Below are 72,089 nucleotides of genomic sequence, written 5' to 3' on the forward strand. Positions count from 1 at the left end.
TCTTGCTTCTTTTAGCAGGGAATCTAGGGAAATGGAAGAGAACACCAGAGGCTCTTAGTTTTAACAGATTTATTTGCAAGGCTGATTCTTGGGGCAACTATAAATTCTCTAGAGACCCTGCCCCTGGGTTAGAATGTTAAATACTCATCAGGCCCAGGAACTAGCTCTGGTCCTTCTTTTAAAAAGAGCACAGTTGAAGGGTACCTGGGTGGCTCAGTCAGTTGAGTGCCTGACTTCGGTTCAGGTCATGATCTCACACTTTATGGGTTTGAGCCCCATGTCCGACAGCCCCCTGCTTCTGATTCTATGTCTCCCTCTCTCTTTCTGTCCCTCCCTCACTCTCTCTCTCTCTCTCTCTCAAAAATAAACATTTAAAAACAATTTTTTAATAAAAAAAAAAAATACCACAGTTGTTAATTGCCTTGGCTCAAATTGGCATCAATTACTTAGGGCAGAGCTAAGACTAGAACCTAAGTCTCCTGACTCATAGATTGTGGATTCCTTCTATGCAACCTGGCCATTCACCCTAGCAATATAAGTTTAGTTTTAAGTGGGCACACAAAAAGAGTGCTTCTTTAATTAAATTTTCTCCATTTAATTTCCAACAGACGTCCCCATATACAGTCTAGCTTTGAACACCGTAGACCTGCAACAAGACTTCTTTCTCTGCATTAGCGCCACCCTGAACCCTTTTTCTTCATTCTTCCCTGTGTGTTCTTGCTATGCTATTGTTCACTCCTTTTCCCTTCCTACCACTACCTTAAATCCATCTGTGATTCTACTTTTCCATATGCTTCACCAAGTATCCTGTGCCAGCAAAACAGACCTGAACAGGCCTTTATTAAAAATAGTAATGTCTGGGGGCGCCTTGGGTGGCTCAGATGGTTAAGTGTCCGACTTCAGCTCAGATCATGATCCATGAGTTTGAGCCCCACATCAGGCTCTGGGCTGAAAGCTCAGAGCCTTGGAGCCTGCTTCAGATTCTGTGTCTCCCTCCCTGTCTGCCCCTCCCCTGCTCTCTCTCTCTCTCAAAAATAAATAAACATTAGGGGGAAAAATAGTAATAGCTGAAAAGCCTTGAGTTAGCTATGTGCCAGGCATTGTTCTCACCCCTCATTGTAGATTAATTGAGCACCCCTATGAGAGACTATTATTATCCCTCTGTATTATCTTTATTAGGAAACTGAGGTGCAAGGACTTTAGTTTGCCTAGGCTCACACCAACAAGACTTACCAGAACCAGGATCGAGCCCAGGTGGTCTGGCCCTGGACCCATTCCCTTCAGCCTCTCCCAGTTTCTTTTTGAAGACTGCACCTTGCCAGAGAAGTTCAGTTGTATCCCTGTCATGTGGGGCTGTCTAATTTGCCAGCTGCCCCATCCTCGACTTCATTGAAATGTTCCACCTTCAGAATTGGGCCTCCCTCCAGTTGGGAAATATCTGGTCCATCCTAGGTGAATTCCCAGATGCAGGCCCCACCCTGTTACTGTCAAACTCCTTGCACGCCATGTGGGAAACATCTAGGTCTTGTTTTGTTTTATCTTTGAGCGTGGACCCACACAGCTCAACCGTGGGGTGACTCCCTTAGGCAGCTTACATAAAGTAGCTTTCTTCTCCCAAGCTTCTATCCCACACAACATCCTCTTCAGAGAAAGCCCTTATCGGCCACGTTGAAACTTTATTCCCCACCACACGTGACAGCCATAATTTCCTTTGCCATATCTTTAGCGTGTCTTTAGCCATCCTTCATTAAAGTTAGACTAGCTCTGCCCTAAATTAAAGGCACCTGACACCTGGAGGACCCCGTCCTATCCCCTCCACTGTTCTTTTTCGGGCTAAGTGATCTGCCAATGAATGGAGAAGAGATCCCTCCCTCCCCCACAATGGCTTCTATTACTGCTGTTTCTTTGCAGGGGAAGATGAAGAGCCCTTAGCCTTGGCTCACGTGAAGGAAAGACCTCTGTGTGTGCTCTGAGTAGTTGTGGTCCTATTTAATTGTGACCGAATGAAAATACGGATGGGCCGAGAATATTCTGTAAGGATACAAGGATTTGTTTACACTGGTTGCCTCCATGGAGATCTCGAAGGTAGAGAATGAAGTAGGAACTGGGAATGTCACTTTCCACTTTATACCCACTGGTGATTTTTGAAATTTGAACCATGTGAATGTAATACCTTTTTAAATAAAGAAAGAAAAGAAAAACCTGAAATCCAAATAATCTGCTGAGCTAAAAGCTGACACTGTTAGACAGGAAGGTAACTTTTTCTTTTAACTATTTAATTGTGACATCTGCATTTGTTATAATAAACACTTTTTAAAAAAATGAAATAAAGGTCACGCAATGGTTGGTACCTCCAGGGATATGAATAGCATTTAAAATGTCCCTGGTTGGGGCGCCTGGGTGGCTCAGTCAGTTAAGTGGCCAACTCAGGCTCAGATCATGATCTTACCGGTTTATGACTTCGAGTCCCACGATGAGCTCTTTGCTGCACGCTCAGAGCCTGGAGCCTGCTTCAGATTCTGTGTCTCCCTCGCTCTCTGCCCCTCCCCCGCTCAGTCTGTGTCAAAAATAAATAAAGATTTTAAAAAGTTTTAAAAATAAAAAAAATAAATTAAAAAAATAAGGAGTCCCTGCTTGATGATAAGGATTCCTGGAACATGAAATGGAGTCAGCAGCTTTCATTCCCAAGGTAACATGGTCTCATACGCTGCAGAACCGGGCTTCCCACTGTGCCCCTGCTTCCCGGGAGCTCTCCAGATCTGTTTCCCTGTTTCTGCCCTCCTGGCTCCCTGTGGCAATTAAAAAAGAGGCAGAGACGCCAGCAGGGTCTGCTTTTCTTCGTTTTCTGTCCTTTGTGTCTACCTTGGTCTGGGGTGTGTCCCTTATGTGATCAGCCCCGCTCATGATGGAGGCTCAACAGAACCCAGGATGTCTTTGCCTCAAGTCAGAGACACGGTTTTCAAGTATAGGCCTTTCCAGATTCCTATAGTTCTGCTCCTGCTCTCTGCTGTTTGTTTTGCCGCTTCTATTCTGCATGATTATATGCAGACTCTTCTGTACCCACCCCTCTCCTTCTTCCCTTGTGACAGTCTTCCTTCTTCCCAGGGTACATTGCTCCCGGGATTGACATTCATCTGAAACTCCAAATATCATTTCCAAACACAGTTATAACAATGTGCTCAATAACGAGCTTCTTCCATGTTTGAAGTACTGTTTTACAAGCGGCGGGGGGGGGGCGAGGTACCTGTTCTCATGAAGCTTACATTCTAATGGGGCAGGAGTCCATAAGTAAGAAAATACCAGGTAAGCACCATAATGACGGGGGCCTGATTTCAGCTGAGTGGTCAAGGAAGGCCTCTCTGAAGAGGTGATGTTTAAATTGAAGCAGGAAGCGCACAAAGGAGACAGCTATCTGTATAACGGCATGTGAGTTTCAGGCTAAGATGGCAGATGGTATTCATGCAACTAATTTTGCTCCAACCCAAAACTGCTCTAAACAGATTTTCTTTTCTTTTCTTTTTTTTTCAAATCTTTTCTTTCTTTGTCTCTTTCTTCTTCTTTTTTTTATTTTTATTTTATTTTTTTTTTTTAAGTCATAAACTCAGAAGGAAAGGAGAACAGGAGAAAAGAGCAACACAATTTCAGAAACTGGAAAATAGATGGCTAACCGGTGGTAACCGGTTTAGCAGATCAGAGAAAGCTGAGCTGCAACCCAGCTTCTACTGTAAATACCTCAAAAGGCTCAGAAACTGCCAGAACCAGGGATCATTGGGACTGAGGGTAGAAGAGAAGGCTGTGAGTGAGAGCAATTTGAAAAGCAGTTGGATTCCCCATCCCATCCCTGATCCCAGCAGAAGATTGGAGGTTCATCCTGCAATGAGAATCTCTGATCTAGAGGACGCCAGGCACACAGAGGACATAAGAACCATGGCAGAAATGGGGGGGTTGGGGGATCCAGAGGCCAGATATATAGCAAATGCAGCAACTCCAACCATCTTGTGCCATTTTGGCTCTCAGAATGCTGGCAATACGATCTTCACCTTCCAGATAAGAGACTGGAAACCTCTTCCAGAGGAATCTAATCAGCCTCTGAGGAAAGATCCACAGAGTCTGACACTGGGGCATCTCCCAACTGATCCGATCAGGTCACGGTTCAGTGAAGCTCAGGGTCAGTGTGCCAGACACCTCGTGTGCACCACTTCTCACCCTGTTGGTCTCACCTCTTACTCTGCCCACAGTTGCGGGCACTGCCCCATCAAGTTCCTTGCATCTTCCCAGAGCAAGTGTGATGGTTAATATTATGTGTCAACCTGACCAGGCCACAAAATGCCCAGATAGTAATCATTATTTGTAGGTGAGTCTGTGAGGGTATCTCTGATTAGATTAGCACTTGAATTAGTAGACTGAGTAAAGCAGATTGCCCTCCCCTATATGGGTGGGCCTCGCCCAAACTGTTAAGAGCTTAAATAGAACAAAAAGGTGAAGGAAGGGAAAAGTTGCACTCTCTTGCTCTCTCTCTGCCTTATTATTTTTGAGACGAGGCATTGGTCTCCTGCACTGAGATGAGAACTTATGCCATTGGCTGTCTTGGGTCCCAGGCACAGGGACTGGAACTATACCGTTAGCTGTCTGCATCTCCAGTTTGCAGAATCATGGGAGATCATGGGACTTCTCAGCATAATCACATGAGCCAATGCCTTATATCTGTATCTATCTACTGTTGTTTATGTTTTTCTAGAGAACCTTAGCTAATCTAGCAAACAGAGTTTCACCTCAGCCCTGCATCTTGCTTTCCATCCCAAAGCTTCTCTGATACCCATGTGGGTGTGCAAAAGCACTCAGCATCAGCGTTCAGGCATGTGCAGCCCAGAAATTCAGGGATGATAAGGTCTGTGGAGCTACCTTCGAAGATAAATGCTTCTTTCCCTCTTTCAGCCCCTGGGTGGACAGTTCTGAGACACTCTCCTTAAGACCCAGAACATCCCATGGAATGGAGCACCAGTCACTACATCAATGGCCAGCTGGATAAATTTCTGTCTTTTTTCACTCCCCCATCCCTTATTCCTGCTTCTTTGGATCGCTCACCAAATGCACTACCTCCATGTAAGTCTTGAGCCTTTAGACTGTACTCTTATTCATGAGCACATGGCTAAAGAAAGCTTCTCAGTGAAGGATAAGGACCAAAACCAGCAGGAAAAAAAAAAAAAAAAGTAACTTGAAGGAAAAACAGACCATGCAGGGAAAAGACATCAAAAAATAAATTTAGAAAATTATCATTAGTATTTTCAAAAGGAAAAAAAATAATATTGCATTCATGAAAATAGGAAAGGATGCCATATAAAGAAATTATTCACGGGTGGCCAGGTAGCTCAGTCAGTTAAGTGTCCGACTCTTGATTTCAGCTCAGGCCATAATCACTCAGTCACAAGATGAAGCCCCATGCTGGGTTCTGCACTGGGCATCAAGTCTGCTCGAGATTTTCTCTCTTCCTCTTCCTCTGCCCCTCCGCACCATCTCTCTCTCTCTCAAAAAAAAAAAAAAAAAATCAAAGAAACAAAAAGAATTCTCGGAAATAAAAAATGGTATGTCAGAAACAGAAAACTCAATAGAAAGAATAAGATTGGAGAAAATTCACAGAAAGTAAAACAAAAAGGTAGAGATGGACAATAGGAGAGAAAATTAGAGGCCAAGTCATGTAGGTTCAACATCTGAATAATAGAAACTCCAGAAAAAGAAAAAGAAAAAAGATAATGAACCCAAAGAATCATCAATTAAATAATTCAAGAAAATTTCCTACAAGTGAAGGATACAAGTTCCAGATAGAAAATGTTTATCAAGAAAAAGACCAACAGATGAATGCAAACACACACCAAGGCCCATCATTGTGAAATTGTAAAATACAGGGGATGAAGAAAAGATTCTACCAGCTTCAAGAGAAAAAAAAAGTCACATACAAAGGACCAGAAATCTAACGGTTTTGGAGTTCTTTTTTTTTTTTATTTAATGTTTTATTTATTTTTGGGAGGTGGGGGATCCGAAGTAGGCTCTGTGCTGACAGCAGCCAGCTGGATGTGGGGCTTGAACTCGGGAACCGTGAGGTCATGACCCGAGCCAAAGTCAGACACTTAACGGACTGAACTACCCAGGTGCCCCTGGAGTTCTCAATAGCATCACTGGAATCAAGAAGATATTCAAGTAACATCTTCAAACTGCTAAGGGAGGGTACCTGACTGTGTGGCTCAGTCAGTTAAGCATCCATCTTTGGCTCAGGACATGATCTCCCGGTTGTGAGTTTGAACCCTGCGTGTTGGTGTCTGTGCCGACAGCTCAGATTCTGTGTCTCCCTCTCTCTCTGCCCCTCCTCCATTCGTGTGCACGCTATCTCTCTCTCTCTCTCTCTCTTTCTCTCAAAAATAAACAAACATTAAAAAAATGCTAAGGGGAAATGATTTTCAACTTAAAATTCTTTGCCTATCCAAATCATTTAGTAACTATGAGAATAGAATTAAGGTGATTTTCATGTAAAATCTCAAAAAATTTTACCTGCCAGGCATGCTTTTTCAAGGAGCTGCTAGAGAATGGAGTCCACAGGGCACTAAACCAAGAAAGAGGAAGCAATAGGATCAAGGACAGAGGAGATCCATTGCAGAAAGCAAGCAAACAGTCCCCAGGTGGATGGTACAGAGAGATTCCAGGATGTCAACTGTGCTCCAGATGGCCACCAGTCAGAGCTGGAACAGTATAACCCAAGAGACAGACATGTTGAGGATGGCTTCATCCACGGGCTCCCACCCATCGTTCCCTCCTTTTCACCTGAGGACTAAATCCACACGTGCACCTGACCCAGATTCTACTGTTCCTCGACCTATCTTGGACCATGTATCGAGAAAAGTGTTTCTCCCCCTCATAAGCCTTGCCACCTAGATCACCGGAGGACTCATGTCTTCCCCCACAGAAGCGATCTCCTTTGACATACTTCTAGGCTATGGCGAGCTTAGAAGCAGATAAAAACAAGAGTGGCACACTCCCCCGACCACATAACAGCCACACATCTAACACCTGCTTCCTACTATTGCCCTACCCGTGCCCTAACTGTGCTGCACTCGGTTTTCCCCAGGATTCACTCATGACATTGCCTAGGAGAAGTTCTGGTAAATTCCCAGAGAAGCTGAATTCAGACTCTAACCTAGGGATCATTCCCTTTGTCTTGGAGGCGCCTTCGTCTGACGCTGGCGTTATTACAGCAAGGTGTGTGCTTGCTACTCGGCTTTTCAAAACTAAATCATAACTATTCAGGGAGACCTGTATGGCTGATTTTTTTTTCAACTATAAATAAAAGCAAGAGAACAACTGACCCTAACTCAAAACTCAGGGGAATGGGTAACCTCTGGTGGGGGAGGGGCACAGTCATGAAGGGGAACCCAGGAGGCTGCAAGTGTACTGGTAACAGTTTATTTCTTAAGCTGGGCTGTGGGGACAGGGTGTGCCTTTGGGTATTATTTACCTGTAGGTAATATACTCTTTATTTACTCTTCAGTATGTAAGAACATTTCAGATGGTAATTTTATTTATTTATTTAAATTCAAGTTAGTTAACATAGAGTGTAGTATGTAGGTTTCAGGAGTAGAATTTAGTGATTCTTCACTTACATACAACACCCAGGGCTCATCCCAACAAGCCCTCCTTAATGCCAGTCGCCCATTTAGCCCATCCCCCCACCCACCTCCCCTCCAGCAACTCTCAGTTTGTTCTCTGTATTTAACTGTCATGGTTTGCCTCCCTCTCTGCTTGTAGCTTATTTTTCCTTCCCTTCCCCTGTGTTCGTCTGTTGTGTTTCTTAAACCCTCATATGATAATTTTGTTATAATTCAATTATGTTAGTGATAATTTTTAAAATAATGATCCAACCAGGAGAGAAAAGCCACTGAAAAAGACCTAAGGCAAGAAGAAACTTGTTTTATACTGAAATCGATAGTGTTTCAGGAACGCTAGCCTTGTGAGATGGGTGAGCTAGGAATTATTGCAAGTGTCAAAACCCCTGATTTTGCCCAAGCTGACTTTCTGTCCAACGTCTTCTGCCACCATCACATTTGCCCAAATCAGTTGGCTATAGACTGTTAAGGAGAGAAGTCACAGGAATGGGTTGGGGACCAAGGAGGAGAGAACATCATAAGAAATAAAGGACTCAGCCTATTTGTAGGAAGTTTTCATGGTAGTTATCACCAAGTGAAAGATCATCCCAAGGTCTCATCCCATTCCCAGAGACTCGTCATTAAAAAACACAAAACAGGTATTAATCATCAGTTTTTCTATTACAAAAGATAGAAACCCACTGTTATCTACAGTATGTTAAAAAATCACCACAAAACTTTGTGGCTGAAACAATAATGTACATGTATTATCTCACACGGTTTCTGTAGGTCAGTAATCAGAGCAGCCTAGCTTTGTGATTCTGTCTCCGGGTCTCCCATGAGGTTGTAGTCACGATGTCAGCTGAAGGCTTGACTGGGGCTGGTGGATCCTCTTCCAAGATGGTTCACTCACAAAGCTGTTTGCAGGAGGCCTCAGTTCCTTGCCAGATGGATCTCACATAGGGCTGTCTGAGTGTCTTCACAATAGGGTAGCTAGCTTCCCTCAGAGTGAGTCATTCAAGAGAGAGCAGAGGTAGAAGGCAGCACTTGTAATGTCTGTTATGATCTAGCCTCAGATGCCACACATCCTGATTACACAGATCAGCCGTGTTCTGTATGAGGGAGACCAGAGGAGAGCAGGAATACCAGACTCGGAGAGTATCACTGGGGCCATCTTGAAGGCTGGCTACCACACCAGCTTGACTTCATAAACATTAAAAAGTCTTGAATTTCTTTCAAAATACTAAGAAAATGAAAAGACATGCAACAGATGGGGACAAAATATTTGTCAATATATATGCAATAAGTCTTTTATTCAGAATAAAGAACTCTCAATATTCAGTAATCACAAACAAATATTTGTAAATGGCAAAATATTTGTTTTTTTAATATTTATTCATTTTTGAGAGAGAGACAGAGAGACAGTATAAGCAGGGAAGTGGCAGAGAGAGAGGGAGACACAGAATCTGAAGCAGGCACCAGGCTCCAAGCTGTCAGCACAGAGCCTGAGGTGGGGCTCAAACCTATGAACTATGAGATCATAACCTGAGTCAAAGTCCAACACTTAATCAACTGAGCCACTCAGGCACCCCTGGGCAAAATATTTGAAGAGACCATTCACCAAGGAGGATATACAGACGGTTTAATAAGCAATTGAAAAGATCTGGGGCCCCTGGGTGGCTCAGTCACCTGAGTGTCCGACTTCAGCACAAGTCATGATCTCCCAGTTCATGAAAATTCAGATCCTCTGTCCCCCTCTGTCTCTGCCCCTCCCCCACTGTCTTCCTCTCTCTCTCCCTCTCTCTCTCTCTCTGTCTCTCTCTCTCTCAAAAATAAATAAACATTTAAAAACAACACATGAAAAGATCTTCAGTATCCTTAGTTATTAAGGAAATCCTAATTAAAACCAAAATGAGATGGGGCGCTGGGTGGCTCAGTCAGTTAAGCGTCCAACTTTGGCTCAGGCCATGATCTCACTGTTCGTGGGTTTGAGCCCACATTGGGCTCTGTGCTGACAGCTCAGAGCCTGGAGCCTGCTTCAGATTCTGTGTCTCCTTCTCTGTCTGCCCCTTCCCCTGCTCACTCTCTCTCTCTCTCTCTCTCAAAAAAAAAAAAAAAAAACAAACAATAATTAATTTAAAAAATTTTTTAAAAATGAGATACTACTATGCACGTAGTAGAAAGTTGAGAAGTCCTGTCAGGGGGTGAGGATGTGGGCCAAATGGAACTCTCCTTCCCATTTTGTTGGCGAAAATGCAAAATGGTACCAGCACTTCAAAAAAGGTTTCTTTTACAGTTAAACATACTTAGCATATGACCCCTACTCTTATTTGCTCAAATGGTGTATCTGTGAAATGAAATACTACTCAACGACTTTTAATAAATGAACTACTGATACATGCAACATGGATGAATCTCAAACCTAAGTTAGTTTGACTGGGGCGCCTGACTGGCTCAGTGGGTAGAGCGCGTGACTCTTGATCTTGGGATTGTGGGTTCAACCTCCACATCGAGTGCAGAGATTACTTAAAAATAAAATCTCTAAAATAATAATAACTTTGCTTGAGTAAAAGAAGCCTGACACAAAAGTACATACTATATAATTCCATTTATATAAACATTGAGAAAATTCAAACCAATAGCAAGCAGATCAGTGCTTTGGTGGCCTGGGGATGGGAGACAAGGTGGGGAAAGGTAGGAGGCAGGGATTTCAAAGGATATGAGAAAACTTCCAAAGGTAGTGAATAGGTTCATTATCTTTATTATGCTGATTGTTTCGCAGAAGGAAATGCATGTCGAAACTTCCCAAATTGTACACTTTCAACATGTGCAAGCTACCATGTGTCAGCTATACCTTAACAAGGCCACTTCTTTAAATGGCAGAAGAGTTTGCCTGTTTGCTTATTTTTGATGGAGCATCCTGTGAAGATTTTAATCTTAAAACGTTTGTTCTTATTTTATTCCTTTTTTTTTTCCTGGCACACATGTTCTAGTCTTTGATTTTTTTTAATTTTTAGGTTTTTTAATGTTTATTCATTTTTGAGAGACAGAGACTGAGAGAGACAGAGAGGGAGCAAGAGAACATGCATGGGGGAGGGGCAGAGAGAGAGAGAGAGAGAGAGAGAGAGAGGGACAGAGGATCCAAAACAGGCTCTGCCTTGACAGCAGCAAGCCAGATGTGGAGTTCGAACTCACCCGCCAAGCAGTGAGATCATGACCTGAGCTGAAGTCGGATGCTCAACTGACTGAGCCACCCAGGTGCCCCTAAGTTTTTTTAACAGTTAACACCTGGTTCAAAATTCAAAGAGTACAAAAGGGTACACAATGAAAACTCCCCATCTCTGTTCCCATTTACCCAGTACCCCTCTGGGAAAGCAGTTTATGTAACTATTTTCCTAACTCCTTCTAAAGACATCCCAGATTTTAGTGTCCTTCCAAAGATATTCCACATTTTATTGTAAGGAACACACCACTAAAATGAATTAGACTAACACAGTTGGCTTGAAGCTCTTGGCCTTAAGGCCATCTTCTTAGAAACCTCCACACCATGAGAGCCAATGTGCAGCCTAAAGTGAAAAAGAAGAGAGACGAAGCAGAGGTCCACATAAGCCACTAGCTTGTGCACCCGTGGAAACTCCAGGAGCAGAAACAAAGAAAGCCATAGGTTAGGGACGCTGATGCCAAATGTTGGACACCATGCCTACTGTCTAGAACCTGTCTAATGGATCTAGAACATCCATTGCCATCTGATCACAGTAACCATCTTTGAGAGACTCTCCTTGTTCATACCTAAACAGTCCTCTTTGGTCCTTTGCCTTGGACCTGTGACATCCTGGGTTAACTCTGTTCTCAGTTGTGGCTGAATGTTACATGTGCACAATAAGCCAATCTCTTCTCCCTTAGCCGAAGGCACAAACAAACAAAAAGGTTGCAGGATCAAGGGCATGTTCATGTCACACAGACCAGTACAGTCCTCGGGAAGCCATGCCACCAGGAAACCCCTTCCATAAAACTATGACCCACAGTCTCAAACGTTTCTCGGCCTTTCTCCTGCACCTCACACTGACCACTCACCTCCTATAGCTCTTGGGGCCTGGCCCTTTCTGACTTTGCACACTCTTTGCTTTCTTCCGACTGCTTTACCATTTCTTCTCAATCACCTTCTCGGTTGCCTTCCTGCTCTCCCCTAGCTCTTCTCATGAAGACAGCCCCCAGGAGCTGGTCTTGATCAGTTCCCTGGAACATCTCATCCATTTACAGCTGTCCTGTGAGAGAGGAGACCACTTTCAGGTCTAAGATTGGTGTTCTGCCAGCTTGATACAGCTGCTATTCAGCAGGACTGATGGTATCACTCTCACGTGATCTTGTCTGGCACCTGACGGCCCCTTACCTTTGCACAGCCCTCCCCGTAGACCTCAAATCTGCACTGCTCACATTTCCAACTAGGTACCCATCCTACAGAATCAGTTCATGCCAAACCGTTCTGTTTTCTCTCTTCCAAAGTGATTGCTTTTCCTCCTTGGAATTTCTATGAGTTAATGGCTATGCTATTCAGTATTCAGGTAGCCCTTATCATAAGTTAATATTTGTCTATTTGGGTATACAGCTCATATCTCCCTAAGTAGACTCCACGTGGCTTTACCGGAGGTAGAGACCTTGACTCAGACTTTATTTTGTTTACCACTGCACAACTGTAGATGCTCAAATAACAGCTGATTGAAGATTTGCTACAATAAAATTACCCAACAGGTCATCAAAATACCCACCAACCATAAATCAAATTCCATTTAATAGATTTGGAGAACTTGATATCGGATGGGCTTCATCATGATTTAGCCAAAGTAAATCATCACAACCTAATGTACTTTTAATGTAAATATAGGTTTCCACTTATCAGAGCTCCTTAAAAGTAGGACACACCCTGTGTGTGGGTAGTGAAAAATAGATCTTGCCCCCAGCTCTCTGATACAATCACTGGAATTGCTGTCATGTTATGCAACAGCCCATGACTGGCCAACCAGAAATACCTCCATCCTGAGCACTCCTTTGGACTTTATTTAGGCTCTTTTAATTTCCAGTGTGCAGGAGAGTGATTCCTTTACGTGTGTTTTCTCCTTGCTAGGTATAGGCACTAGGAAGACAGAGTGGATAGAGGCAACATAGCAGCAAGCAAAGCACAGGGGCCATGGCACCATGAACTTTGGGATCCAACCTGAACTTAGCCATTCTCTGGTCATCTGACCCCAGCCCAGTTCTGAACTTCCTCTACAACTAAAAAAAAAAAAAAAAAAAAAAATCATGACTCCATAGAGAATCCTGCATCACTCAGTCTGTCTGCACACCCTTGGCAACCCTCACAAATACACCGGACAAGGAGGAGACGGCCCCAGGTGTCTGGGAACCTGAAGCTAATAGGAAACAACCATTCCCGTTGCCCAAAAATGCAGGGTTGTGAAATAAGCAAGCAGCTGGCTTCATTTAAAATTTTGATATTTTGTTCAGCAGGGATATTTGAATATTAATTTTAAACTTTTAAAGATACTACCTTAAAACATTCTTTGTCTTGATTTAGTGCCTCTTACATTTTGTGCCCAAGGCAAGTGCCTCACTTGTGTCACCCTAATCTCAGCCCTCTTGGAATTCTAGAATTTGAGAAAAGGGACTCTGGTTACTGAAAAGTCTTTGCTTCTTTCTCTTTTTCTTTTTCTTTTTCTTAAATTTGTTTTAATGTTGATTTATTTTTGAGAGAGAGAGAGAGAGAGAGAGAGAGAAACAGAGTGTGAGCGGGGGAGGGGCAGAGAGAGAGAGGCAGACACAGAATCCGAAGCTGGCTCCAGGCTCTGACCTCACCTCTGCCATTTACAAGCTTCAAGACCTGGGTTTCCCAGGGCATCGCCCTCACAACTTCCTCTGCCATACAATATAGATGATTATATCTGCTGCAGTTTCTTTGCAGGACAGTTAACTATGAAAGTCTGAGGAGTTAATGTAGGAAAAGAACACTTTTAAAGCAGCATTGTGTTACATACACAGAAAGGGATAATAATTAGCACTGGCTTATCTTCAGGCTTGCACTTTGAGCAGGGATTAGCAAACACAGCTTGATCTGGGAGCTCGCAGGATCAGCCCAGAGAGTCAAGCAAACAAAAGTAGAACATCTTTCCCCCAAAGATTACTTAGATGCACGAAGAAGGGGTATCTGTGACACACTAAAATGCACAGACATGCCAGAAGTCCTTTGCCCGAAATTATATCTGCTTTGTACAAATTGTGGTAAGCTACATATAAGGTAAGATTTACCACCTTTAATCATTTTAAAACATACATTCACATTGTTGTCTCTGCTTTTTAAGAGTTCATGAGGCACAGGATTTTGTGGTTCGTTTAGTCACTGTTGAGAACATGAATCAAGGCTATTCAGGAGATTTAGAAAAGCCTGTAAGGAGAGGGTTTCAGTTAGCAGAGGATTGGCTTTGATTCTCTAGTGTTCCCGTGTTTCTGTGGGTCCGGTAGGGCCACGGGGGCCTGGCTTGTGCCCCAGGGTAAGTTATTCTGAGAGGCAGTGTCAACACAGGAGCTGAGAACTTGGATCTGGAGCCAGATTGTGCGCCTTTGAATGGAGGCTGCAAGACTTTGAGAGGTTGCTTAACCTTCTGTGCCTCCATTTTCTCTTGTGTAAAATGGAGGTAATAACACCCAACTTATTGGGCGGCTGTGAGGATTAGTAGAGTAAATACATAAAGTCCTTAGAACAGTGCCTGCTGTGTCTTACATGCCCTGAGACTCAGCTAATGTTACTGGGGGAGGAGAGAGAGGGAAGGAGAGACGTGGGTGGTGGAACAGAGGTGATGTTTCTGCGTTTAGCCTTGAAAGAGATGGGGCCAAGTCAACACAAGAGGGTGGAAACAAAACAAAACAAACCCCAGCAGAAATGATTTCTATCTATGATAGAGGCACTGTTGGTGAAGTGGGGTCTGAGCCAACTTGAGAGGCTTTTCTCTTTGCTGATTTTGTTTGGTACCATTTATACTGGGTTCTACGAGTCCTCCTAGCAAGTTATTGAAGTTGAGAAAGGTCTTGGGGACCCACAAGACAAGGAAATCTTAAGATCATGCTGCTTTAGTAACTCTGTCGGCTGACTTTTTTCTGGGCACAGTACTAGGATGATTGGTGAAAAACCTGGTCAGTCTCCTGAATGTTGCCTGCAACCATCTTTTACATAATTTCCTTTTATTTTCTCAGTTTCCTAACTTTCCAGGGAATTTGGGTGCTTTTGAATATCAAAACATATTATTCAATGGCCATTCCTTTTCAGGCATGTAACATAAATAAATTTGGTGGAGTTTTTCTCATCATCTAAATATTTTCATGTGAGCCATCATCTTTAGTGACTACAACTAAGATTATCTTGAGCTCAAAATGCAATTAGTCTATGAAGAAAATATTTGCAATAGAATTATTTTTATGAAAAGTGCACTAAAACAACATGTAGCTTATCTAATTAGATAATAAGTTTAGGGGCTCCTGGGTGGCTCAGTCAGTTAAGCGTCCAACTTCTGCTCAGGTCATGATCTCGTGGTCCGTGAGTTAGAGTCCAGCATGGGGTTCTATGCTGACAGCTCGGAGCCTGGAGCCTGCTTTGGATTCTGTGTCTCCCTCTCTCTCTGCTCCTCTCCCACTCGTGCTTTCTCTCTTTCTCGCTCTCTCTCAAAAATAAATAAACATTTAAAAAAAGAATTACTTAAAAAATATATTAAATTTAAAAGGTATGCATTAACTTTGAAATACTCTACAAATATTTCCCTTCCTTTTCTTTCTGTCAGATTGTCAGTAATGTATTCCATTTTCAGATGGAAAAGTAAATAACCAAACTGAAGTGACTTCTCATTTCTGGTCCCTAAACAGTGCTCAAACCAAAAGTCCTTCCTTGGATTTTACAGGACGACAGAATAGGCCAAAACTTCCAAGGTAGCCTTGAATGGTTCAAATTACCTTTGGCTTGAGCATTATGACTGTGATTGACTACTTATGACCATGTGCTGTTTCAAAGACAAAGACAAAAACAAAACAAAACCAAAAGCAAAAAAAAAAAAAAAAAAAGCAGAAAAAAACATAACTTCAAATTTTACTTTGAAACTTTAACTTTTCCATCAATAGATTTCACCAAGAAACTCTTCCCTTTAATTTTGTGTTTGTATTTGCATCAGTGTTGTGTCTTTCATATTATTCTGTGGGGTGATAGAAAATATTAAATGTCTCTCTATCCAGAGATCTAGGGAACAAGGCTCTTCTTGGGTAATTGCTGTTGATGAACATATGGAAAGACACTTACTCCTTCAATCTGTAAAAACAAATTCCAGCGTGTTTTTTTTTTTAATTTTTTTTTCAACGTTTTTATTTATTTTTGGGACAGAGAGAGACAGAGCATGAATGGGGGAAGGGCAGAGAGAGAGGGAGACACAGAATCGGAAACAGGCTCCAGGCTCTGAGCCATCAGCCCAGAGCCCGACGCGGGGCTCGAACTCACGGACCGCGAGATCGTGACCTGGCTGAAGTCGGATGCTTAACCGACTGCGCCACCCAGGCACCCCTCCAGCGTGTTTTAAAAAAATAAGCTTAACTAAAATGAACTTCTCCACAAATCAAAACCACAAAGTGGTATCACCTCACACATCTTAGAATGGCTATTATCAAAAAGACAAAAAATTACAAGTGTTGGTGGGTATGTGTAGAAAAGTGAATCTTTGTGCACAGTTGGGAATGTAAAACACTGCAGCCACTGTGGAAAACAGTATGGAAGTTCCTCAAAAACTGAAAAATAGGACTACAATATGACCTAGCAATCCTACTTCTAGGTATTTACCCTAAGTAAATGAAAATATCACTTTGAAAAGATGTGTACATACCCATGTTCATTGCAACATTATTTACAATAGTTAAGATACGGAAACAAACTAAGTGTCCATCAATGAATGAAAATATGGTGTGTATGTGTGTGTGTGTGTGTGTGTGTGTATGTACACACAATGGAATATTAGTCGAAAAAAAGAATGATTTTGCTATTTGTGACAATTTGGATGGATCTAAAGTGAAAAAAGTCAGAGAAAGACAAACACCATCTGATTTACTTATACATGAAACAAAACAGAGATAGGCTCATGGATGCAGAAAACAATATGGTGGTTGCCAGAGGTGAGAGGGAATTGGGAGATGGCCAAATAAGGGCAGGGGATCAAAAGGTATAGACTTCCAGTTATAAAATAAATAAGATACCGGGATATAATGTACAGCATAGAGGAATATAGTCAATAATACGTAACAACTTAGTATGATAACACATGGTAGCTAGATTTATTGCAGTGATCACTTCGTAATGTATATAAATCTTGAATCACCATGTTGTTCATCTGAAACCAATATAATAAAATATGTCAACTACACTTCAATAAAAAAAAATTTCAGCTCATTCAAATGAAATTTCAGTGTAAGTTTTAAAATAGCTATTATTGCAGGGCACATGGGTGGCTTAGTCAGGTGATGGTCCAACTTCAGCTTAAGTCATGATCTCATGGTTTGTGAGTTCGAGCCCCTCATGGGGCTGTGTGCTGACAACTCAGAACCTGGAGCCGCTTCGGTTTCTGTGTCTCCCTCTCTCTCTACCCTTCCCCTCTCCCCCCCCCCCCCCCGCACTCTGTCTCTCTCTCAAAAATAAAAATAGAACATAAAAAATAACTTTTTAAATAACTGTTATTGAAAAAATGCTCATGAAAATAAAGACCAAACAAATATAATTTAGTCTTAGGATGGGTTGTTCAGAAACTTGAATGTTGGTTTCCTGCTCCCCTTACAAAGAAAGTCTCTGAAACTTCTGAATAATCCTGTATTGTGATTCTAACTCAGTGATTCTCAAAGTTTTGTGGGCATTTTAAACATCTTTACTTGGTGAATGGATAAATGGAAAGTTATGTACACCTTTAAATTATCTTATTGAGAAATCTTTTGGTCTCTTTATAGGATAGATATATATTCAGAGTCTGAATTTTCATGCCACCATTTTTGTTAAATTATAAGAACTTCTCAGGGCACCTGGGTGGCTTGCTTAGTCAGTTTTGGCTCAGGTGATGATCTCACACCCAGTTCATGGGATCCATCCCCTCATCAGGCTCTGTGCTATGTGGAACCTGCTTGGGATTTTCTCTCTCTGTCTCTCTCTGCCCCTCTCACGCTCTCTCAAAATAAGTAAACTTAAAAAAAAAAAAAGTGTTGGTGGAGGTTGGTTCCTTTGGAAGATTATTAGAAAAATCTGTTCCACACCTCTCCACTAGCCTCTGGTGGTTGCTGGCATCTTTGCTGTTTCTTGGCTTCTGGAAGCATCACTCCAATCTCTACATCACCTTCAGATGGCATTCTCCCTGTGTGCAATGTCTGTGTCCTAGATCCCCTCCCCTTTTTTTTAAAGTTTATTTACCTTGAGAGAGCATGAGTGGGGGAGGGGGAGGGAGAAAGGGAGCGAGAATCCCAAGCAGGCTCCTCGCTGTCAGCACAGAGCCCGATGCAGGGCCCAAAGTCATGAACCATGAGATCATGACCTGAGCCGAAACCAAGAGTGGGATGCTTAACCGACTGAGCCACCCAGGCATCCTATCCGCTTTTTATAAGGACACCAGTCATATTGGATTAGTGGCCCACCCTACTCCAGTAGGACCTCATCTTAACTAATGACATCTGCAATGAAATGGCCTCATTCTAAGATTCCAGAGGTTAAGATTTTGACATATGAACTTAGGGGGGGATGGACATAGTTCAACCAATAACACATATGAAGACATTTATCTTAACAGATATCTACATGGCATTGTGCGAGAGACCTACCCACTCTGAATGTCAGATCCATTTCTCAGGAGGTGTTTGTGACCGTTTAGTCCCAAGACCGTGTGTCTCCGAGAGACTGGGGACTGGCGTATCCTATTGAACAGCTTGAGTGAGAAGCAGGCCCAGCTTTGCTTCTTCTATCCACACAAGTCCCTGTGAACAGGACTGTCCCCTTGCCCCAGCACCAGTGCTGGTGGTAGAGAGTCCTTTGTCTCACTCTATTGTGATCCTCATATATAGGCTCCTCTTCATTACCAGCTCAGCAACAGCTACATACATAATTCCATTCCCATTGCCAGGATGCAGGAGCTCCCGCCGCTCACTCTCCCAGGACCTGACTGGTTGCCATCACAGGCTATCACATCTGGCTCCATATTCTTCCTCTGAACTGGTGGCATCCCAGCCAACTAATGCGTCCAGCCTCCCTTTCCCAGGTCTTGCCTTGTTCTCTCGACTATTAAGCAGGTGCAGAGCTGATGTTTTAGCCCAGGCCTCCATAACACCCCAGACAATGGGTACACAACTGCGCACTCAACAGTTCCTCTTATCACATGTCCTACTAGATCTGAAACTGTCCAATGACCATGTTGTCCAAGCTATATATAATGTATTCCTAATTTCTAGAATGGGATTCCCTTCAATCCAAATTTTGGAGCAGTACTTTTGTACAGCCAGTTAACCAGCCATAGAAACATTCTGACAATCATTGTATTCATAAATGAACTATCAGTATCTTATAATATATTTAATAAAACCTAGGAGACTACATACTCACAAACAAGCTTATGGGATCACAGAAGCACGATCTGAGAAAGAAATCCACCCAGTGGGAAGATTCAGTGTGAAGATTAATTTCATGTGTCAGCTTGGCCAGGTTATGGCACCCAGTTGTTTGATCAAACACTAGTCCAGATGTTGCTGTGAACGTTTTTTGTAGATTTAATTAGCATTTACAGTGAGTTGACCTTAAGTAATAAAGACTACTCTCAATAATGCCTCTTCAAGTCAGTTGAAGCTCTTAAGAGCAAAAACTGAGGTTTCCTAGAAAAGAAGGAATTCTGCCTCAAGACTGTAACATGGAAATCCTGTCTGGATTTTAGACTTGCTAACCACCCCAACCAATCACATGAGCCGATTCCTTAAAATAAGCCTCTCTAGAAAGAGAGATGATGATGATGATGATGATGATGATGATGATGATGATGGTGATGATGATGATGATGATGATTCCTATTGATTCTATTTCTTGGAAGGACTCTGACTGATATATTCAGATTTATTCTTAATGGTGGCCAAGAGAACAGGTTGAGTTGTCTGAATAAAGAATTTGAGATGAATACATTGAGAAGTTAGAAACCCAATCTTTAGCAATTTTCCACTCTGGGTAGTAGGGAAAGAGAGAAGAAAGATAACAGCTCTCGACAACTTCAAATGATTCGCTTCCCACCTGGAAATGGCACCAATAAGGTGCCATCCCAAAAAGGATGTCTAAGATGTTTTCTTAAATCCACATATATCAGATCCAAAAAAAGAGAATGAATTCTCAACCTCTACAGATGAATCCTTAGAAAATTTCCCTATTGACAGGCTATTATTACTGTAAGGTGAACTTTCCTTCTGTCTGTAAGGTGGACTTTCCTTCTGTCTCTACACAGTTCTTGAAAGGATGCAATAAGTAGGTTATTCTAGCCTCAAAGGTAATGAAATGAATTATGAATGACTCAATGGATAGCAGTGAACAGATAAAAATGTATATCTTCTGGGCCAAAAATAAGCTAATTAAATCAAAACTCAAAAGGCAAACAGTAGATGAGGGGAACTATTTATTAATAATGAGGAACAGAATTAACAGTTTTAATATTTAAAGAGCTCATAACCTTCAATAAGAAAAACCTCGATAGTTAAATATGCAAAGGATCCTACCACACATTTCTCAAAAACAGGTAACAGAAATGACCGGCAAACATTTGGGAAAATGTCCAGCTTCACTAATTCCAAGAAATGCAAACTGAAGCAATGATGAGATTGCACTTTTCATCTACCAAATTAACAAAGATGGAAAAAAATTAAATAACCATGATGGTCCTGATGGGGGTAAACAGCTATTGGAACACAATTTGGTAAGACCTAAAAGACTTGACCTAGTAATTCACCTTCTGAAAATCTACCTAAGGAAGGGTTGGATCACAAAAATGTTTCACACACCATTATTTCAAATAGTTAGAAATTGAAATGTCCTACCAAAGACATTTAGCCATCCAAATAATTATTGAGTGCCTACTATGTGATCATATCCTGAGATTGTTAAACAGTGGCTAGTTGTTCTAGATTAATCTTTTAAAAAAAATTTTTTTTAATGTTTATTTTTGAGAGAGAGAGAAACAGACAGAATGCGAGTTGGGGAGGGGCAGAGAGAGGGAGGGAGTCACAGAATCTGAAGCAGGCTCCAGGCTCTGAGCTGTCAGCACAGAGCCCCATGCGAGGCTTGAACTCATTAATGGCGAGATCATGACCTGAGTGGAAGTCAGACGCTCAACTGACTGAGCTACCCAGGCGTCCCATAGATTAATCTTCTTTAAAATATGGGCCGAGATTTGTGTAAATAGATGTATGTGATTATACATAAGCTTACATACGCTTGTATCTGCTTATACCAACACTGGAAGTATACACAAGGAACTCATAACAGAGATGGCCTTTAGGAAAGATCTGGGTGAGGGGGAGAAGGGAAAATTACTTTTCACTATACTCTTGTACCTTCTTGAATTTTTTTAAATGTGAACATTGATTTTGGTCATGTTTTGAAACTACATGATACATAAACAATTTTATTTCTTATAAAGAAGTCTTTAGTTGTTTTCAAGTCATTTCATGGGTGTCTTGTCTTCCTGAATGTGGAATACTCTTCAAGGGAAGAGACTGCTTTATATTTCTTTGTATTCTCCCATAGCGCATACACAATTCTGGCACATAGTGGGTGTTCAAAAATATTTGTTGAATAGAAAATAATGTAATTTGGTGCTCAGATAGAAGTTAGTTAACATAAAAGTGAAAATCAATAGTTCTGGGTATTGCTTTAATGCTGATTTGTGTGTTTTAAAGCATATCACTTATTGTTTATATCATAAATTGCTAATCTGGAAAGAAGAAAAAAACAAGATAATTGATGGAATTCTTTGTTGAAACTATATAGGGAAATGCAAAATGCCCTTTTAATTCATATGCATCTACTTGTAACCTTAATAAATTGATTTAAAGACCCTTCCAGAGCAAGTATGGAAACATAGAGATAATCTCAAGGTTTTAATTATTACAAAATTTTAAAATTTTCAATATAAGGTCTATTTTGTGCATTTGTAAGAGATTAGATTTGTTTTAACACACTTTGTAAGGTATTTGTAATCTACAGCAATTCCTTTATCATCAAACACGTTTGTTTGTTTGTTTGTTTGTTTGTTTGTTTGTTTTTATTCTCCTGTACATGAGAAACATGCAACAAAATTGTTACGGTAACACATTGCATTTACCAGTGAATTTATCTCTTTTCTACAGTTTCATGAATGAATGGACAACATCACTTGATTTGGTATATTGATTCCCTTCACTGACTCCCTCCCCTCACCCATAGTCATTTACTTTCAAAATATCATTGCCTGCTGAAGAAATTAGCTGGCATACTACCAAAAGGAAGTATATTTCACTAAATGGAGTTCCTGAAATGCAGCTTTTGTTTTTTGTTTCTTTCTGCTCTGCCAGCAACTTCAGATTATGAGAAAGTATATTCTCCGCATTGCGTAGCAGAAGACAGTTCAGGACTGTTCCAGAAGGTGCAGCTGCTATTCGGTACAAAGTACAAAGCAGGGGGAAAGCTTGAGGAAGAGACTGAAGAAACTTTTGAACAAAAGATCTGTTTTCCTTTCTGAAATGAAGGAAACAGTTTGACGTGGAGTGAAGTACTAGGCCCTCCTAGTGAAAAAGCTAACAGAAAAGGAGGCTGGTCCAATGTGAAAACAGAATTGGAGGCAGAGCTGGAAATAAGGTCTCTTAATGAGGGAATGAAAAGGACAAGGTTCAGTGAAAACCATAGTGAGCAAAATTCTCCCAGCGGATTGAAAGGACTTTGCTGCAAAATTCCTTAATGAAGGAAACCCACAGGTTTGCTGGGATGCCGGTAGGCTAGATGGCAGGAAATTGGAAAATTTTATTCAGCTTGAAAATAAAGATTCAGATGCTGGTCATAATAGCCCATGTATGTAGCTCTCTGTGCAACAACGGACAAATGACCAATTGCCAACTGCCAGCTTGTGACCAGAAATCAGGAAAGGTGGCCCAGTAAAAAAAAAAATAAATAAAACAAATGCCTTGTCGTTGAGGAGGAAGGAACAGTGTGCTGTATTTATTGTGGTCTCTGCATTGTTTCCATTGGTAAAAGTAAGAAAGGAAGAAAGAAAGAAAGAAAGAGGGAGGAGAAAGAGAAAGAAAAAAGCAAAGAGACCGATAGTAGAGAAATTCTCATTTCAAAGAGAATAAAGGAAAAGGAGAACAGGACGAAGAAGAGGTGGGAGCCGACAGTTAAAGATGTCATTTTGGGGTGCCTAGGTGGCTCAGTCTGTTAAGCGTCTGACTCTTGGTTTCAGCTCAGGTCACCATCTCACAGTCTGTAGGTGCGAACCCCACATCGGGCTTTGTGCTGACAGTGTGGATCCTGCTTGGGATTCTCTCTCTCCCTCTCTCTCCCTCTGCCCCTCCCCTGCTTGCTTGCTCACTCTCTCTCAAAATAAATTTTAAAAGCTTAAAAAAAAAAAGATTTCATTTCAATTTCTCTTCTCTACAGTTCTGAAGCCCACTTTTATTCCCATTGTACAGGTGAGGGAGGCTCAAGGTCACATAGCTATGAAGGGATAGAGCCAGATAGGACCTGATGACAACGATTCCCCTCATTTCCATGCCACACGTGACCATTATCAGCAGTCGGCGCTGAAGAGGGTCATCTGTCAGCTGTGGCTCATCGGTAAATGTGCAGAGGGGAAGTCAGCATGTGGGGCGTTACCTGCAGAATTGTTGCTGTAACATTAAGTTAAATTTCACCTCTGGGAAAGAGGTAATGAAGGACACAGAAAAGCTTTGAACTCTTTTCCACACAGGAATGGAAATTACAACTGGTCATAATGACATGCTAAAAGCCTTGGCCTTTAAAAAAAACCAAACAGAAAACTGGATTAGTTTATCCTGGAAATGAAAAGCTGAAAAGAGATGTAATGTTCTGTGATACAAAAATTACTGATATATTTAAATCATCACCACACACACACACACACACACACACACACACACACACACAAGAGAGAGAGAAGGTGGGGGGGGAGAGAAGGAACGGTAACACAGTTGAGTGTTTACAACTACAGGGGCGAATTATAAACACTTAACTTGGGATTTTCTGCTCTCCCTCAAAACATCGCGGATCTCTTGGAATTGAGGGACTGGCTTCATGTGGTCTTGTCTCAATGCAGAGGTTTATGGGCTGAGTTGTTTCTTTGTTGGTGCTGACAGTTGGTTAAAAATTACAAGATGCAGACTCCCATGTGGTGTCGGGCCCATCGTTTCACAGAGGAGAGTGCTGGGGTCCCAAACCCTCCTGGGTGCCCCCTGTCATTCTGAACCCCCTTCAGTCTGAAGACTCCTCAGTTAGGCATCATTCACTTAGTCCCCAAAACTACTGTGACCTCTTACTCCAGGGAAGGGCAGTCAAGGGGCACTGGAATCACCTTTGGACCCCAAGCAAGGCACAAGGCCCTAAGTTCGACTCCAAACCCTATACTTTGTCCTTGTCACAGTGTGCCTCCATCCTAGCTCTGGTCCCTGGATCTTATTCAAAGTACAAAATACAGCGTCCTCTTAACTGGCTAAGGCAAAAATGAGACAAAAAACACGATCGTAGAGAAAATGAACTTGTTTCCTATTTGGGGAAAAATACACAGCATAAAACTTAACCTTTTTTTAATTTTCATTTTATTTTTATTTTATTTTTTTTTTTTTTAATTTTTTTTTTCAACGTTTTATTTATTTTTGGGACAGAGAGAGACAGAGCATGAACGGGGGAAGGGCAGAGAGAGAGAGGGAGACACAGAATCCGAAACAGGCTCCAGGCTCTGAGCCATCAGCCCAGAGCCCGACGCGGGGCTCGAACTCACGGACCGCGAGATCGTGACCTGGCTGAAGTCGGACGCTCAACCGACTGCGCCACCCAGGTGCCCCTTAATTTTCATTTTAGAGAGAAAGCACGCACAAGCGGAGGAGGGGGGCAGAGGGAGAGAGAGACAGAATCTTAAGCAGGCTTCGTGTACAGTACAGAGCTCAATGCAGGCCTCAATCCCATGACCCTGCGATCATGACCTGAGCCAAAATCAAGAGTCAGACACTCAACCCACTGAGCCACCCAGGCACACCCCCCACCTTAACCATTTTTAAGGGTACAGCTCAGGGCAACCATCATCCATCTCTAGAACACCTCGCAAAACCGAACCTCTGTGTCATGAAACGGTAACTCCCCATTCCTCTTTCCCTCCGGTCCCTGGCAATCACCATCCTACAGTCTGAATCCATTATCTAACTACTCTAGTACCTCATAGAAGTGGAATCTTATGGTACTTGTCCTTTTCAGACTTACTTCACTTAGCATAGTGTCCTCAAAATTCATCTGTGTTGTAGCATGTATCAGAATTTCCTTCATTTTCAAGGCCAAATAATAATCCATTGTATACACGTCACACATTTTGTGTATCCGCTTATCTGCTGATGGACATTGGGGTCACTTCCACCTTTTGGCTATTAAGCTGGTTTTTAAAATCTTGCATTTGCCTAGAAATTTTTCTTAAAAGTTTGAAAGCACTTTTCCATATATGATCTCGCTTTATTCTCTGTATCTTCTTCATTGCATTTACAGACAAATTCATAGGGTTATTATTTTACAAGTTTTGAAAGTGAAGGCAATCACAAAAGGTGGAAAACAACCAGGGAAGGCATGCCACAGCAACCAGTCCATGGAGAGGCCTTATCAAAGGCAAGGCAAGGCAAGAGGCTCCCAGTTCTGTTCTCCAGGACGGCCCTGGGTGTTGGGTTGCCTTTGGCACACTAGAGAAGTCCAATACCAGGTCGGAACTGGCAAGAGAAGGGTAGGCTTGCCCTAGATTCTGACATTTATCATCCACTTCCCTGGTGTTTGATCACAGGCAAAAAATATAACAGGTTCAATGTTTCTCTAATGTAAATGAGGTCAGAACACAAAGAAAATCAACTCGCTTGTAATTTATTTGTTAAATCTGACATTTGTACAAAACAGGATTAGGGAGATTCCCACCATGGTTACCCCTATCAGAGGGAAGCTTCTATAGAATGAATGACTAGAGAAAACAGCTGAAGAATATGACAAGTATTTGTCGCGCTCACCAACAGATGCTATGAATGTTAGTCACTCAGCAAACATTTTTAAATGTTTATTTATTTTTGAGAGAGTGTGTGTGGGCGGCGGAGGGGCAGAGAAAGTGACGGGGACAGAAGATCTGAAGGGGGCTCTGCGCTGACAGCAGTGAGCCCGATACAGGGCTCCACGTCATGAACCGTGAGATAATGACCTGAGCCGAAGTGGGACGCCCCTTAGCAAACATTTTTAAGGACCTGGTGGGTATTAGCACTTTCACATGGGTTGTCTCACCTTGACCTTGCGAGAACCCTCTGTGACAGGCCTGTTTCGTCACATTGTACAGGGTTATACCAGGCACAGTGCTGAGGGCAGCCCAGCAACCAGGGGGTCCCGGCCCGGCTCCACCGTTACCAGCGGCACCGCCTGCCGAAGGGACTTGACCGTCCCCAAGTTTCAGTTTCCACATTTCTACAATGAGGCCCGTAGTAATGTCCACCTCCTAGAGCCATCACAAGGATGGGGAGAGATAAAGCGTGCAAGCCACTGAGTGCGACGCCTGGCACACAGCTGGTGTTGAGTCTGCTTCAGCCAGTATTATACACATGCGTTCACCTGAGTTCACCTGGTCACCAACCCCATGAGACATCTATTCCTAATATGCCCATTTTCCAGATGAGAACACAGTGGCTAAGAGAGGTTCAATCGCTGCCCGAGGGCCTGCGTGTTGGTAGTAACAAAAGAACTGGGGTTCAATGCCGGTGTCTGGTTGTCCAGATCCTGGCTCTGCTCCATTTTACGGCTGTCTGTGGAGCTGGAGCCTCCCGGGCCAGGAAGTCTTCGAGGAACAATGATGCAAGCCGCACTGTCCTGGGACGCCTGCAGGCAGCTGTCCCCACGGCGGCAGGGGGAGGCCGGCGGCATCCTCAACACAAACAGCTGCCCAGTGGGTCCTCAACCTGCACACCCCAGCTCGCCATGAGTCATGCCAGTGACCTGGCCCCTGCTCATCTGCCACCCCGAGACCTTTCCTGTGTCTGCCCACCCGCACCCCCTCGTCCCCTTTCTCCTCTCACCTCCTCTTTGCCTTCCCACAGCTGTATTTCCCCTCTCCATTTTCCTCTCCCTCCTCTCTCTCTTCCTTCTAGGCAGCCTCATTTGGAATGGAACTAAATTATTCTGTGTTCATGAAACAAGGCGTTAAAGTTTCCTGTTCTGAAGTTTTTAAAAGCAGATGAATTGAATTTTTAGGCCAGGCTTTTAAAAAGCCTCAAGCATCAGTGGCTTGGAGAGATAGAAGAATATTCTGTAAGGAAAGCCAATCTAGCAAAATGTTCATCGTAGACAGAGTCTAAGTGGTAAATAGATGGGTGTTCATTGCAAAATTCTCTCAAGTTTTCTGTGTGTTTCAGAATTTTCATGATGTTGGTGGGGTGGGGGGGAATCCAAGGCTTTCAATGAATTTTTGTTGTGAGGAGGGCTGAGACAATGGCCTCAGTATAAAAAAAGGTTTCTCGTCAGTCCAGGCAGAGTGCATTTGGGCCTTCCCAGTGTCCGTCTCTCTTTCGGAAGGGAAATCACTGAGGGGCTCGCCCAGGGCCCACAGTGGAGCGAGCCATCTCCAAACAAAGCCAGGCAGAGGCAGACATCGGGCTGTCGGCTTTTCAAGGAGCCTCCCCAAAAGCTTTCATCTCAGGGAAGAGAATGTGAGAACTGAGCTGACTTAAGTTGTTCAGGTCCCTTCGTACGAGAAACAGCCATAGGTCGGTAGCCTTCAGAGAATGCCATCATCCTGCTCACTCCTTATGTGTTGGTCCACATCACTCAGAATCACAGGCGGTGCCTCCAGCGGCAGGAGTCACGGAACCAGCCCAGTCCCTGGCACAGAAGGTCCTGCTGTGAAAGGTGACAGAGGCATATCTGGCAGGGCATATTTGGGGAGGCTCACAGTGTCCTTTCATTGCTGCTGCTACCTGATCTCAGTGATCAGTCGAGCTGCCGTCCGGATGCCTTTTCTGAGCTGTCCCTCCACGAACGGACTGTCTTCTGACTACAGTCCTATGGAGGACAGTCCAGCGGTAATAATGCCTCGCTGGCTGGGGGAGGGCAGGCCAGAGTCTCTGCTCCCTTCCTCCTTGACGCACGTGACATACGAGAGCTCAGAGGGGCCTGCGCAGCAGTGCGACAAAAGGCACGAGCAGATTCAGTACGCTGACTGTCGGAGCTCCGGATCAGAAACGGCCTCACCAGTCACTGCAGGAGACTGGTTGTACAAATCATGGCAGAGCCCTGCAACAGCTTTACAGCCTCTTTTTCAAAAAGGGAGAGTGTGTTTAGGTATTGACAAGGAGGAATTTCCAAGCTGCACTGCTAAATAAAGATAAAAAGGAAGAGAGAGGGAACAGTGTGTATGTGCCCGTTTGTGTGGTTTAAAATACATCCCTCTGTGGCTACAGAGGCAAGACTATCTTTGGATGTACCAGAAAGAGGTTGTCTCAGAAGGTGAGGGCAGGGGGGCAGGGGTAGGATGAAGACTTACTCACTAGACACAATACGCTTTTTCTGTTATTTGACTTTTGATTAGGTGTATGTTTTCTTTTCTTTTTTTGTTTTTTACTTTGTTTTTGAGAGAGAGAGAGAGAGAGAGAGTGTGCTTGAGCAGGGGAGAGAGAAAATCCCAAGTAGGCTCCTCACCCAACATGAAGCCCGATGCAGGACTCGATCCCACGACCTTGGGATCATGACCTGAGCTGAGATCAAGAGTCAGACACTTAACCGACTGGGCCACTCAGGTGCCCCCATGTGTGTATTTTCTATTTAAAAAGGCATACTTACGTCAAAAAAAAATAAAAACGAGACGAGATTCTCAAAGCAACAGCCTGGGGACTGTAGTATTCAAGGTGTCCAAGCTCCCTTTTCTCCCAGATACATGAGTCCCAGTAATTAATTCAACCTCGGGCCTGGAGGAATAGAGACCAGCTTATGGCAGATAGTGAGGACCTGCTAGGGAGACCCCTCCCCCACAGCCTGAAGCAGGGTCTGTTCGGGAAGCTGCATTACCACCACTACCACCAGCGCCCAAGGGCACCATTTACAGCTCTCATTTCTGATTTCCAGGCAGCTGGTTTCATTAGAGGGGAGGAAAGGAGGGGGGAAAATGCAGCCAGGTTGGTGTTGTTTTGGTTTTTTTGTTTGCTTATTCATTTATTTTTTGAGAAAGAGAGAGAGAGAGAGAGAGTGTGTGTGAGTGGGGGAAGGACAGAGAGAGAGAGAGACAGAGTCCCAAGCAGGCTCTAGGCTCCAAGCTGTCAGCACAGAGCCCGAGGCAGGGCTCGAACTCACAGACCGCGAAGTGATGACCTGAGCCAAAGTTGAATGCTCAACAGCCTGAGCCACCCAGGGACCCCCAGGTTGGAGTTTAGAAAGGAATGTGTGGCCATGTCAGTCAGTGTGGGTGTTTCCAAGTGGGCCTCTGCCAAGATTTCCCGGGGGTTATGGAGCTGTGGTGTCTCGCATTCTGACTCCTGGGGACACTTAGACCCTAGCCTTTGATGGCAAGCTGTCTGGGCTTCCTCCCTGTCCTGGCTCTACCCTTGACTGGCTGTGGGACTTGGGACATAATAAAATTTCTAAGACTCAATTCTTTCTTCTTTTTCCTTTTTTTAATGTTTATTTATTATTGAGAGACAGAGAGAGACAGACAGAGAGCAGGGGAGGGGCAGAGTGGGGGGGGGGGGGACACAGAATCTGAGGTAGGCTCCAGGCTGTGAGCTGTCAGCAAAGAGTCCGAGATGGGGCCCAAACCCACGAACCACAAGATCATGACCTGAGCCCAAGTCGGACGCCTAACCACCCAGGAGCCCCTAACACTCAATTCTTTCATTCAGAAAGTAGGAGGGAATGTACGGATGGGGAGAGAATAATGCTGCTAAAGATGACATGGGGTGGTTGTGAAAATTAAGCTTTCAGTGAATGCTGCCTAGTTTAGCAAGGTCATAGACTCTGGAGCCAGACTGCCCGGGTTTAAATAACTTTGGAAAAGTTATTCAACGTCTTTGACTCAGTTTATTCACCTGAAAAATGGACACAATAATGGTACCTATATAATAAGGATTTTCTGAGATATACCTAACTTACCACCTATAAAATGCTTAGCATAGTGCCTGGTCTATAGCAATTTTTGAGCTGGATAAGGTCTTAACCCAACCTTTTATTTTTAATAATGAGGAACTATGGTCCAGAGAGCAGAGAGGGACTTGCCCAAGAGTTGACTGTTTATTAGTGACACAGCCAGGAGTATAACCCAGTCTCCCAACCTCCAGTCTAGAATATTTTCCACTGTTTAGGCCAAAATGTTTTCTCATGTTCTGGTATAAAATTAGAAAGAAGTGAGGAAAAGCCTGTTTTGGATCAAATTAAACAATATCGGGTTCAGATTCAGTGTGTGGCCACAGCCCAGTTTCTTGCCCTCTCTAAACCTACTACACCTTGGGAATAAGAGGAGGATAAAAATATGAGCCTCATAGTGGTGTTGTGGCAGGTGAGCTTTGACATGTAAAATGCCTGGCACAGGGCATTTCTTAATAAATGATAATAATATCAATGCCAGTTAACAACAGGTGATAGTGTAATGAGGCTCACGAGTCCCACGTCTGTGAATAGATGGCTTTTACTCCTCACTCTTCCCAGGGCTTGCAACCTAACTGGATAAATCCCAGTGGGGATAATTATTAACGATACAGACTCATTTGGTAGCAATTAGCTTTTTTTTTTTTTTTTTAATTTTTTTTTTCAACGTTTTTTATTTATTTTTGGGACAGAGAGAGAGACAGAGCATGAACGGGGGAGGGGCAGAGAGAGAGGGAGACACAGAATTGGAAACAGGCTCCAGGCTCCGAGCCATCAGCCCAGAGCCTGACGCGGGGCTCGAACTCACGGACCGCGAGATCGTGACCTGGCTGAAGTCGGACGCTTAACCGACTGCGCCACCCAGGCGCCCCGCAATTAGCTTTTAAAACAAATTGGAAATGCAAGAATAAGCTGTCTGTTATCAGGGGTAGGGATGAGTTGGTATTAGGACTATGAAATATCCTAGTAAATAAGGTTGGTTTCTAAATTGGGTCATGATATTTCTGATCCAAAGTAAGTATGGCATCAGCAGGAAAATGCAAATTAACACCACAATGAGAAACAACTCCACACGCGTCAGAAGGGCTAAACTCACACTTGCTAAATACGCATTGCTAGTAAGGATGGTCTGGAACCCACACACACTGCTGGAAGGAATGCAGAATGGTAAAACCACTTTGGAAACCAGTTTGGTAGTTTCTTATAAAGTTACCCACAATCTTACTATATTAGTTATCTATTGCTGTGTAGCAAATTGCCCCCAAATTTAGTAGTTTAAAATAGCGTGCATCTTTTTTTTTTTTTCTTTTTAAAAAATCTCTCATAGTTTCTGTGGGTCAGAAATTGGCTCAGGGCACAGTCTGCTCCACCATGTCTGGGCATGGCTGGAAAACTAAAGGCTGGGGATGAGAGCGCCTGAGGGCTGGCCCACCCACATGTCTAGAGATGAGGTTGGCGTTGGCCAGGGGCTGTTGTCTGGAGTCCCCTCACATGGCTCCTCTGCTTGGCGCGGGCTTTCTCAGTGCTGTGCCTGGGTTGGTTCCCAGTGCAAGCCTCCCAAGAGAGGAGACGGAGGAAGCGAGAGAGGAAGAAAGGGGAAGAGATAGAGAGGTAGAGAGAGAGAGAGAATACCTGAAAGGAGTTATCAAGAGAGTTATGAAGAGTTATCACGTCTTGAGGCGATTGGGTGGCTCAGTCATTTAAGTGTCCAACTCTTGATTTCCACTCGGGTCATGATCTTGAGGTTTGTGAGTTTGAGCCTCACATCATGCTCTGCGCTGAGAGCACGGAGCCTGCTTGGGATTCTCTATCTCCCTCTCTCTCTGCTGCACCCCCCCCCCCCAACTCGTGCTCTCTCTTTCTCAAAAATAAACAAACATTAAAAAAAGTTATCACGTCTTTCCCATTTTTAAACTCTCACAACGGCTTCAACCTGGTAAGTAACCTCATAATTAAGCAAGTGAATTTTTCAAACCAGGCGTGTTAACCTCTGTGGTGGTTAATTTTGTCAGTGTGTCCAGATGTGTGGCCATTATTCAGGATGTTTGTGTGAGGGTATTTTTGGATGAGCTTAACATTTAAGCCAGGGAACTAGAAGTAAATCAGATTGCCCTTCATAATGTGGGTAGGACTCATGCAACCGGTTAAAGAACTGAATAGAACAAAGACCGACCTCCCCCAGCAAGAGGGAAGTCCGCCAGCAGACAGCTTTCAGACTTGAACTACAATATTGACTCTTCCTGGGTCTCCAGAGTGTCCGTTCACCCTGCAGAGTTTGGATCTGACACCCTTTATAACCACAGGAACCAATTTCTTGAAACAAATCTCCCTCTCTCCCCATAGGTTCTGTTTACCTAGAGATCCCTGACTAATACAACCTGGTTTCGTAAATACCACCAAAACCATAGACTTCTTGTTTGGAAGTTTTTGTCTTGGTTCATAACTACAAATAGGATTTTCATTTAACATATTTCCTGTGCTACTTCTTAATAATAGACAATGTACCCCTAATACCCAGCATTTACATAGTGGCTGTAAAGCTCATAGCAAGGTGGCAGTTCTCAGCGGTTTTGCGAGGAGGACGGGAACAGGAGCCATTACATGGCTCATCAGTTATCTGTTGCAAAGAAGCTGTGCTCATCAGCGCAGAAGTAAATCTTTCATTACTGGAAAATGTGAATCAACTCAAGTGAAACAGGGTTCTGTCAGCTTATAAAACTTAATTATGTTTCTAACTCCATAAATTCATCCAAGTAAAGACGTTTGAAAACACCTAACTTCCAGTTTGAACCGACAGAGAATTAATGGCAAGAATGCAAACGTACACAACACCTTAAAAAATTTCTGAATTTCTTAACTGTGTCCTTCCAACACGAGCGTGAGCTTTACATTTTTGTGTCCACTCGGCATCAGAATTGCCCCATTTCCTCTCATATGACCAGCTGCAGAAAATTCTCGACTTTCAGAATAAGAACATTTCCCCCATCCCCCCACCCCCACCAAACAAGAGAATATGGAGTGGGAGAAATCGGTGCGTGGCTTAAGTTTTTCACCCTTGTAGAGTTAAGAAAAACACTTCAGCATGAGGACAAAGCTCCCTTGTTTAAGAGCCTCCCCAGCTGCACTTCAACTAAATATATCCTGGGCAGAATGTTTTCATTTCTCCACCCCTCTCCTGGAGCCAATCACACGGTGACAAACAGCTCAGAGGCCCCCGGGGACTGGCACAGCGGAGGTGAGGCCTCGGTTACAGGCTTCACCTTCCTTTCCCGGGCTGGCCTGCTCTGTGGCCGCCCCGCTTCCCCCAGAGGCTGCAGGGAGCACAAGGCAGGCTCACGGAGGGCTCCGCGCAGGGAGGAGGCCTGCAGGGGTTAACTCGGAGGCCTCTGCCTGGAATTCAGGCACCACCTGGGCTGACAGCATGAATGACTCATTGTTTCCCCTCTGAACAGTCTGAGGAGTGCTTCTCGGTTGTCAATAACCGAGGCAAAGTAAAATTGTTGCTTCCCTTTCAACATAACCAATTTTCTAAAACTGAATATAGAACTGGAAATCTGGAGAGTGTGTTTCTTCTGCAGCAACCGTAGCCAAGGTTACTGCTTTGAGTTGGTCTGCGGGGACAAAGGATTTAAATTTATGGTCTACAAACAGAAAGAGGCCTAAAGCCAGGGGTCCTTTCATTTACAGCTGTGTGACAGGTCCTATAACACAAAGCAAAGTTGGTTTAAACCTCTAGTCTGCCTAAACCTGTGCTCTGACCGGATTCAGTACTAGATTTTGTATGACTCATGCGTTGTATAAAGGGAAATTTTGACTGATCATTTCCCAGAGCCAAATTGAAGACGCACATGCACGGAAGCCCACAGATGAGTCTTCCGCACCCCTATGTCTAAAGTAGCATGTTAACAGTAATGCCCCACCTCGGATTGTCCTGTATGGCACCCTTCTTTGATGTCAGCGAGTTTTATGCTCCTTGGGAAACTGGGTTGGTAGATTTTCCTGGACTGTGGGATTTCTTGCTTTCCGTAAGTATAAATTTAGCCCCAAAACTTGAGAGCCTGACTATACAGACATTGTACTACTTTTCTGCATTTGGGTCACACGCAACACATTTTGAACTCTTGTTTCCATGGTCCTTTCCATTTCCTTATCTACAGTTTAGGTATCTCCAGGAAAATGGTCAAAAGGAAGACGTAGAAAGACAAGAAAAAAGTCCTGTGCAGATTTAGGATCTAGGCTCCAAGTCAAATCTGGGAGGTTAGCACACAGCAGAGGGTTTTCCTCATCAAATTAAGTAACGGCCCTGAATAGATTCCAAGTCAGTTTGACTTAGAATAAGGAAACGAACAGTTGGTGTTGAAGAAAAGGGAATATGCATGGGATGTGAAGATTAAATTGGGTGATTAATAAAATGGCAGAGATGCCGTCATTGTAATCACCATCGGTCAGTTTACATATCCTTCAAATCACCGCAGCAATAGGAGACGGGTTTGGTTTTGGCTGGTTTCCTGTGATATATACAGGGCTACTCCATACCATGGATGGAAACTCATGAGATTCTGCATTGGAAAGAATCAAAATAACAAAAAATAATTGCCCTCTCTTTCAAAACAACGCTATAATTTGGCAAATTGAGTATCTTTCTTTGATTGTCAGTATCCTTTAAAAAAAATGTTTTTTTAATGTTTATTCATTTTTGAGACACAGAGAGAGAGAGAGAGAGAGAGAGAGAGAGAGAGAGACAAAGAGATGGGAAAAAAACAAACAAACCCTGACCTAAAAAGAAAAAGGAATGTGACAGGCACACTCGAGATTCTTAGGTTAGCCCTTCTCCATTTGTCCGAAGGCCAGTCCTCCCTCCCCCATTTCCTTGGCTTGTTTGTCTCTCTCAGCCATGGGCACAAATGCGGAAGCTGTAAGATTATCAATTGCTCAGGGCTCAGATCTTTGGAGAAACTGTCTCTCCTGAGCTCATCAATGTAAATAAACCTCCGATCCTCCAAGATCTCTGCTCCAGGAGCACCGCTTGGTTCTTCCATCAGTGATTTAGCCTGGTTCCCCAACCGGGAAACCCAACCCTGCTGGCTCCTTGTTGCCACTGGTCTGGGACAATGGTGGGCTGGTGATGGAACGGGGAATCTCAGAGGAAAAGGGTGCTCCTGCCAGGTTGTTCGGCAGCTTCCAAACCCTATTGCCTCGGTCTGACCCTGCTCTGTCTTTCCACCGGACTCGACGAGACTTAGCAGGTGAGGGCCTGGACCCGACGACGGAACTGGTAAGATACTACGCCCCAATTCAGTCAAGCCCGCCCATAGGGGTAGAAGGGGGACCTGATCACTCCTCGGAGACCCCAGAGGTCTCACAAGTAGGAATTCTGTGGGAGGGAATGTAATAACCTCTGGTGTGTATGTGAGTGTGAATGTGCAACTCGGTCTGACTTGCCTGCTGAGTTCCACAGATGGGCACCCTTAAGGTCTCCAGAAGTCTACAGAGTCTGATCGGGCTCTCCTGCGTCGTGATGAAAGGCATATGGTCCAGGGCGGCATGAGAAATAGGCTCCGACTGTAAGTCACAAAACCGAGTCCACTACGGCTAAGCCTCATCAAAGCTCCTTCTGGATGCGGCCAGTCAAGCATCTGGTCTCCTCGTTTGAAGGGACGACCCTCCCTTTGTCTGTCTTCGTGCCACCAGACATAGGGAGACTCAGAAATGGGATCAAAACAGAATAAGCCCACAGTCCTCTAGACTATGCTCAAAAATTTCAAAAAGGGGTTCTTAAATGATTATGGAATGAGGATAATGCCAGGAAAGTTAAGGACCCTACGTGAGTTAGAATGGCCTACGTTCAGTGTAGGATGGCCCTTAGAAGGGGCGTTAGATGTCCAAATAACCCAACAAGTCTAGCTGGTAGTCACCAGGGATCCAGGTCACCCTGACCAATTCCCACACATCTACTCTTAGCTGGAAATTGCCCAACCACCCCCCCCCCCCCCGCCCCTGCCCCTTGGGTGCAATTCATCCATAGCAAACAGGGCCAGGCAAGGGTCCTAGACACCTCATCCGAAAAACCAAAGATACAACAGAGGCCCAGCTCTCCTCTAGTGTTGGCCAATGACCCAGAGGACGATCCTGTCCTTCCCCCACCCTATGACCCACCAAGGCCTACAGCTCCCGCTGCCCAGGGACCTGACACCCATCCACCTTTCAGCTCTCCTCCTCCCCCCAACTCTGCCCCCCTGGTGCTGAGGATTCACTCGCACCTTGGGCGGGTGGGGGGGGGGGGACAGACTACGCCCCCGACCTGGTCCTAGCACCCTCCAGATGCCGGCACAGGAGATGCGGGAACCCGAGAAGCAAAATGAAGACGGAGCAATCCAGCCCGGCTGTTCCATGACATGTTATCAGCCTTTCTCCACCACTGACCTCCTCAACCGGAAGCACAACACCCCGTCCTACTCTGAGAAACCACAGGCAATGGGGGATCTGATGGAGTCCCTCTTCCAGACTCAGCGGCCAACTTGGGAAGACTGCCAACAGCTATTCTGTACCCTGGTTAACAGAGAAGAGAGAAGGAGGGTGATGAAGGAGGCCCGGCGATACCTAGAGGAGCATGCCCCCGCGGGAATCATTGACCCTGTTGTCTGGGCTAGGGCGGCCGCTCCCAAAGAACACCCAGCATGGGACTTCACCACGGACGACGGACAGGCCCACATCCGCTGATACCAGGAAACCCTCCTCTGGGGAATCCGAGCAGGGGCCAAGAAACCCATGAACATGACCAAGACATCATCAGTCACCCCACGACCAGGGGAGTCCCCCGGGGACTACTACGAAAGACTTTATGAAGCCCACCGGGTCTACACTCCATTCGACCCTGAGGCACAGGAAAGCCAACAAATGGTAAATCCCTCCTTTGTGGCTCAGGCCCCCCCAGACATCCCAAGGAAGCTTCAGAAACTAGAAGGCTTTGCTGGTACGAATATCACTCAGCTAATAGAGGTCGCCAAAAGGGTCTACGTAAACAGGGAGGTCACAGCCGAAAGGGAAGCTGAAAAGAAATTAAAGAAAAAGGTCACCCTCCTCACCGCTACCCTAAACGAAAAGGATAATACAAAGATGGGGAAGCCTCAACCACCAAAAGGGGGGAAGCCCAGAGCCCCCTTGGTGAAAGATCAATGTGCCTATTGTAAGGAAAAGGGACACTGGAAAAATGACTGCCCTAACCGTAAGGGGACCCAAAAGCCTAGCCGATACAAGGAAGAACCCCAAGAAGGAGACCTCATCGGCCTCACAGAAATAGACTCAGACTGAGGGGGACCGGGCTCTCTCTCTCTCGGCCCCCACGAGCCCATGATCAGAATGAAAGTGGGGGACCAAACAGTGACTTTTATGGTTAACACTGGAGCTGAGCACTCAGTCGTCACTTCCCCAGTGGCCTCTTTCAGCCAAAGACTGCAACCATCCTTGGGGCTACTGAGACGTGGGCAGTACAACAGCCTTTCTGTCAGGCTCAACAATGTGAACTCCGGGGCCACAAGGTCTGACATGAGTTTCTCTACCTACCTGATTGCCCTATTCCCCTCCTGAGCTGAGATTTACTTTCCAAGCCTGGGGCTCGAATAACTTTTGAGCCCACGGGACACACCAGCCTCCGATTAAACTCAAAGCAGGAAGAGACCCTGATGTTAACAATCACCATACCGAGAGAAGAATGGAGACTATTCTGTGCCCAGACCCGACCCTGTAGCCCGCCAGAGTTTAGGCTTGCCTCCCCTTCTGTGTGGGCTGAAGGTAACCCACCTGGACTAGCCCGAAATCAGGCCCCTCTATCACTGTTGAACTCGTCCCGGAAGCCCAGCCTCAGAGGCAGAGGTAGTACCCACTTCCACAAGAAGCTAAGATGGTCATCCAAGAGCATCTGGTCAAACTGAAAGAGGCAGGTATCCTAGTTAAATGCCATTCAGCTTGGAATTTCCCACTCTTGCCAGTCAAGAAGCCAGGAGGAAGATACCGACCGGTTCAAGATCTATGGGCCATCAACAACATAACTATTTCTCTGCATTCAGTGGTTCCGAACCCATACTTGCTCCTCAGCCAAATTCCAGGATCAGCCAGATGGTTCACTTGCCTGGATCTAAAAGGATGCCTTCTGTCTAAGCCTAGTTTCCCAGAGCTAACCACTGTTTGCTTTTGAATGGATTGAACCCAATACAGGACATCAAATGCAACTCACTTGGACCCACCTTCCACAAGGGTTCAAAAACTCACCAACCCTCTTCGGGGAGGCGCTGGCTGCAGACCTTGCCGACTTTCCAAGAGAAGCCACGAGATGCACCCTCCTCCAGTATGTAGATGACCTCCTCCTTGCCAGCGACACCCAAGAAAACTGCACAGGAGGCACAAAGGCCCTCCTGCAGCTCCTGTCAGACTTGGGGTACCAAGTCTCATGGAAGAAGGCACAGATCTACCAGCAGCAGGTCCCATACTTAGCTTTCCTCCTCACCCAGGGAAAGAGAGAACTAGGGCTGGAAAGGAAGAAGGTCATCATCTCTTTGCCACAGCCCCAAACAAAGAAGGGCCTGCGGGAATTCCTGGGAGGCTGCAGGATTATGCCGCATCTGGATCCCTGGGTTCTCAGCAGTGGCGAGACCCCTCTATGATCTATTAGGGGGAACAGATCAAAAGCCCCCTGTGTGGACTGAGGAAGCGAGAACAGCCTTCACAGAAATAAAGACAGCTTTAAGGCCGGCTCCAGCTCTGGGCCGCCCAGACACAGAAAAGCCCTTCAATCTCTTTGTACATGAAAAAGACAAAATAGCACTCGGGGTACTCACTCAGACTGTAGGACCTTGGCGACAGCCAGCTGCATACCTGTCAAAGAAACTGGATCCTGTTGCCGCAGGGTGGCCACTATGTCTTAGGGCACTAGAGGCCACAGTCCTACTCATTAAGAAAGCAGACAAACTTACCCTGGGGCAAGGACTTAATGTCAAGGTCCCACACACAGTTATGTCCCTCATGAACACACAGGGGCACTGCTTCCTCTCCAACTCTTGGCTAACATGATACCAAGGGCTCCTCTGTGAAAACCCGTGGGTCACCCTCGAAATAGTAAGGACATTAAACCCGGCAACTTTCCTCCCCACGGAAGAGGGGGAACCCGACCATGACTGCTCCAAAGTAACAGATGAGGTCTATGCTAGCTGCCCAGATCTACGGGATCAAGCTATAAAAAATCCGGAGCTCACCCTGTTTAATGACGGTAGCGGTTACTTACAGGAGGGTGCCCCAAAAGAAGGTTATGTAGTGACCACAACTACTGAAGTCTTAGAAGCCAAGGCATTACCTGAAGGGTGGTCAGCACAACGAGATGAACTATAAGTCTTAGTCCGAGCTCTCACCCTCAGTGAAGGCAAACAAGCGAACATTTACACTGACTCTCGATACGCCTTTGTTACTGTACCTGTACATGGGGCCATCTATAAGGAAAGGGCGTTCCTTACTGCCGCAGGGAAAGCTATCAAAAACAAGAAAGAAATACTAAAACTCCTTGAAGCCATCTGGCTTCCAAAGGAAACAGCAATCTTCCACTTTAAGGGACACTGGAAGGTAGACGACCCCACGGCGCGGGGAAAGCGCCTGGTAGACGAAGCAGCCAAGACCGCAGCTGGCAAAGACACAGATAGGCCTGCAAGGACCCTGATGCCTCCAGTGAAAACCCTTCCACCCAGTTACATTGGAGAAGAAAGAAAATGGGCCGTGGCAGAAGGGGCCACCCTGAGAAGATATGATGGTTATGCCAGATGGATATGTCTTCGTTCCATCAGCAACAGGGGGACACCTAGTCAAGGAGTATCGCCAACTCGCTCATCTAGGAAAGACTGCATTAGAGGCCCTCCTCAAATAACACTACTACATCAGCCAACAGCCAGCGCTATGCAAAGCTACCAGTGAACAATGCATAATATGTGCTAAAAACAATGCTCAGTCTGCACCATGGTCCCTGCCAGGCGTCCAAAGAATAGGAGCTACCCTCTTTGAAGGTCTAGAGATAGACTTCACAGACGTGCGGCCAAGCAAGGGGTTCAGATACCTCCTGGTGATAATGTGCACATACTCTGGATAGGTTGAAGCCTTCCCGACCAGGACGGAATGAAGCCAAGACTTGGCTAAAGTCCTCCTGCGGGAAATCGTGCCCCGGTTGGGCCTGCCCTTAACAAGTCACAGTGACAATGGGCCCGCATTTGTGGCGGACATTATGCAGACCTTGACTAAGTCTCTCAACATTACCTGGGGACTCCACACAGCTTACTGGCCCCAGAGCTCAGGAAAAGTAGAGCAGATGAATTGCACCCTCAGAGAAACCTCAGCAAATTCCTGTCAAGAGACTAGCCTCCCATGGCCAGATTTACTGCCCTTAGCTCTAGCATGCTTGCTGCACACACACCTGGGACATTAGGTTTCTCCCCCTTCAAGTTAATATATGGGTGGCCTCCCCCATGCCTGGGAAATCTTCCAGGAAAACTTACATCAGGTTGGGGATAAAGGAATAAGTGAACAGCTTCAGGCACTGGAGACCACCCTAAATGAATTACAAAGATATAGAGAGGGCCCCAATTCTCCTAGGGTCCCTAGTACATCCCTTCTTGCTAGGAGGCTCAGTCTGGGTCAAGGACTGGAAAAAGAAACCTCTTAAACCACAGTGGACTGGGCCACACATTGTTATCTTAACCACCCTTACCACCCTTAAGGTTTCAGGCATCACCCCATGGGTTCATCATTCCAGGGTCTCAAGAGAGCCAGTCCTGAGGAGTCTCTGACCTGGAGAGCTGACCCAGACCCAGTAGACCTGCTCAAACTAACCCTCTGGAAGGCTCCGACTCCTGAGACCTTCAGCCCTGCTCCAGCCACGTCCCAGAAGCTGGCTGGTCTAAGCCTGGCTGAACCCTGACGATTCGATGGATTAATTGGACCATCCTTAACACCCCTGTTCAAGCAACTCTGTCAACCCCTGCCTCTTGCCTTGTTTCTTGCCATCGGACTAGCAGAGGTTGCCTCAACAGATTGGACATGGGTCAAAAAGCTTATGTTGGGTCTCACCTACCTCCTCTGGATGGGAGGGCTATTATGTATTCCTTAGATCTGATGCTAACCTCTCTCACCCTCACAATTATTGCATACCCACAATGTCCTGAGGATTGTTGTAAGATGGTAACAAGAGGAAAGTCAGAGAAAACAAAAGCATTCAGCTCCCTCACCTCCTCAATAGAAAATGTTACAAGGCTGGGGTGGGGAGGGGCTTTGTTTGCCAGTCACAGGACGCTGGGTCACGTTAAGTTTTGGGCCACAGAGATTATCAAAACAGATGGACTCTGAAAAAACAAGGGCCTTACAAAAGGGAAGAAAGCCTGCTTAACTTACCTTCCCCTGTTGGGAATGTCAGATGGGGGAGGAATGCAGGATAAAGCCCTTCAAAAGGTTATAAAAAATACACAGGCCAAGCTGGTACAGCCATAAAGGCGACCACTCCAACACCCTACCGGGGCCTAAACCTCTTGGCCCTTAATCAAATGATTTCTGATTTCCCACTCTCTGGTGCTGGCCAACACCACCTACCAGATCCTCCATGGCATAAACAACACCATCCAGACTTGCTGGATGCGTTTGCCTCTCCCCTGGAAGGGCTTACTTAGCCACTCTTGTCCCCTGGGACTGGGAAGCTCCTGAAAATCTCACAACAAATGTTACTGTCTTAATTGGGCCCTTGGCTACAGGTGTCCTTCTCACAAATGCTGTTAATCTAACTTGGATACTCCCTGAGGATACAGACGGGACCTCCCTATGCAGGAAAAACCTAACCATAGATAAAAATGAAACCCTATGCTCACCTCCCGGGGTTTTCTGCCTATGCTCCAATTCAGCCTATCAATGCTTAGAGGCCAACTGGACTCAGATGCGCTAGTCTTCCTACACCCCCCACCCCCACCCCAGATACCTGTATACACTGAAGGCCAATTCCTGGCAGCCTTTAGCCCTAAGCCCCAGGCTAAACCAGGAGTCCGGCTACCTGTCCTAAGACAAATAGGAATTGCTACAGGGATAGGAACCGGGAGAGGAGGCATAGACTCTTCTGTAGGACTATACCACAAGCTATCCCAGGAACTAAATGAGGATGTGGAGCGGGTCGCTGACTCCCTGGTGACCTTACAAAATCAAATAAGCTCCCTGGCAGCAGGAGCCCTCCAAAATAGGCGAGTCCTCAATCTCCTTACTGCAGGAAAGATAGGCACTTGCATCTTTCTAGGAGAGGAATGCTGTTATTTTGTAAACCAATTAGGAATAATCACAACTAAAGTCAGGGAACTGACAGAAAGAATTCAACGCAGACAACAAAAGGGTAACAGTCTTTGAAAAGGATGGGATTTTGCAAGTTGGACACCTTGCTCCCTGCCCTGGCAGGACCACTCCTTCCCATAACCTTGCTCGTAACCATTGGCCCACGCATCCTAAACACCCTGGCGTGCTTCACTGAAAAGACTGCACATGCCAAACTGCAGCGTGTATTTCAGCCCTTCAAGGATATCAATCGATGAGACAGAAAGATGACGCCTACTAAAAGGAAGATTTTTAAAGGCATCAAGTGGGCGAATGATGTGGGGGCGGGGGGGGGGGGGAACAAAACCCTGACCTAAAAAGAAAAAGGAATGTGGCAGGCACACTCAAGATTCTTAGGTTAGCCCTTCTCCATTTGTCCGAAGGCCAGTCCTCCCTCCCCCTCTTCCTTGGCTTGTTTGTCTCTCTCAGCCATGGGCACATATGCGGAAGCTGTAAGATTATCAATTGCTCGGGGCTCAGATCTTTGGAGAAACTGTCTTCCCTGAGCCCATCAATGTAAATAAATCTCCGATCCTCCAAGATCTCCGCTCCAGGAGTGCCACTTGGTTCTTCCGTCAATGATCCAGCCTGGTTCTGTAACAGGGGAGGGGCAGAGAGAGAGGGAGACACAAAATCTGAAGCAGGCTCCAGGCTCTGAGCTGTCAGCACAGAGCCCAACACGAGGCTCAAACCCACACACCGAAAAATCATGCCCTGAGCCAAAGTCAGATGCTTAACCAACTGAGCCACCTAGGCAGCCGATTGGCAGTATCCTTAAAATAAAGCGAGGGATCAAAATACTTGTGCTGCTACCTTTGTTGAAGCTAACAAGAATCTGCAAAGATTCAATATTTCTCCGTTTTTGTAGACAGGACACAGTTATTACAGCATGCTTAGAGAAACAGCAATAATCAAAGCTTCGGTTTCTCACATCAAGCCACAAGTAAACGTGTAGTTCTCTGAATAAGCCTGTTTTTACATCACATACAAGGAATCTATTTGCCAACGAACTTCCTTAGCTACTAAAGATTGTGTGGTCCTTGTGCCAACAACATAATCGAGCATGACTGTTAAAATATCTGGAGGACTGTGATCAGATGGCAGAATAAACAAACCCTACTACGTGCTCTGGATTTTCTAACACAGAACGAAATGTGAATTTCTGGGCAGCTTTCTAGGTGCGGAAAGAGGCAATTTATTTCCATTTTCTCAGCAGCAGAGCCACCTTACCCAAACCTTACAGTGTCTTTTCAAGAAATCACGGAGTCTTTTCAAGAAATCACAGGTCTCAGGACTCCAACTTTGCTTTTAGGTCCTTTCTATTGGGTGGTGGGTTCTTTTGGCTTTTCTCAAGTCCAAAAGAAACGCAACTTGCATAGCCGATTGTTTTCTCTCCAAGTGCATAGAAGTCTTTCACAACGAGTGTTAACAAATGTAAAATTCTCTAACGCACCCTCCTCCTTTAGACACCCCTCCCCAATCGCTGTATAGCCTTCACTTGTTTTTAAGTGGGCCTAACAGGAACACTGGAGGTTCTTAAAGACAGCATATGTCAGAATTAACTGTGAGGCTTTTCCTAACAGAGCCCACTACCAACCACTGCCCCAGTAGCTCTACACATTTGAAAAGGACAGCTACGGCCAGGCAAGACAATAACTTAATGGCTTTTAAATCCAGGCAAGGAAAAGGAGACAGGTGACTTGAGCTTCATTTTATGATGTCACAGCACATTCAGGGCAGAAAGGAGTGCTTTGCATTTTATCATTCCATTTTATCATTCCAACTTAATAATGCCATTAAAGGACAGCAAACACTCAAGGTGTTCAGAAAGATTCCCTACTCCCTTTAAACCAGATAGGATGCCTGTTCAAACAATGTAAATCTAAGCTATGACAATTTAGGAGGAAATGATAATTAAAAATCCTCCCTTGAAAACAGAAGCTCTATCAAGCAATGTTTGAAACTTCTTAAGTAAGGTTTTGTTATCTTTTTTTTTTTAATTTTTTTTCCAACGTTTATTTATTTTTGGGACAGAGAGAGACAGAGCATGAACGGGGGAGGGGCAGAGAGAGAGGGAGACACAGAATCGGAAACAGGCTCCAGGCTCTGAGCCATCAGCCCAGAGCCTGACGCGGGGCTCGAACTCACGGACCGCGAGATCGTGCCCTGGCTGAAGTCGGACGCTTAACCGACTGCACCACCCAGGCGCCCCAAGGTTTTGTTATCTTGATCAGTTTTACGTGAGACAGAATATCAATATTCTACTTTGTACGCGCATCACATCGGTGATTCTTATCTCACTGGTGTTTAGAGAGAAAAGTTAGTATTTATTTAGATGCTCCTTGTGATATGTAAACACAGATTGCAACAGGACTAACAATTTGCTCTTATTAGGAAATTTTACAGAATAGTTATCAGTTCTATCCATCAAACATTATCTATTTTAAAGTGCTGTGATTAAGCTTCTGAAAACCAATTACCTGAATGAAGTGAACTTTTTTGTTGTGCGCATTCTATGCCTGTGGAGTCATCAAGAAGAGAGGGCATATGTATGAATCTACCTCACTGGGTTTTGCTAAATTGCTCTCGGAATCTGAGTATCACATGCATGCTCGACCAATCTGCCGCAAATGTCAGAAGAGATAGATGTTCAGGGAGAAACTGAAGGACTGGATAATGGTGGTAAATTGGAAAGTCTGTTTAAGTAGCTGAATTAAAAAGTTTGGAATCCTAACCATCTGCTGAACTTATTTTTCTTTTCTCTTTTCTTCCCTCCCTTCTTCAAATAGCTTTTGAGTATCTATGTACGGGTCAAAAACCCAAATATCCGTAGTGGCCAGGAACAAACATAAATAAGCAAAGCAGGTGGGTTTTTTTTTTTTAATTTTTTTTCAACATTTATTTATTTTTGGGACAGAGAGAGACAGAGCATGAATGGGGGAGGGGCAGAGAGAGAGGGAAACACAGAATTGGAAACAGCCTCCAGGCTCTGAGCCATCAGCCCAGAGCCCGACGCGGGGCTTGAACTCACGGACCGCGAGATCGTGACCTGGCTGAAGTCGGACGCTTAACCGACTGCGCCACCCAGGCGCCCAAAGCAGGTGGGTTTTAAGAAAAATAGAGACAGACATATTTTATGTATCTAATCAACACAGAGACAACTCTTCTCTCCCACCACGAAATGGGCTCTCTCCCACTATCCTCAGAAGATGCTTTAGTCTTGCTTCCTCTCTTTTGGTACTGAGAAGTATTTTACTCTAAGAAAAATATCAGTGCACACTCACTATAAATGATACCTCATACTTAGCTTCAGTGGGAAAACGATAGGGAGTGGCAAAGGCTGAGGCAGAGTGGAGAGCTCCTGTCCTGTCTAAAGTGGCGGTCTCTGGGTCCCTGGCTCTTGATTTCAGCTCAGGTCATGATCTCAGGGTTCCTAAGATAGAGTCCTTTGTCAGTCTCTGTGTCGACAGCATGGAGCCTGCTTGGGATTCTCTCTCTCTCTCTCTCTCTCTGCCCCTCTCCCACTCATGCTCTCTGTCTCTTAAAGTAAATAAACGTCAAAAGATAAATCAATAAAGTGGCCAGTATCTTTACCAGCTACCTGGTGGAGCAGACCCAGGATGGCCACATCTTAATTTTAAAGAGATGTCAAAGACCCTGGTTTGTAGGCAAATCCAGATTTTAAAATGTGATCTGGAATTTTTAAAAATCAAATTTTAAAAAGAGTTAAACAGGGGTGCCTGGGTGGCGCAGTCGGTTAAGCGTCCGACTTCAGCCAGGTCACGATCTCGCGGTCCGGGAGTTCGAGCCCCGCGTCGGGCTCTGGGCTGATGGCTCAGAGCCTGGAGCCTGTTTCCGATTCTGTGTCTCCCTCTCTCTCTCTGCCTCCCCCATTCATGCTCTGTCTCTCTCTGTCCCAAAAATAAATAATCGTTGAAAAAAAAAATTTTTTTTAAAGAGTTAAACAAAATAGTTTGGTGGTCTGGATGAAGCCTGTGATTCACCAGTTTGGGCGTCAGGCACCCTGCTGTGAGGTGTTGGGAATTCAAAGCCTTTTTTTGTTGTTTGTTTGTTTTAGAAAGATCTTGGATCTTGGGGTGCCTTGGTGGCTCAGTTGGTTAAGCATCCGACTTCAGCTCACATCATGATCTCATGATTTGTGAGTTCAAGCCCTGCGTCAGGCTCTGTGCTGACAGCTCAGAGCCTGGAGCCTGCTTAGGATTCTGGGTCTCCCTTTCTGCCCCTCCCCTGCTCTTGCTCAGAAATAAACCTTGAAAATTTTTTTAATTAAAAAAAAAAAAAAGAAAGATCTTCGATCTCAAGAAGTTTATGGACTAATACATTTAACATGACTAGGCACCCATGTCTATGTGTGCCCGGGGAGACCAAGTCAGATGCAGGTTAGTGGGCAGGGAGGCTAGTCAGGAAATGATTCCAGAAAGTAGGTATGCTGAGCTGTCTTGCTAGTTGAGCGACACAAGCAGAAACGTAGAGGAAGGAGGTCCAGTATCAGGTATCACCCTATGCTAAAGCACGGAGGCCACAAGCAACCTGAGCCTTTTGTTAAAGAAGCTGAGGTCGGGCAGAGGAGGCTTAAGAGGTTGGGGGAGGGGGAGGACCTCCCCGTCAGACATGTCCAAGGCTGTGCAATGAAGAGGGAAGACAGAAGAGTTAAGACTGAACTCAAAAGTACATGAAAGCCAGTTGTCTGTTTGGCAGGTCTTAGACACATTTTCACGGTCTAGTGCAGCACGCAAATTCACTCAGCATCTGCTGGAAATTAGATGTAATTTCAAAGTAACCAGGAAGTAAGAATTCGAATTAAAATAGAAAACCTAACCCTCAGCATTAGGTAATATGCTTCTCCTGGCTTCCTACTTTTTAACTCATTATTATGTCTGTGTGAAAAGGCGGGCTGGTGAGGTGAAAATTTGAATCCAAGTAGACTCCTTGATTGGAAGAGCTGACCTGAGTGGTCTCTGTATCTCGTGTCAGGGTAAATATAAATCTAAAGAAATAAATTTCCCTAGTACAGAAGGGGGTCTCTAAAGTCAAACATTTACTTTAGAAAATTTGTGATTGTAAATTCTCTGCCCCTTTGAGAGGCATGTAAACCTTTTTAAAAGCTAAATAAGCCTCTTGCCCTTTTTACAACCCGGGAATGACCTGGGAGCCATCTCTTTGAAATGTAATCACCAAGGAAGAGAGCATCCCTATTTCTGTGGGAGGGTAGGAGTCTAACTCAGGTTCCCCGTTCCAAGTTACAAACCTACCTCCTGTGATAAAGGTGTAAGTTTACTTTTTCCTTTGGATAATGCGAATTAGCTAATACCAATTTCCAGCTGCCAATTGCCAAGGTGAGTTCAAGATGAATTCTGTATGACAAATGGTGCCAAGTCCTCTTACTTAAAACTAGTTATTCTGAGAACAGGTATGTGATAGGGTGTATCTGCTTAGCTGTGCAAAAGGGTGAAATTTCTTTCTGTCCTTCCAATCTCTCAATGGATTGATGTGATGCACGTCCTATTTCGGTTTAATGCTTTCTTTATTCAGTGATGAAACTGTTGTCTTTCTCTTCTACTTGTGCAAAGATTTCTTCGTGTTGGCAGAAGATTTTGTTTTTAGTATATGTGCTGCCGAAGCGAGCACAGAAGATTTTGTTTTTAATTTTATTTGCCCAACACCTGCCACCAAGGTTAGTTGAATTTGTGTCTTCCAGCTCGGGGTCTGGTAAGCGTCTAAATGCCCTGACTGATACAAGTGTGAAAAGTCTATTCACAACAAAGAGGAACATTATTTCAGGGAAAGAGACTTACACGCTCGTCCCCCCAAAAGTGCTGCAATTAGAAGACATCATGGACACCCTGCTGTGTTTTCGGAGGCAGTATGTGGCACAGCGGCAGCCTGGCGCAGGCTCTCCTTAGACTGCCTGGTCTGGACTCCGTTTCCCTCATTTACTAGCTGCGATGCTTCCGGCAGCTACTCGACCTCCTGGTGCCTTAGTTTCCCTACCTGTAAAACAGGAGAGAAAAGCTATCTCATAGTACCCGCCTCTTAGCACAGTGCTTGGCTAGTAAAAAAGCCTCAAAAATTAATTAGGATTATTTAGCAACATTATTCCAAGATTTGTTATAGACAGAAACGCCTCTGGGACGTAAAGATGAATAAAACATAATTCCTATCCCCAGAGGTATTTACCATCTTAAAATAATGATAATGGTACCATGAGATTAATCTGGGTTTAACCTAACCTTTCAGGAAAAAGAAAAACAGAAAAATCAACAGGTATTCTTAAAGGAGAGCAGATACGGCCAGGGGGAATTACACTGATTGAGCTCCACTTAATTATATGGTCTTTAACATGGGGCGTCATAGACCGGTTTAAATTTGAAAACACTTCTTCCTCAGCTAGTGTAACAGGAAAAAACAGAATTCTTATCAAAAGAAACGAACGTATCCCCAACTTTGAAGCCAAAAGACTAGGAGACCACGGCTCACACACCCTGAGGCGATCCCCGATTTTTCTCCCATCCAGACAACCTCAACAGAGAGGACTTTTGTAAAGTTCTAATTGTAAATAAAAATTGACAACAAACACTCTTAAGGCCAGGCATACAATTCTCGCTTTCCGCTAAGCTTAAGGGTGTTCAATTCGCTTTGTTCCGTGTGTATTAAAACAGAACTCGGAGGCCATCTTGGAAACAAAAGGGCTTTGGGGGCCGGGGGTAGAGGAGGCGGTATCCTGGCAACGGGAGGCGCGCGTTGCGCCGCGCAGCCGCACTCCGTCGCACCCTGCCCGCTGCCGCGTGGGCGGGGCTGTCCCGGCCGTGGAAAATTACCGCGGCTGCTCTTAAAGGCACCAGCTCATTTCGTACCCGAAGCCACTGCGCTAGTGGCCCTTGTAAGCTAAGATGTGGAGTCTCCATTTTATCTTCCTAGAGGAAATAAATTCATTTCGCGGTCTATAGCACTAAATCTATAATTAGGCAAATAATATCGAAATGAATAAGCTTCCATATAACCAGGAAAAGGGGGGAAAACCCCAAACACCTGAAATATCGGCTCTGGTGCAAAGAGAGCCACTAAACACACGAGAACGGGAAGAAAGGAACAACTTTAGAGAAAAAGTTACATAGACTAGGCAACAAGTTTAAAAATGATTCGGCTCTGAAGCAAAGTAAACCTATTTTTGACAGATGGATTGACAGATTAGAACACACTAAACCTTACAAAAAACAAGATAAACGTGTTTTAAGAGGCAACAGGATGGGTTCAACGTGCATCAAAAATTTATCGTCTCTTTATAGATCAGTTTTTGCGGTAGAATAAATAATCTATGAGATTTTTCCTGGTTCTTAGTCGTCAAAGAACTTTCTTCATGTTCGAAACTCTTATGATGTACAAGTTAAGGGATAGGTTTATTGCTGTCTTACTTCTCTGAAAGAACAAATAAATAACCTAATTCTGGTTTTTGCAACGTAAACATCTAGGATATATTCCCCTACGCTCCGTGGCTCTAAATTTATTCCCCTTACCAAGCTATATTTACTAGAAGCCATCCTGGAAACATCGGGGTGAAAAAGAAATATTGGCCTTCCCCAAGTAAAGCTCTTGACGTATTGAATCTCTGTTCAATCCGTTTTAAAATATGAAAGATGGTCCTTCACTCTGTTCCTCCTCTGTTGGTTTGCTGGGTAATAGTTGTCTTTTCCTTTGTAAACTATCGGGCATACCCATTCACTCCTGTACCCAGATTCTGACTGCAGACGTCACTGTGTCAGAATGGATCCTTGAGAAATGTGAAGGTGATGTTCCAGGCTTATCGTGGCCCTGGCAAATGGATTTTCCACTCCAGGACTGAGCCATTTTCCTTATGCTTTTTTGCCTTATTAAGTCACATTATGTCGCAACCCCAAGCCCTTTTTAAAATGTCCCTTTTTCCCCTCCTAATGTAAATTCTGTCACATTCCAATCACCACTTCTTAGTAATTTGATGGACGTTTATGTTTTTTTTCAGAACTCACAGCTGTGATATTTGAGCACTAAGCATTTTTTTTTTTTTTTTTTTTTTTTTTGCACGAGTTTAGACGCGTAGGACAACGTTTAGCCTGTAAGTTTCAAGTTGGGATGTTAAAGAAGCGAGGACACTTGCGACATTATCTTACTTTGTAGAACCACAGGGAAAGCTAATTACATGTAACAAAAAGGTGTGTGGTGTAGAGTTGTCAGTCGCTCGTAAGCTGTAGGGGAATGTGCTTTAATGTCAGGGGAAATGTTCTTTGAAACAAAAATGTGTGCAGGCGCTGCTAGTGTCTACATTTTTGGCCTATGAGATTTACCAGGGCTAAGAGACTGAAATCTGAAAATGCCCATGTCAGATGAGATGCTTTTTCTAACTCTTTACGGAGTCTTGCCATGGAAAGCCTGGTCTGTAATAATACTTCACGGCTGCTGAGCTGGCCAGTGAAGGTGCTAGTGCTTGGTAGTGTGGCTTCTACCCTTCCTCCACAGTGAAGTGGCGTTTTACAACCTGAACAGCTTTTGGAGGAGGTTGATAAAGGTTTCCAACCTCGGAGGGCAGCCCTGATGCCTCCTGTGGGCAGCCTGCTGTGCTGGGACATAATCTCTGTTTCCAGATGGAAAGTTCAAATGGAAACAGTCACATGGATTTTCCCTCTCAGATCCAATTCTACAATTAAGTGGCTAAGAGTCTAAATTACTATAAATTAGAATCTAACTCTGATGGTTTAAAATGAAGGAGTTTTGGAAGGAAGCAAAGTTTTTAAATATGTAAAAAAAAAAAATGAGTAAGCCAAGTTGGGAGATGTGGGTTGTTTATTTAACAAAGATGGTAAGACTGCATAGTTCACACAATCCTCAAAGAAGAATCAACCGGGTCTGAACACAGGAAGACAGGGTTTGGGAATTCGGCCTTTGTGGTAGGGTTGCCAGATAAAATACAGAATATCCAGTTACATTTGGATTTCTGATAAACAATGAATAATTTTTTTTTTAGTAGAAGTAATATTGGGGACATAATTACGCTAAAACTATTGTTGTTTCCTGAAAATTAAAATTTAACTGGGCAACTTGCATTTTTATTTGTTAAATCTGGCAATCTTACTTTTTTAAAAATTAATTTATTTATTTTGAGAGAGAGAGCGTGAGTGGGGGAGAGGCAGAGAAAGAGAGAATCCCAAGCAAACTCCACACTGTCAGCACAGAGCCCGATGTAGGGCTCAAACTCACTAAACCGTGAGATCACAACCTGAGCCGAAAAGCAAGAGTTGGATGCTTAACTGACTGAGCCACCCAGGTGCCCCTGGAAATCCTACTTTAAGGGACTTAAAAAGGACACATTTAATTAGGTTTCTCCATCTGCATTAGAGTGGTGACGACCACTGAAAGCTCCCGGTTCAAAATGCCAGGCTGAGGTGTGAAATATGACACACAGCATACGACTATGTTACCACAAATAAGTAACAGATGGCTATCACATGCAGCCCATCAAAATATCATGAGCACTTACTATTACCTTGTTCATTCATCCATTCATGCAACAATTATTTATTGAGTCCTTCGGTACATCAGGCATAAATTCCAGGACCAGTAAGATAAGCAAAAATAAAAATCCCTGTCTTAGAAGAGTCCTTATTTTTGTCAAGTGAACTAACATGGGAACTGATAATTGCAGTCAATGACTAGTGATCACAAGTTTGATAGATAGCCATGGGAACATCAAGTTTATCTGACTAAGGCAGAGGAAAAACAGCCAGGTTTCAAAGGGGAAATGCTTTTGGAAGATGGCTGGGCTCACCACTGTATCACCAACCCAAAAGAGGAAGGGACTTTGAAAGAGACTGAGCCAGGAAAGAAGGAAAGGACATTAGTAGAGGAATCTGCTTGCGCAAAGGCAAGAAGTGTGAAGAGACTGGATTAAAAAAAAAAAATCAAACACAACAGGACAAACCAACAATGGAAAAAACCGTGAGAATCAGGTGTAGCTGGAGCTACGGAGAGGGTTTGCTGGGAAAATCTGATAATATAGGGTGGGGCCAGATTATTAAGGTGAGTCTACAAGAGCTCAAACTCTCCTTTGGACAACCAGAATAGGATCAGGACAGTGGTGGGAGAGACCCATTGCTAGACTTTTTCAATTCACTCCAAAAAAAAAAAAAAGTGTGTGTGCATGTGTATCATCTGGGCCTGGATCTTTGGAACCTAAAAACGAATACAATATTGTGGTGCCTAGGTGGCTCAGTCGGTTAAGCATCTGACTTCAGCTTAGGTCGTGATCTCTCGGTTCGTGAGTTCAAGCCTCACATCGGGCTCTGTGCTGACAGTGCAGAGCCTGCTTGGGATTCTCTCTTTCCCTCTCACTCTCTCTCAAGATAAATAAATAAACTTAAAAAAATGAATACAATATCAATCCTACCTTCTACATGCTCTTGGTTTTCTAGGGAATCCAGTCTCTTAGGCAGTTACATTCAATACAATGGGGTGAACTACATTCAAAACACCTGGGCAGATCAGGAAGTAGGAAGGAAGGAGAAATTGGCTGGGAAGGGAGGGAGTGGGCCAGCCAAGGCTTCCCAAAAGAACAGATGCTTGGAATTAAGGTATTTTTTTAATTTAAGGAAAATGTAATATTTTATAGAAATAGTCATTTTCCCAGTGGAACAAAAGAAAATATACAGTGAAAAGAAAATCTTTCCTCACCCAGACCCTTGACTGCCCATCAGAGGCAACAACCACTATTACATTAATATAAATGTAATGTAAATATACCAGCCCTCTCTCTTCTTTTTAGACAAGTGGAGGTGTCTTCTACTCAGCTTTTTATATCTCGATTTTTTTAAATGTAACAATATATTTTGGAAATCAGTACTTGTGGATCTACTCACTTCTTTTTTATAGCCCTGTATGTCATTATAGGGATAAATCATAATTTTTATACCAGTGGTCTACAGGACATGTAGGATTTTACAATATTTTGTTTTGCTATCACAAATAGTATTTTTATATATTCTTTTTTTTTTTCCACGTGTGAGGCTACCTTTGGATGTATTCCTAGAAATAGAATTCCTGGATCCACAGGTTGATGCATTTAAATGTTGACGGTTTTTGTAAAAATTGCCCTTCTAAGGAGTTACATTGATTTATACTTTCATCCTCACGATATTAAGGTTTGAGTTTTGATGAATGAGTAGGAGTTTGCCAGGCAGATAAAAGAGCTAAAGGCATATTTAAAGAGTGACACAAGGGACAGCAAGCTGCTCAGGGCACTAGGCAGGACGGCTGCAGACTGGTTAGGAAGCAATTGGTCAAAGGAGAATGAGGAACAGAGTGCAGGTAGGAGGTGGATTAAAGTAGAAGGATTAATGATCAGTGCCTTCTGCTAAGAGCTTATTTGTGCCAGGCACTGTGCTAAGCGCTATGTACTGCCCATCATTTACTTCTCACCACAAAGAAATAGAGAGCTCCAATTTACAGGGATGCAAGCTGAGGCTCAGAGATGTTACCCTGCTCAAGGTCACAGTTTGTAAATTCCACAGAACTAGAACCCAAATCCAGCTAAGCCATTAACCACTGCTCCATGGAGCCTTGAAAGAATGAGAACTTTAGAGCTATCTGATATGGGGGAGAGGAGATTTGGGGAGACTAGAAGGTAATAATGCATTAACGAAGCCCTGGCTCTGGTGGAACGTGCCCACAACTTGCCAGTACAGCAGTGTAGACTTTAGGGCCTAAAGTCTAGGACAAGAGACAACCTAGATTCCCTCTATTATTTCTGGCAGGGCTGACTTGAGGAGCTAGTTTACGAGACCTCTGCCTTTCAGTGCTCAGCACTAACTGTACCTGAGAGTGAAATCTGGATGTTTTCAAGATTAAAGAATATTAAATAACTTTAAGTATTACAAAAATATATTTATTCTCCTTCTCCTCCTTCTTCCTACTCCCAGCCCCCTTCTTCGTTTATATCAGTAGCAGATTTTAAACTTCAATTCCATCGCTTCTCGGCCTTTTGGCTAAGATCAAGTGTAAACTTCAATTCCAAGGAGACAGGTTTCTAAGAGCTATAGAGCTCCCAAAAGCTGCTCAAAGTCCATGGTCCCTTAAAAGAACTAAAATGTAAAATATTCATCCATTTGCTGTCTTGGGTATCATCTATGAAACACAAATGATAAAATGAAAAAAATCTAGAGCTGCTTTTAAAAGGATTGAAGGATTCTCTTACAACAGGTTTTAATTTCAGATACACAGTGCTGGTAGAACCAAAAAAAAAAATCTTCACATGTTTGTTTATTGCTGTTTGTCTGCAGAATCAGACTATTGAGTAGCTGGTCTCAAAAACGATAGTCCTTAAGTAGAGATAAGCCTCTGCACTGGGGTACTGTCACCAAAAGGAAGACTTCTAGAACAATAATGATTGCCATGTATGGTAGTTCTTCAAGTCTCAAATGTTTGAATATTCTTAACAAACTTATTTATTCTAGGGCAATGGATCTTATTTCAAGTTTAGTAATTAGGATTTCATTTAAGGAGAGGCTAGGGTTGTTTAATTTATTTATTTATTGAGACTAGGGTTGTTTAAAGTATAGGGATGAATAGAACCGATATTGCCCCAGGAAAGAGCGTCACATTCTCTGAGATAATTCTGAGATGATCACAGAATGGCTGCTGATTGATATGTATCCTTTATGCATACATTTGTCTAATTCCTTTTTACTTCTCAGTATTCTCTAAAGGATTTTTAGAGAGAAGGATGTAGCAAACAGGTTAATTTTGGAAGAATGGTCTACACAGAATAGTTTCCTTTTATTTTTTTATAAAGTTTATTTATTTTGAGAGAGAGGGTGTGCACGTGCACGTGGGGAAGAGGCAGAGAGAGACGGAGAGAGAATCCCAAGTAGGCGCCACACTCAGCCCACAGAGCCCGACATGGGGCTCTCAGGAACCGTGAGATCATGACCTGAGCCAGAATCAAGAGTTGGATGCTTAACCAACTGAGCCACCCAAGCACCCGCAGAATGGTTTCCTGGTAAGGAGTATCCCAGTGTCATCACAGTGATCTACAGAAACCTTAGAACTACTGGGCTTGGTCATTTTGCTTCCAACAGAGGTGTTTTTCCTGTCCCCATGATTAAAGGTCTAGCAGTATAGCCACAACAAAACCACTGGAAACAATAAAATGATATATGATGGTTAGAGGCCTTTAAACTAAAACCTCATATTCCCTTAGTTCATTTATTCTATAACAAGAACTACAAAGTTGATATACTTGCCTCACACTGGAAAGAAAACTTCAGCAATTAATTTCTTTTTGTGTCACATTTATACATAGAAATGAAGTAGTTCCAAGAAAAAGAGGTCTCTGTATTTTTAACAGTGAAAGGATGCCTTTTAAATGTTTAACCTAAACACTCATGTCTGGTACATATTTGACATGCATCCATATAAAAAACAATGTGCCAAGAATAAATGATTTATAATCAAAACAAATAAATTAAGAAGAGAGCAATGAAAGCACAAGAGATGGGATTTGACCTTAGGTGGCAGGCTGATGCACAGTAATTAGAAGGCTCAAGATGGCATGCTATTAACGCCATAGTTTGGGGAGGCAATATGTACCAACTAATCTTAAAAGCTCAGATTCATTGTAAACCTTATTTCTCAAAATGTGAAAAGCTTTTTGTACATAAGTATTTGTTTCAATACTACTTACAAGAGCAAAAATTGGCAAACAAATTCGGTGTTCAATAGTAAGTAGTTAATGGTTAATTCATTTGATAGAATATTACACAGGCTCTAAAAATCATTAACATTCTAATTCGACCTAAGAAAATGTACATTATATGTGGCTAAATACAAACCACGAGTTGCAAAACTAGGGATGGTATTACTTTAAGACAAACCATTTGTTTAACAGTGGTTATACTTTGATAGTGGCATTCTGGGTGATTTTCTTTGTATTTTTCTGTACTTTTCCTGTTTTCTATTGAGCATAATTTGTTTTAGTAATATAAACTAAAGCAATATATATTTAAAAGGTACCAAATTGTACACACAACATAATCCCCCGAAAACAAACTTAAAATAAGTTTAAGTATCTCTTGATACTTAAGTATCTTGAATAAGTATCTCTGAATTATTGGAGTACAGATTCTTTTAGTTTTCTTCTAATTTTTTTTTTGTTAAAAAAATCAAATTTGCTATAACATTTCATTCTAAAATTTAAAGTCCATTTTCTCCTTTTAACAGGAGGGCAGTGCTAATGAAATTCTTGGAGGCAAACAACTTAAGTCCTGAGGATACTAATTCTTGTGCTCAGTGCTTTTTGCAGAAAAAAGTTGCCCAAGATCTGAATCATGTGTACAAAAGGAGACAAAATGGGGGTAATCACTGCAAAATACAAAGACTAAATGGGGCAGGCCCCTTTTGACCACATGCTTGCATTCTTTTCCCAGGCTGAAGGGAGAGAGGGTCCTTACCCCTTCAGGTGAAAGAATCCTTTGGAAACAGTCCAGCCCTTTTTTGCAAAATGATGGCCGCGTCTGCATTGAAACCTTGTAAGGCATGGATACAAAAAGCAGATGAAGGGAAATTCTTTCAAACGTTTGCTGGGGTCAGAAATCTGCACTTAAGCCTTAAGATAAAGGCCTCGAGCTTTCTTTTTCCCCTCTTGACCACATTATGCCCTTTCTAGTCTGTCACTTAATAGCGACGCAGTTTTGGTCACAGCATAAGTGTTAAAAACCCCACCAGACCAAGAAAACCGTAAGGGCTCCTTCGTAAACAAAGTGATGTCTTCCCTGAGCTTTGTCACTGTAGCGTGCCCTCATTCAGGCCCTTCGTACATTCAGAAATTTTTACTAATTAAACCTCCCCAACCTTTGGGAGGCAAGTTTTATTATTTAAAAACAAACAACCCCGCCCTCCTCCCCCAGTCTCATTTCGGGAGACTGGCTAAATGACCTCACAAATTACCAAGAATGAGCATCTCAAAGCAAGAGGACAAATTTATCAACCCGGCACCCGCCAAACCGTCACAATATTTCACAGACTTACTAAATGATCTCACAAATTTCCAAGAATGAGAGCATCTAAACGCAAATAAGGGGATAAATTTATAAATACAACTAAGGACAAACGTCTCCTTTATTCTAAATATACCATCACAAGCAGCATGTCTTGTGTTAACTATTTTTACCCACACTGGCTCTTTTACGTCTCAATCTCATGTAAAATAAAACGACGAGGAAGGAATATCGAGCCGGGGCAACTGTCCAGAAAGAGGCTGAATGGCTCGGTCTTCCAGCTCCAGAGCCACGCACAAGGGGAAGCTGCAGGCTTTTCTCTAAAAGCCAAGAACTAAGAGACTTCGCCTTCTTTATTTCCTGCAGTAATACACAACCACCCACATCTACATTTCTTTCTGAAAACATGACCAAGGTGGATGATAGAGAACAACAGGGCTTCGGCTTCTGCCACACATTCGGGGTGGAGGGCAGCTCCCGCGTACACACTGGGCACACTCATTCATACCACACTGGGACAGGGCGGGGAGGCCACTTTAAAGCCTAGATCCCTGAGGGTACCCCCCCCCCCCCCAACAGGAGGGAGGCAGTTCTAACTGAACAAAGGCAGGAAACGGGCAATCAAAACTGCAGGAAAGAGAGGAGGGACTGCATTTCGAGCCAACTAGGACTCGTCCAGCTGGATCTGCCGCCCCTAACCTCGCCCTCAGGAAGAAAACGCCCCGAGAAAGGCGTTCCTGCTGTCCTAGTTTGTAGAGAGCAGCAAACGCAGGGGCAAAAAAAAAAAAAAAAAAAAAAAAAAAAAGCCCAACAAGCCCAAAAGCAAAAAGCCAAAACACCCACAAAAAACAACCGGGACTGTGACTGCGAAGCAGGTCGGGGACTGCAAGCGAATGCCGCGCAGTGACCTTGCGGGGAGGGCCGGGCCTGACAGCCTAACGCAGCTGCTCGTCCCCCAGCGCAGAACAGACACAGCCGACGCAGCCGGACAAAGGGACAGAACGCTTCTCCGCGCCCTACTCCACACGTCTGTTCTGTTCCACGAACGCCAATGCCCTTTATGGGACCCGACAGCTCAGGGGCGCCCGGTGGGCCCCGCCCCCACGCCGCCGCCATCTTGTTGTTTTTTCCAGTTCCTCCCGGCCGCGCACGTGGCACGTCGCTGCGGAAGCCAAGGTGCCGCCCCACTTCCGGCCAGGCCGGTTCCAGCCGGCCGCGGCCCGCAGACGCGCGACTGCCCCCTGGCGGGCGGCCGCTCCGGGCCCCGCCCGCCCCCGCCGCCATTGCCTCCCTTGCCGGCCGCACGTCCGCGCGCGCGACCAGTCCCGAGCGCAGCAGGGCGCGTGTGGGCGGGGCTGCCGGCGGCGCCCGCGCCTGTGCGGCCACGTTGCGCTTGGGTTCAACCGGGGTCACCTGTATCCTTGCACGCAGTTTGAACCGTAAGCGCTGTACAGTTGCATGGAGGGGTTTGGGTACGCGGTGCTCGGTGTACCTGAAGGCTTTGAAGCAGGAGCCCCCACCCCGGTGTTCGAATGTGTGTGTTCCAGACCCTGTTTGTCCCCGCGGTGGGGCCTCCGGCTCCCGTGTCCCAGGAGGTCCCCTGCCCTCCCCACGCCTCTCGCGCTTCCTTTCAATAGCGTGTGTTAAGATCGAGGCCGTGCATGTGGTGCATCTTGGCGTAATCTGCAAGCAGCCTTTGCGATGGGAGGTGTTCCATTTATTAAGAAAAACACTGAAGGTGAGAGAATGACTTGTGCCAGTGGCGCAACCTGTAGTTGTAATCACAAGCATCCGAGTTCCCGCTCCGCCAGGAGGCTCCCAAGGGACCCTGTGACCAGCAGCTCCTGCAGCATCAGGAGTTGGTTAGAGATGCACTTGCCGGGGCCTCCGCCAGACTTCCTAAATTGGAAACTGGGGGCTTGCTGGGGCCTCCGCCAGACTTCCTAAATTGGAAAGTGGGGGAGGCAGGAGACAGCCTGTGATTAACAAGCATCGAGTGTGAGGCACGCTAAAGACCCCTGAACTCCCAGGCATTTTAAGGGTAGGGGAAGGAAAACTCTGTTGAGGGCTGACTCCAGGCCACACTATGGCTAGGTATTTTCGTAAGTCTCTGATACAATCTTCCCTACCGCCCTTTTACGGGAGAGGAAACTAGCTCAGACTTTCCATGAGTGTAGAATGCTAACATTGGTATAAAATGGCCCAAGATTGATGTGTACCGTTTGCTTGTAACATATATGCGTAAAATATCCCTGGAAGGATATCAAAAAGTGATTTTTTTTTTTTTTTTTTTTTTTTACCTCCAAGAAAAGGAGGTAGGTTGCTGGGCGGGGATACTGAGTTGGGAACATTTTTCTTTAAATCTTTGTAGCTTTTGCATTTCAATCATATAAATCAGACCTATTCTGAATAAAATCAACAGTTAAGAATTATACTCAGAATAGTATTAAGAGCAGAAACCAGAATTTGAATTCAGGTCTGACTGGCTGCAGGTTATATTCCATGTGCCCTATTGACTACACATGAAAAACTTTTAAACGTAAAATGCTGTATACATTTGAGGTCTTGTTATTAATAATGAAATACTAATTTCTTAGAAACTTAGTTTCTGTTTTAAACCTTCAAACAGTGATCGTGCCTAATTGTTTTCTACGTGATACGTTATATGTCGCGTAACGTTGTTCTCGTTTTCATTACTAATCACGGCAGTAAAATGACCATAAAACAGACCATAAATGTAATGTGTAGCCTCGGAGGAATATTGATATAGAATTAATTGATAATTGCAAAGAGATTTGAGCCCCTTTACTGAAGATGAATGAGAAAAGGCAAAGTGCTCTTATATCCAAGACTGATCATTGTGAAAAATTTTATTGGTGTATTTATGTGTTTATTAGGTTCAGTTTACAATTACATATGTATAAATAATGCTGCTTATTTTTACGCAGATCAGTATCTAAAACATAGAAGTTCCTGGGTTGGGAGAGCGTCATTTATTCTGCTTCTCTTTGTTGGAAATTGCAAAGACAGTTCAGGGCTGTGTGACTTTTTAAAATTTTCAATTTAATTTTTTTAATGTTTATTTTTGAGAGAGAGACAGTGCTCAAGCAGAGGAGGGTCAGAGAGGGAGAGGGAGAGACACAGGATCCAAAGCAGGCTCCAGGCTCTGAGCTGTCAGCGCCGAGCCCACCGTGGGGCTCCAGCCTGTAAGCCGTGAGATCATGACCTGAGCTAAAGTCCGACATTTAACCTACCAAGCCAGCCAGGCACCCCAGGGCTGTGTGACTTCAGGCGTGTTTACTTAACCTTGCAGTGCTTCAGTGTGCTCGTGTGTTGAAACAGATCTTGAAAGTACTTGCCTCATAGGCTTGTTGTGAGAGTAAATTGAGTCATGGTGTATACTGCACTTGGAACAGTGTGTGGCACAGTCAATGTTAGATAAATTAAAAAAAATTTTTTTTAACGTTTATTTATTTTTGAGACACAGAGAGACAGAGCATGAACGGGGGAGGGTCAGAGAGAGAGGGAGACACAGAATCTGAAACAGGCTCCAGGCTCTGATCTGTCAGCACAGACCCCGACGTGGGGCTCGAACTCACGGACTGCGAGATCGTGACCTGAGCCGAAGTCAGACGCTTAGCCGACTGAGCCACCCAGGCGACCCAGATAAATTTTTTTTTAAGTTTATTTTTGAGATTGAGAGAGAGTGAGCCGGGGAGTGGCAAAGAGAGGGGGACGGAAGATCCGAAGTGGGTTCTGGGCCCTAACTCCCTAACCATGAAAGCATGACCTGAGCTGGATGCTCGACCCAACGGATGGAACCATCCAGGTGCCCCAATGTTAGATGAATTCTTAAAAAAAAAAAAAAAATATGAAGAAATAAAGTTTGATGACAGGATAAAGAGGTAGTGTTGTTTTGTGTCTAGAACTTTCTTGTTGGGTAGGGATTGTAAAGATTTGTGTTTATTTTAAACACTTGTTCCCAGTGGTAGCATTTGGTTCCTGAAATTAGGAAATTGACTCTCTGTAGTGTTTCTCCGAAAGCTTCACTGTCCAGTTCCTGGGCCCGCAAATCCTCACTGAGAGAAGAGTGGTTTTTCCATAGGTCAGTGGCTGGGAGTTGGCTGGTGAGAAGGTGCTTGTCTCTTGGTGACATCATGTTGGCAGCTTGTAATTGGCATGATGGGACTGTTTATGTCTCAGGAATAGGTAAAGCTACAAATCCAAGGCTTTTGCCCCTGGGGAACTGTTTGTTAAACATTTATCAGCACAGTGTGTTATCCTACAGCAGAAGCCCTGCTGGGAGAAGCCCCAAGAAGGATGTTGCTCCTCTTGGGTTGCTTCCTGTGATGATGTGCCTGGAGTCAGGAGTCCCATAGTGGCCTTGGGCTAAGATGTTTCAACAGTCCTAGTCTCTTAAGTTGTAAACTAGGGGTGAGTCACGAGTTTTTCCTGGTGAGTCTGTTCTGTATTGCACAAGCATTTCTGGGGCAAGGGGGAAACGGAGCAGCCCAGGGAGCTGTCTGCCCACCCCGCACTCCCTGGAAGAAACTTGCACTGCAAAGGAAGGGAGCTAAATGAGCAGAGGGGTCATGCTGGGAGGTGTCTGTGGCCCACTGTATTTGGGGAGTCAGGAACTCCAAAAACAACCCCCCTTTTTTAGGTATGGAATATTCTAGAAGGTCTCTCTCCTTGTGAGGGCTATAGCTAAAGTCAGTGAAAGAGGTTTGGCACAGTAGAGGAAGTCATTTGTTCGTTCATCCAACAAACCTGTAGTCAGTGCTCAGCTCAGTAGTTTTCACAGCTGGAATCACATGGGAAGCTTACAGATAGACTTCAGTTTAATCTACCAGGGTTTGGGTGTGTGGTACGCTGAATGATGGCCCCTCCCAGAAGACATCGTAATTTCCGGAACCTGTGAATGTTATCTCGTCTGGCAAAAAAATAAAAAAATAAAATATAACAGCAAGAAAACAAAAAAACCCTTGCAGATGTGATTAAGTTAAGGATCTCACGATGGGGAGATTTTGGATTGTCAAGGTGGACCCTACTTGTCATCACACATATCCCCATAAGCAGGAGACAGAAGAGCATATGACTACAGATGCGGAGATTGGAGTGACATGTTTACACTGTAAGGAATGCCAAAGAGTGCTGGTAACACCAGACGCAAAGAGAAAGGCGCGGAACAGCTTTTCCTTTAGAGCCTTCCGAGAGAGCACAGCCCTACCAACACCTTCTTTTTGGACTGCTAGCCTCCAGAACTTGGAGGGAACAAATTTCTGTTGCTCTAAGTCATCCAGTTTGTGGAATTTGTCACTGCTGCTCTAGGAAACCAGTTCAGGGTAGGACACGACTTGTTTTGAAGTGTCTTAGTGGCATTTTCCATATGACTTAGCAAATATCGGTTGTCCATGTTAGAGGTGGGTACTGATAAGTATCACAGAGGGTGATGTCTTGACTCAGTGGCTACTGTGCACTAACCAGAACCCTGTTCCCAATAGGCCTGGAGCCAAGGAATCCGTATTTTGCAAGCAAGCGAAAGCAAACCCACATGTGATTCTGAATCACGGGTATTTGCAAGTCCATCCTTCTGCTATGTATTATGATAGACATTAGAGATGCAAAGATAAATAGATACATTCCCTGTTCTCAAGGAGCCTACAGTCCAGCAAGGAATTAGATAATCCTAGTAGAGGCTTTTAAGCGTTAGTATTTGTTGAGCTGTTTCTTCATGCTAAGTGCTACACCTATACGCCGTCTCTCCCGATCTGCAGAACGATTCCAGGAGGAAGGTATTAATATCCCCTAAGAAAAGACAGTTTTAGCAGGTTAAGCAACTAGTTCACTTTTGCCCAGGTGGGAAGCAGGCAGGGTTGCCAGGGAAAATGCTGGCACAGGCATTTCAGGCATGAGCCATCGTGTGAGCCAAGGTAAAAAACATGCCTGTGGCAGAGAGCCAAGTCCTGCTGGGAACTGCCTGTTGTCTAGGGTGGCTGGAACACGGGGTGATGGCGGAGTGAGGCAGGAGATGAGGCAGAAAAGTGGGCACTTGTGCCCGCAGACTGGAGCAGGGACCTTGGTGCTGTAAGGTCCCCTTCAGCAGCCAGGAAGGAGGAGCCCAGGAACCTGGTGCGTGACCAGAGCAGTGCAGGGCGAGTGGGGCCTCTGTCTTCCTACATTTATGTCCCCAGCATTGCTGTGGCTTTCTACCCCTTAGGGTTGCTATGCCTGCCGGAAGGGAAGGCCTCTCAGCTGTCGGACTCTAAAATCCAAGGAATTGGGCTAAAGCTTCCAATTAGTCATCAGCAGTGTTTAAGTCATCAGCTGGTTTTTTAATTTCTTTAATTTTCTAAAACATTTATTTATGTTTATAAGAGAGAGACTGAGCACGAGCTTGGGGGAGGGGGAGCAGAGAGAGAAGGAGACAGAATCTGAAGCAGGCTCCGAGCTGTCAGCACAGAGCCTGACTGGGGCTCGAACCCACAGACTGTGAGATCATGACCTGAGCCGAAGTCAGACGCTTAACCGACTGAGCCACCCAGGCGCCCCAGTCATCAGCTGTTTTAAGGCAAAAACAAAAAACAACAAAAAAAATCCCCACTCCAACCCAAACCTTATATTTTATAGCAAATCCGAGAAGAAAATGGCATTATAGCATAAGCTTTGACCCTAGGGAAGAACAAATAGAAACACATCTCCACTAAACAAACAGAACCAGGTGCTGGCACTTTGCATATCTTCCCCCTCCAACCCCAGCAACTGTTTTTTAAAATAACTTATTGTTATGAAAAAATATATCTACAGAAGTAGAAAGTTGGGGTGCCTAGCTGGCTCAGTCGGTAAAGCATGAGACTCTTAATCTCAGGGTTGTGAGTTCGAGCCCCATACTGGGCATGGAGCCTACTTTAAAAAAAGAAGCAAAAAATACTGTTATGAACCCCCCATGCTTCCCTCAACCCACAATTCTTAGCCAGTAGTCAATCTGGTTTAATCTGTACTTGTGGTCCCCACCCGGTATTTCTTTGTTGTTAAACACTTTTTATTTAGATAATTTCAGGGCTATTGAAAAACTACAAGAATAGTCTCACAAACATCTGTATCAGCGATTAACCGATTTTTCCCACCTTCATTGAGGTGTAATTGACATATAACATTATGTAAGTTTGAGTTAGGTAATGTGTTGATTTGATAATATTGCAAAAGGACTATGGCCATAGCATTAACTTAGATTCACCAATTAACATTTAGCCACATTTGCTTTATCTTTTCCCCTCCCCCCCTTTTTTTAAAAAAGAGAGAGTGTTCAAACTGGGGGAGGGGCAGAGGAAAAGAGAATTCCAAGAAGGCTCCATGCTCAGCATGGACCCCACAACCCTGGGAGCATGACCTGAACAGAAATCAAGAGTCAGACACTCAACCGACTGAGCCAGCCCAGGTGCCCCTCTTCTCACTTTCTTTTTATTTATATGAGAATTGCAGAGCATTCCTATTTTAAAGTTCAGGAACCTAGGGTTTAGAGAGGTAAATAAGTAGGATGAGCAGTTTACTGGGACTGGAATGGAATCACATGCTAGTTGTAATCTTTTCTCCCCGTTTTGTTCTTTGTGGCTTTGATTCTTTTGAAACCTTCCCTTATCTGTATTTTGTCCTCTGCCTGCAGTTAGATTTTTTTTTTTTTTTTAAGATTTTAATTTTAAGTAATCTCTACATCCAAGGTGGGGCTCGAACCCACAACCCTGAGATCCAGAGTCACATGCCCCACCCACTGAGCCATCCAGGCCACCCTTGTAGTCAGGTTTCTTTTTTTTTTTTTTTTTTTAATTTTTTTTTTCAACGTTTATTTATTTTTTTGGGGGGGGACAGAGAGAGACAGAGCACGAACGGGGGAGGGGCAGAGAGAGAGGGAGACACAGAATCGGAAACAGGCTCCAGGCTCTGAGCCATCAGCCCAGAGCCTGACGCAGGGCTCGAACTCACGGACCGCGAGATCGTGACCTGGCTGAAGTCGGATGCTTAACCGACTGCGCCACCCAGGCGCCCCTGTAGTCAGGTTTCTAATGCTGCCTTCAGTGTCTCTTCCTTTCCTTTACCACTTGCTGGTCTTCATCCAGATGACCTCAATGCTTCTCCAGTCTTCACTCCATGGTGGTCTCATCCCTGCCCACCTGACTCTACATGGTTCTGTCTTTGAACTCTAGACTCAGATGTTCCTTTCCCTTCTGGATGTTTCTGCTAGATGTCCCAGAAACCCCTCATAGCGCCATCTAACACTGAGCTCATGTCTCCCCACTACCCAACCACTATTCAAGACCCTCCCCCCCGCCTCAGTTTCCCTTCCATCTCCTGTGCTGTCTGAACCGTCTCTGGCACTTTCCCGCGCCCACCCCCTAGCCATTGAGCCAAACTGTCTCTTTATCTCCATTGCCCCTACCCTGATCCCAGGCTCCTCCTTCCTTCCTGGACCCCATAGACGGTTCTCTAGCTGGTCTCCCTACATCCACCTGGCTAGTCCTCAGTGGAATCCCTGGAGCAGAGACAAGTGACCCCGTCAGAATGCAGTTCTGACCTTGTCAAAGGCAAATCCAGTTTAGCCACCCAGCTCTGTCCCTTCCCAGGGTGCAGAACCCTTCAGTGACATACTGCCTTTTGGATCTAGACTCACATCCCCTGAGTGAGCAAGGCTTATGAGGCCCTTCTTGGCTTGGCTCCTGCTCACCCCTCCAGGATGGGCAGCTCCCAGCCCACTGCCCAGTCCTGTGGGTTCCAGCTACAGTCCTCCCTCTCACTTGGGAGCCTTTGACAGGCTCTTCCCTCCACCTGAGTGCTCCCTTCCCTCCCCTTACCCACCAAGTCCTGTTCTTCAGACCTTAGCAGCTACCCCTTCTTGGCCTCACCTCATTCTTAGGGTTGCTCTCCTCCCCAGGCGGCCGGCTCTCCCCTTGTGCAGTATCACAACCCTTGTGATATTTTACTGGTGTGATTCTTTGTCCATTTTCTCACCTGGAACTGTAAGGTCTGTGGAAAGAGGCTATGTCTTCCTTTGCTGATCCTTGTGGTGCCAGGCACATAGAAAGTATTGAATAATTACTTCCTGAATGAGTGAATGAGTTAATACTGAGCAACAAATAGCGCTCAGTTCGGAGAACCAACGTTAATAACTAATTACTTAGCACCGTTACTGCCATCTAGTGGCAACTCATGTTATTATCCCGCTGGGCCCATCGTCAATGATTGCCCTTCACGGTGGAGATCTGTCACTCTGCTCCTGGCACAGAAGGAAATTAATACACGAATAAGAATAATAGATACTTGTTGCGCGCTGGCCTTGCTTCAAGTACTGTAAGAGACACGTGAAAAGACTGCCTACTTGATGCCTGAGCAAAGCGGTCTGTCCAGGGTCAGGGGCTAGAGGGAAGACCCTTCATTCAACACCAGGAAACAGAGCCTGTGTTTTTTAACTCTGCCTCACTGCTTCTGCATTTCTGCCACTTAGCATATGAATTCTACCCATAGGACAACTGGGATTGTTGTAGTGGTTGTAGAGGGCTTGAACAAAACCCTCTTTAATGGCAGGAAACATATTTTGGAACTACAGAGGGTACTCTGGGGCTCTTCAGATTTCAATAAAACGTCTGAATTCCCGGAGGGTTGCTTATGCTGCAGCCGGGGACCTGTGAGTGCTCTCATTTCGAAGGCCCCTGGACTATTGGATATGCAGTCTTTCTGGGGGGTTCACAGATACTTTTTCTTGGCCTGTATTTCCTAGGCTTTTGGACTTTGTGGCCTAGAAAGCTCTGGTCTTTAAGTCTCTCCAAAGCCTTACATAAGTCTCACAAAGCCTCAGATCTTTCATGGAGTACATTTTGAAACAATCTTCCGAAAGCACACTTGAGATCTATGGTAAACATTAATTATACGTACACCAGCTGTCTCAAATGGTTTTTGAAACAAGGGAGAACATATATGAAGTGTATGAAACAGTTGTACTTTGTGTTATGTTCCTGAAAACTTCATGCAAGTACATTTTGGATGGGCAGGTAAATTTGATGTATATATTTTTAACGTTTATTTATTTTTGAGAGAGAGAGAAAGCGTGGAGGAGTGGCAGAGAGAGAGGGTGGTCGCGGCGGGGGGGGGGGGGGGTTGGTTGTTGGTGGGGAAGAGAGAGGATCCAGTGTGGTTCTGCGAAGACAGCAGGGAGCCTGATGTGGGGCTCGAACTCACAAGCAGAGCTGTGAGATCATGACCTGAGCTGAAGTCAGACGCTTCAGCTCTGAGCCACCCAGGTGCCCCAATAATGTTATCTATGTCAAATAAAGTAAAGGGAGCCACAGTGTTAACTTTTACTGGCAAGTTGGGTGGAGAAGTAAGATGCGTACTATTTAAAAGAGATCTGTGGTGAATTCTGTTGTAGAGAATGGTTTTAAATGTGAACTTTCAGGGCACCTGGGTGGCTCAGTCGGTTAAGCGTCCGACTTCAGCCAGGTCACGATCTCGCGGTCCGTGGGTTCGAGCCCCACATCGGGCTCTGTGCTGACAGCTCAGAGCCTGGAGCCTGCTTCGGATTCTGTGTCTCCCTCTCTGTGTGTCCCTCCCCCACTTGTGTGCATGCTCTCTCTCTTTCTCTCTCTCAAAAATATTAAATAAACGTTAAAAAAAAATTTTAAATGTGAACTTGCATCAGAATCACCTCTGCTTGTTAAAGCATAGGTTGTTGAGGCCCCACCCCCGGAGTGTCTGACTCAGTGGGGCTGGGAGAGAGCCAGAGAATTTGCATTTCTAACCAGCTCCCAGGGGATGCTAATGTAGTTGGTCTAGAGACCACACTTTGAAAACTACTTGAGCAGTGAATTATACCCTAATTTATTGCAGTTCTGTTTCCTTTCTGTCTTTTCCCGGCAGGTCAAGATCCACCAACCTTCACTGTTACTCTTCCCCCGATGGAGGAAAACAGGACGGAGGGATTCTCCGTCAGCTTCAGTCTCTGTCCAGCCTCCACCTGGAAGCCACAGCTCTGCTAACACGCAGGTCAGGTGGTTGATGTTGCCCCAAACCTTTCAGGATAATCATTTATTCTCACAGAATAAAATCTCTCCTTTAGTACGATGCCCGAGGCCTTTATATCTGGCCCCTCCTTACCTCTCTATCCTTTTTCCTCTAATGTGGCATTCTGGTTTTTCACTTTCCGAACTTTCTGCTCGTGGCATTTCTTTGCCTACTTAATTCCCTTTTGTGTTCCTCAACTTGAGGATAAAACTGCCTAACTGTCTGATCCTGGCATACGTAGGTTTAAGGGACGACTGAACAAATGCATGAATGAATAAATGAATACATAAGAGGACAGAAAATGGATTTCCCCCCCCTAAATGTTTATTTGTTTATTTTGAGAGAGAGAGAGCATGAGCAGGACAGGGGCAGAGACAAAAGGAGAGAGAGGCTTCCAAGCAGGCTCCACGCGGTAAATGCAGAGCCCGATGTGGGGCTTGATCCTACGAACTGTGAGATCATGACCTGAGCCGAAATCAAGAGTCAGACCCTCAACTGACTGAGCCACCCAGGCGCCCCAAGAAAATGGGTTTTTAAAAATTGTGGTAAAATACACATAACATACAACTTACAATCTTAAGCATTTCTCAGCGTACAGTTCAGTGGCATTAAGTGTGGTTACACTGTTGTCCCATCATCACCGCCATCCGTCTCCGGAACATTTTTCACCTTGTGAAACTGAAGCTCTGTGCCCATTATGCACCAAGTCTCTACTTCCCTCTCCCCCCCACTTCTGGTCACTACCATTTGGCTTTCCGTCTCTACGGGTTTGACTTCTTTAGGTTCGGTGGGATCATGCAGGACTGGTCCTTTTCTGACTGGCTTCCTTCACTCAGCATAATGCCCTCAAGGATCATGCATGTTATCGCATGTGTCCGAATGTCCTTTTTTTTTTTTAATTTTTTTTTTTTTAACGTTTATTTATTTTTGAGACAGAGAGAGACAGAGCATGAACGGTGGCGGGGCAGAGAGAGAGGGAGACACAGAATGGGAAGCAGGCTCCAGGCTCTGAGCCATCAGCCCAGAGCCCGACGCGGGGCTCGAACTCACGGACCGCGAGATCGTGACCTGGCTGAAGTCAGATGCTTAACCGACTGAGCCACCCAGGCGCCCCAGTCCTTTTTTTTTTTTTTTTAATGTTTATTTATTTTTGAGAGAGACTGTGCATATGTGAGCGTGTGAGCGGGGGAGGGGCAGAGAGAGGGGGACTGAAGATCCGAAGCAGGCTCTGTGCTGATAGCAGACAGCTCCATGTGGGGCTCGAACCCACAAACCATGAGATCATGACCCGAGCTGAAGTCGGACACTTAACTGACTGAGCCACCCAGGTGCCTCTGAATGTCCTTTTTTTCTTTTTTCTTTTTTTAAGGTTGGATAATATTCCATTGTAGGTATTTACTGACTTTTGTTTATCCTTTTGTACAGAGGATAGATTTTTATACCAGGATTTAATTTTCAGCACTGTTTGAAGTAGCAAAAGGTTGGAAGCCATTTAAATGTCTGTGTGTAGGGGATCAGTGATATAAAGTAGACATAACCTCACAGTGGAATAACAAAAAATGGGGCCTCTCCTGAACTGGTACAGAATAGTCACCAAAATAGAACATTACAGTGTTGAAAACAGTATAGACTGTTTTACTTTTGGTGTAATACCAAAAAAAAAAAAAAAAAAAAATCCAAAACAGGGCATATGTACATGCTTTCCATAGTCGCCAGAGGCTGTGTCTGGGGGAGAGAACCAGATGATGTACTTTTTGCTGTGTGTCTTCCCCTCCCCCCCATGTGCTCTTTGATATCTTTTGCATTTTGTACCAAGCGTTATGTATTTCCTCTTTAAAAATGTTGAAAAGAATGCAAATAACAGTGTCCAGAGGGAAAAGTGATTAATTTCCTGCAGATCTTACATAAGGAAGGATGCTTTGTGCTTACAAATAATTATTAAATTAAGTCAGTAAGAAAGACTTAAATTAAATTAAACTTGGTTGGTTAATTCTCTTGACTCTCCGTAGAGGTTAACAACGGATCTGATTCTTTGACTACCCCGGGGATTTTTTAATAACTGAATGTTATCAGCAGTTTGGGGATCAGATCTATGCAGTACTCAGAGACTGACCTGAAAAAGCTCCATCCAGATGAATTTAAGGACAAAGCCTTGACTTGATGCACTGCTCCTCTTTTTTTTTTTTTTTTTAATTTCTTACAGTTTATTTATTTTGAGAGAGTATGAGTCGGGGAGGGGCAGAGAGAGAGGGAGAGAGAGAGAATTCCAAACAGGCTCCACGCTGCCAACACAGAACCCAATGTGGGGCTCGAACTCATGTGAGCTCATGACCTGATCTGAAAACCAAGAGTCGTTTAGCTGACTGAGCCACCCAGATATCCCTTAAATTTTTTTTTTAGTGTTTATTTATTTTTGAGAGAGAGAGAGACAGAGATAGAGCATAAGCAGGGGAGGGGCAGAGAGAGGGAGACACAGAATCTGAAGCAGGCATCAAGCTCTGAGCTGTCAGCACAGAGCCCAATGCTGGGCTCGAACTCATGAACCCTGGGATCATGACCTGAGCCGAAGTTGGACGCTTAACCAACTGAGCCACCCAGGCACCCCTGATGCATTGCTCTTCTTAACGGCTATTCAAGTGCAGGCTTCCAAGGGAACACTCCTTCACAGCTATCTAAAGCTTCAAGGAAAACTGCTTTTAGATGAATTTGATAGCCCTGTCTGAATAAATGCTTATGTCTGAATCCAAAGGGGTTGGTGTCTCCAGATCAGGGTCCATGGATAGGCCTTCTCATAGAACGAATATTTGTTCATAACGGAGGTATCTGAGTTAATCACCAGCATTTGCATTATGGGCTCCTCAGTGCCTAAGCAATGCAGGCATACCTTCAAAACTGTGAGATTATCTGGGGGCACTTGGGGGGCTCAGTCAGTTCAGAGTCCAACTTCAGCTCAGGTAGTGATCTCACAGTTCATGAGTTCAAGCCCCACATCTGGGCTCTGTGCTAACACTGCGGAGCCTGGAGCCGGCTTCGGATTCTGTATCTCCCTCTCTCTCTACCCCTCCCTCACTCATGTTCTGTTTCTCTCTTCTCAAAAATAAGTAAACATTAAAAAAAACAAACAAACTGTGAGATTATTCAATCCTTGCTCTCAGATGTAAGATCATGCTAGCACCTTAACACCGAGACAGATGGCCCTGGACATTCATTACCAATGACAATTTTTGTTTCAAATATTCCCATTGATAAAAAGGTAATCATCATGTGCCTGGCTTCTGAAGAAATATGCTTGGAAATTCTGTATAATTGGTGTGGCTGTGATGACTCTGGATATCACTAATAATGGCTTACATTTCTATAGCTCCTTCCTACTTCTCAGTGACTCTTCTTTGGTCTCAAAGCAAAGAGTCCTTCCGCAGGCACCGAGGGTTTTCAGGATCTGATCCCGATCCTGTCTGTCTGATCCTGTCTCTTCATACCCCTGCACCTTCTGTAATATCTTCTCCAGCTGTCCCCAAGTGTTCTTTTGTTTGTGTTTGCTGGACTTTGAACTCCTGTGGGCAGTGGGTCTCCAGAGTC

General features: G+C 44.4%; 2 long non-coding RNA genes and 1 other non-coding gene across 4 annotated transcripts; 2 read left to right on the top strand and 1 right to left on the bottom strand.

Annotated features, from left to right (window-relative positions):
* Positions 1-8,291: 8,291 nt before the first annotated feature.
* LOC147580414 (uncharacterized) lies at positions 8,292-49,167 on the bottom strand. Of its 2 annotated transcripts, none has more exons than XR_015252888.1 (3): positions 49,040-49,167; positions 48,240-48,435; positions 8,292-8,874 (listed from the first exon to the last, which is right to left on the bottom strand). It is a non-coding gene; the product is annotated as an uncharacterized LOC147580414 (long non-coding RNA). The 2 variants fall into 2 exon arrangements; XR_015252887.1 differs by lacking the exon at positions 8,292-8,874 and adding an exon at positions 36,431-43,017.
* On the top strand, positions 13,727-22,882 carry LOC147580415 (uncharacterized). The gene is made up of 2 exons (XR_015252886.1): positions 13,727-13,920; positions 22,056-22,882. It is a non-coding gene; the product is annotated as an uncharacterized LOC147580415 (long non-coding RNA).
* Positions 49,168-64,285: 15,118 nt separating the features above from the next.
* Positions 64,286-64,358, top strand: TRNAK-CUU (transfer RNA lysine (anticodon CUU)). The gene has a single exon. It is a non-coding gene; the product is annotated as a tRNA-Lys (tRNA).
* Positions 64,359-72,089: the final 7,731 nt, after the last annotated feature.

This window comes from Puma concolor, chromosome B3 (assembly GCF_028749965.1).
Source record: "Puma concolor isolate L17-30 chromosome B3, mPumCon1.1.hap2, whole genome shotgun sequence".
Taxonomy (NCBI): domain Eukaryota; kingdom Metazoa; phylum Chordata; class Mammalia; order Carnivora; family Felidae; genus Puma; species Puma concolor.